A 71,775-nucleotide genomic window follows, 5' to 3' on the forward strand; every position below is an offset into this window, starting at 1 on the left:
TGTTTCTGGCCAGGTGTGTGTCACACACCACCTGGAGTACTGGTAGCTCCTGTTGGAATGTCTCACGCCCTCCAATGCCCGGCTCCTTGTGACCACTGCCGCCTGCCATCGAGTGCTGATTGCCCAAAATCACACCACTCCCCCTCTCTTTAGCCTCATTGAGAGTGCAAAAGAGAGAACTCCCCTCCACAGCCTCCTCATTACAACCCACAGTGTGGTGCCCTTAAATAACACCATAACACCTTTTTTGTGTAGGTCTAATTGGCCCATACATAGTGGCTGCCACTGGCTCCTCTGAGCGCTTGCACAGTGCGCTGGGCGTGCATGTGTGTAATTTATCATGTCAAACTCATTTTCTTCTACATGGTATTGTTCCTGCCTTTCTTCTTCCGCAGAGTTATTATTCTGCATGAATTTCCTTGGTAATTAAGTGGCTTGGTTGCCATTCCCAGCCCTGGAAAAATGACAAAGGGAAATCACGAAAAGCCGCAGCCTCAAATTGGTTTGCATTCAGCAGGGTTGCCTGCCATTTGCGGAGACCAGCAGATGTCAGCCTAAATTGAAAAATGGAAAAGAAATACTGTATCATAACGTTAGCATCTCCCATGCCAGATGGGAGCCTCACAGAACATGGCAGGAGCAGTTAGCCAGGAGTGGTTAAAATTCAGCGTTGGAACAAGCATGGTTACGCTGCATGCACCAATAGTGTATTTTGATTATAGAACTTAATTGTATCATAGATCAATGATAGTTTAATTTATGAGGATTGATTTTGTTAATTCAAGCAGTTCAAGAGGCACTGTTAAAGCTTCAGTTCATTTAACTGTATCTGACTTCAGCTTTGCTCATGCTATCAGAAGATAAATGACTGTATATAAACTAATACCCTCACCTCCCTATTTGTATATTTATTTCAGCATCTGTCACTAACTGTGAGTTACATTTAAATGTAAAGCGTTAGCTGGGTGGGGTACAGCACTGGGCTTTGAGCACTTAAATTCCAGTAACAAAAGTGGCATATGATTATTTGCACATGCACACTTACTTCTGATGGCTTGTTGTTGCTGCATCCCTGAATTTCATAATAGATAATTGTTGCACTCATACTAAATGGCAATGGGACAATTGTGAATGCTGTGTCAGAAAAAAGAAGCAGGGGAAATCTTATTTGAGCCGTGGGTTACATAGATCACGACTCACCAGATGTGAAACACGAACCTGACGTCTAGTAAAAGTAAACACACTGGTAAGCTTCCTGCAGTCCCACAGGACCCTCTGTGAAGATCCAGATCATAAAACAAGGGTTTACATGAAAACCTTAACATTTACTCAAAACTGACATTTCCCACCAATCCACTCCACACGCTTTTCTATCCCTGATTTTTTGGCCAAAAGAACTGGGAGTTAGAAAACCAGGCAAATAAAATCCCAATGAAAAAAGAAAAAAACAAAAAGCCCTAGTTAATTATTTTCTGCAAGAGCAATGCATTTTCTAACCCCTTAGAATTCTCACCTGAATGTGAAAGCAATTTCCTGAAATGAGTCAAATCACAAGCAGGAACTGGTTTTTCAGGTTTAAATCAACTATTGACAAAGAAGAACATTAATATGTGCACCTTAATTTCACACTGGCTTTTGCATCTTCCTCTGATCAAATGATCAAATCAGATCCACCCTTGTGCTGCCCATGACTAGTCAAACCCACAGAGGATGCACCTTGCTGCAACCCCTGCACTTTTCAATGAGTCTGAGAAGATTTTTGTCACCAAAACCAGGCAATCAATAAACATATGTTTTCACTTCTTTGTTTTAATCCTTAATCCCACGCTTATCCTGTATCACTTGCACTGGAGTGGAGGGAAGGAATAGAATCATAGAATCATAAAATATCTCAAATTGGAAGGAACCCACGTATTGACGTTATAAAAAGCAAGAAAAGAAGATGCATATTTCTACAGAGACCCAATGAATCAGGAAGGCTTGTCACCATCTGACAAATATAAGCTGTGCAGAGATACTCGAAAAGCAAATAAATTATCTTTCTGTCAACAAAGTGCCATATCACAGGAGACTGCAAAATGGAAAGCTTTTATGATACCTATTCTTAGTCCACAGCACTGGTTAAAAAACAAAACAAAACAAAAACAAACAAACAAACAAACAAAAAAAACCCCACCAGAATCAAATCTATCACTATTAATTTTGTGTGGTAATGTTAGGGGGAAATTCCTCTTCCCTTTACTGCACTGTAATATCATCCCTTCAAGGCAGCTTTGCTTCACCTGTTTAGAATTCCGTGGTACAGTGCCGACTCACACCATCTGATGCTTTCTTGAGGTTTTGGGAAAAACAGCAGAAAAGGATTCATTATATAGCTGACAATCATAGCATCAATAAAAATACTAATTACAAAATTAAATCAGAGCACAAAAGAGAATTGCACACAGGAAAAGATTAGGCCACAAATTACAGGTGGTAACAATAGTGACAACCAACAAAAGGGATGAAAACCAAAATGAAAAAAGTGGTCCAAAACGCATTTTGTGTTCTTCTCTGTGCTCTGTCTATTCTTTCCACATTTTTAACAATTGTGGAAGACGCCCATAGCCAAGTAATTGTGGCTCCAGGAATCACTCAACATTAACAGCAGGTGCTTCCCCAGGGCATGTCAGTCTCTGGCTCTTTCCCAGGTCAAAAACTCCCAAACCTCCTGTGCAGGGACTTTCCTGTCCCTTTGGAGCAGGGAACAGGACATGCTCGACTCGGTCTTCCTATTTTCTTTGCTGATTTCAGGGTTTCTCGGACAGATTTGCATTTTACAGCAATGGAGAGAGATCTCACAACTCTGAGCTCCGACAGGGGTATCATCTCTTCCTTTCAAAACACCAAGAGAAAGTGTTCCTGCTTCCTGGTGAGGAATGGGTCTCCCCCACATCTCCCAAACAGAGGGATGTTCTTTCCTTGGGAGTGGCAAATTGGAGGGGACAAAGCAGAGCAGGTGGCCTTATCCTCTTACCGAGTTTTGACATTTGAGTCAAGAGCAACTTTCATTGGCCCCAAGGTGTTTCGTCTCTTTTCAAGCTTTACCTCCAAAGAAAGCCCATCCTTTTCCCACTCTGAATCCTGCAAGACTTACTTTGTCTCTCCACTCCTATTTCATGTAACACAAGCTATAACAACATTTATTGGTGGAGAAGAAACCAAGCAGTAGCAGTTTGTAATGGATTTCTGCAGAATAGCACAAATGAAAATTGATCCAGCTTAAAAGAATCAGCAGCACGTGAAAACATGCTCTGCTCATCATAAAAATCTTTCTGTTCTTCCCCATATGGCATTTGCATTTAAACCATTTTGGTCAAGGGAGTGTGCTGGCTGGGTACAATGGTGCTGCCTACCTGAAGTGCAGTTTGTGAAAGAAAATCAGCAGTAGGACAAAAATACTTTCCCATTGTCTCTCCTACTCTTTGTTTAATCTTGCTCACCAGATGGATTCATTCTGCCTTCCTTGAGAAGACCTGAATCTATTCTGAAGCATACATTGTGTGGAACTTTAGCCCTCTGGAAATCACAGACCCCTGAATGTTAACTAATGAACCACTGCCTACAATCATTTTACCCTTGTATTATCTTTAGTTCTTAATCCTACTGTTTTTCTGTGCATTTCTCCTTTGTTTCAGTATGTCTCTTGTCAAATACTGCTGTTCCTTTGTTTCTGGCTGCTTTGCAGTTTTGGATGCTGTTCAGCAGCATGACAGTCTTCAGGTCACAGAACATGTCTCCTTTTCCTGTGAGGTATTTCCCCAACGCTGATTTCTCTTATTCCAGGAATATAATCCCTGTCATTGTTATCAGGACTTATCTCACACCTAGGCTTTTCAGGGTTATTTTGTGCACATTCTCAATACAGTTCCTCCTTTTCTCCCTCTCCCACTTTCATTTCCTGGTGACATTCCCAGGATTGGGTCCTGTTATACAGCCACTTGTTGGGAAGCAGAAACCAGGAGCCTCTGGGGACTGGACTACAACATTTCTCTGCTTGGTGCTGTTATGGTTGTGGGCAGGTGGTGTGAGAATCACCACAGCACGCACACAAGTGCATTGGACTGGTACACCATTCAAACCATTCAAAGGATGTAGATCCTGCAGGAGAGAGAAAGTAGAACTCTGAAATAGAGCCACGTGGCTACCAGTGGCACATAAGTGAACTCCTGACAGTGTAATTACACTCACCAGAGCACTCAAAACTAATTGCTATCCTTAAGAATCAAGCTGCTTGTTTTAATCTTAATGGGGAAAACCGTTTTAAAGGGTATTGGTACAAAGGAAGCAGAGGCCAGACAAAGTGAGATGCTTTCCTTTTGTTTTCATTTGGTTTGTCTTTACGACTTGAATTTTGAGCCCTCTGTGCACCTGCACAATACAATAATTATCAAATTAGCTGCTGTCAGTACTCATTCCATATGGTCGGATGAAAGGATCGTGAGGACACACGAGCAGTAAAGATACTCCATTTGGAGGATTCTAGATTAGGAGAAATATCTGGCAATTCATGTAATACTGACAACATACAAGTAAAAAAGAGCAAGCTTCCAAAGCAAAATGTCATTATTTTCTGAAAGATTATAGCAGTTCAACAGTCTGGATAGTTTTGGGGAGAAATTGGGTTCTCAGCTCCTAGGAGAATATGCGGAAGATTTGTGGCTTCAAACTGTGCAATTTTGATCTGCCAGCTAAAAGGAGAGTTAGTCTCATGATGAAACAGGGCATGAAACAGAGGCAATTTTTAGAAAGGGTTGCAACAGTTTATGTGAAAGTGTCTACATACTTCAGCAAATTCTCTTTGCATTCTGAAGTGTTTAGCTTCAAGTGTTTTGGGGACTCCCGAAGAATGCATAATTTCAAGCTGACTGTTTGAAATGCTGTGACAAATAGTCCCTCTTCAAGAAGAAAGTATTGGACATCAAAGTCATCCCAGGAGGAGGGTAGGACAGAATCAGTCAATATATTTTACATTATTTTTTACCATCAAAATGCATAAAGTCATGTATGATGCCAAATAAGGAGCTAGAGCCTCTGCAGTTATCAGAAGGCGTAGTTTTAATTGATGTTAATTTTTTATGCTGAGTGACACAGAACTCATTCATTTATCCTCAGCTGTGGGTATTTGTGGCATTTTTTTGTTCCATGTGAAACCCTGCTCTCAAGTCAGGTGTCCCCAAGCCAGGCAGGAAAGCCTGAGAGTTTCAATTGCAACCCCTGTGTCACAGAAAGAGACACAACTGCCTGAGAAACAGGGAAGGGAAATTTATTGAGATGCAGCCTTGAAGGGAAGCTACTTCTAAAGGAGAGTTTAATTTTTTAAGGCCCACCTGAATCAGCTTTCTGGGAGCAACTGAAGTGGTATGTGCCCAGACCAGACCCTAAAGTTGGAACCAGCTGTGTTTTTAAAGTTCGTAAGACAAAGCAGATCAGAGATCACACAACACACCTCCTTGAAACCAAACACAGAGGTGGGAGAGAAAGATGCTGTTCCCAAGGCAATTTCTTTAACACTCCTGGATTATGGAAGTAATCGGATTTGAATGCAAATTCCCAAAGCAAGTACTGATAGATAAAACAGTGAATCATCAGCGTAACAGTGATGTTGGAAAATATATTACATGCTGCCTTCTCCAAAGAAATGTAAAAACTCAAACCAGCATGAATGTAAAAATTAAGCCCTTGTGAGTCTCCAGCGTGTCTGGAGTCAAAAATAAAAGCAAGTTAAAACCATGAAACTGTATGGGATTCACTACGGAAAGATTGAAATGTTGCAGGAGTATTGGCTGCTTGAGAGGTGAATTGCTGTGATCAGTCCTGTCAGGTTCAAGAGACAGGTCCAACATCATCAGCACTTGCAGCACGCTGTTCTCAGCACACACAAGCACATGGCTGCTGCTGTTACCCTGCAGAGGGGAGCCACCATGCTGAGGGAAGATCAAAAGTCAAACAAAATTTCTCATTAAAAATTTTAGCTGGAAAGGGGTTGTCGTTGCCAGCACTTTGGAAAATAATTGTGTAAAGAAAAGTAGTAAACCAGAGGGTGATGAAAGACTACTCCAAGAAAGTATTTTTCCCACCAGACATCATTATTTTAGTCAGTAGCTGTGAAGCAAGATCTATCCGATTTACAAAGACGCCTTCATAACGGGTTGTAGACTTCAATTCATCCTGAGATCAGCAACCCACCCTAACACTCACAGCGGCTTTGACACGGTACCAGCGCTCACTGGTTTGGTGATGCTCTCCAGAGATGGCAAACAAACTTTGCTCTTCTTAAAATGTGCCCTGGTTGCAGGCTGTGAGGCTCACAAGCACACCTTAGAATGGCCTATGGGCCAAAAGGTACAGACATAACAGGAGACAGGCAAAAAGAGCCTGGCTTGAACAGAAGCCTGGCCCTTAACCTGTTAATGCTGTCAGAGACTTCTTCTATTACTTCAACTTTTTAAATGCCTGTTTTAAGTGTTGATTTACTTCTGGCAAACATTGCTCTTTTCTACATCCTTGCAGTAGAGTACCTGCTGTGCACGTTTCTCCAGGTAGCTCTGTTCCTTCAGGTAGGAGGAGTGACACACAGGCTCTTTGATATTTATTCATTCATTCATTCATTCCTGTAACCACTTCAGCCTGAGATTTTTTAAAAATTGCCACACTAATACTGCCACTAGCACTGCTCTCTGTATGCAGGAGGAATTGCCTCCCTTCTGCAAGTTCAATAGTGTTAGCAGAACTAAAGGGCTAAAAAACCAATGCCACATTTTTAGCTTCCCTCAAATTATACTGAAAAACGTATTGGACATATTTTGCTGTACTATTTAAGCCTATCTTGGGATTTTAAAAAGCAAAATGTAATCTCATTATTTTCTTAAACAAATACTTTATAATTACTTGGCTTAAATTTGACTGAGTGGCCCTCCTTCAGATAAGGATTGGATCTTTTTCCACAGTCAGTTATTGCAAGAGTATTCAGAATCACAGGCAGCTGACATCCAGGTAATTTGACATGAGACAGACACTTCACTCAAGGAGTTAATTTTTATCAGTGCTCATAAGCCAAGGGGAGCTCTGTACATACATGTCAAAGCACGAGCTGGGGTTAGACTGGTTACGTACCCATACCCAGTTTTGATCTAATACTTGGAGGTGGCCCAATAGGAGCTGAGATGGCCCAAGGTGCCCCAGATGCCCCCAGCTGAACCATGTTCTTCCCAATAAGAACGCCAGCACACTGTTCAGACCCACTCAGCCTCAGCTTTGCTGCTTATGTTGATGGCTGTCCTGCCAGGTTTCAGAAGTTGCACGATTCTTCATTCTGTATCTCCCTTCTCCTTTCAGGTGGGCATCAAGACACTCCTTGTGTTTAAATGCTTCATTGAAATCTCCTTTTACGGATCTATGTCTTGCCACACGTTATCTGTCTTCAGTAAACAGGAATTTTTTTCTGATCAGCACAGAAGAGAATTTTTCATCTCCCTCTGAGCAATGTTAAAAAAATCTTACTAGTCTATTGTATGCACTGAGCAACAAATTCACATACCAATCCTTGACTACCTGTTTCTGCAATGTTTTTAACTATTCCCTGGTTTTAACTGTCGTCTTCTACCCTTGTATCTTTGAACCTGCTTCTAATCCTGTTTAAGATAGATCAAGGTCTGCCTGCTGGCTACAATCTTCTGCTGGGCAGCATTGCTGGGGGACCAGCAGAGTACCTCAGCCTGAGAGGATCTCCAAGTATTTTATAGCAGATGGACTGTTTTTCACTGCTGATACAGGGCCTTTGACATACACGTTTTCACAGTCACTGGAAAAATGACCTGAGGTAGTACAACATGCAGGAAGAGCTGTGAAACTGGCTACCAAATGAGTGGAGAGATTGTAAATACACCTATAAAATTGAAAACATGGCATGGAGTTTAAAATGGGACACTACACAGCTTCTCATCCATGTGCAGTTTTTTTCTCTAACTAAAGTGTATATCTAAATAAAGTGTATATATATAAGGTTGAAAAGTAATTTTTCCTCACAAGCTTTTCCTGTTCTTGCCCGAAAAAAACCCAAAAAACAGGATAGATACAGGAACAGCAACAATGAAATACTGTGTTTGCGTAGAAAACAGACTGAAAGGATGATCTGTCCCTTCTTCCAAAGAAGTTTTTTTGAGTTTTGTTCTGTACTATAACAAAAGTAAAATGGCAGCAATTGGGGTGCCCATAGGAGTTCGCAAACTGAAAATAACAGAGGGAAAGAAAAATCTGTTCTTAGAAGAAATATGGTGCAAGGATATTGCATCGTAACCAGCTTCCAAACTCATTGCAGTGTGGTCATTCACACAAACAGCAGGGAATTAGAAAGAAATGCAGGGTAGGAGACAGGGAAGGCAGAGAAAAGGCAGGGATGTGGTTCAGTCCCAGCGAATGCACATGGGTGCTGTGACAGCTGGCAGAACAATCCCTTTCAGTTGGGCATTTTAACTGTTGATTCTCCCGTCTCTTACTTTTAATTTATTTTCCTCTTCACTCTTATTTAGTGAGGCAAATATACTTTTATTTATGCATTTTGTTTAGCACTTAAAAATATATCCTGTGTTATTTTCCTGATTTGTACCTTTCTCCCACAATTATTTAAGCATCTGACCTTCCTTTGGGGCCATAATGACCATATGTACTAAAGTCAAAGTCCAAACCTGCACAAACAAGGTAAGCCCACAGACAAATTGAAGGGTGGTCCTAGATCTGTATCTTCTGCTCTAGACGCAAGGAGCTCCTCATACCTGTCATCATATTTCTGTTTAGCTCACACAAATAATTTCACATATAAAGGAATGATCTTGAGCAATTTTTTGCCCAGAATGGGCTGTATTTAATACGCATTTGGCCCCTTCTCCCAGGGAACTGGTGACAGGATGAGAGGACCTGGTCTCAAGCTGTGCCATGGACGGTTCAGATTGAACATCAGGAGAAATTTCTTCATGGAACATTAGAATAGACTGCCCAGGTAGATGGTGGAGTCACCATCCATGGACATGTCCAGGAAATGACTGGACATGGCACTCAGTGCGATGGTCTGGTTGACAAGGTGGTGATCAAAGATTGGACACAATGACCTCAGAGATCTTTTCCAACCTAAATTATTCTGACATTCACTGCTGATGGCATTCCTTTGCTAAAGTTTAACTCTTAGTGAATCTCCCTCCTTTTTTTTTTTGTAAGCATAGGTCCTGTTTTTCCAGAATTAAATGTTTTATGACAGTGTCTACCTATGAAGAAGCTGTAATAATGCCAGGTGTTGGGACCAAGGTAACAGTGATCAATTTAGACCCTAAATTTATTGATGAAAACTACACTTGAACTCTACTGTGTTCTTCTGAATGTGTCTAAATGCTGAGCCTGAAAACTGTATCTTGCTTGAGTAAGCTGGTAATGGCCCTTTCTTTGAAAGGAAATAATAGTACACAATTTTCTCATGTGTATTTTTTCCCTTCAGTAAGTAGCAATAAGTAGCCTATTAATGGATGGCTGAACCCTTTTTTCCCCTTCCAAGAAAATTTGCAGAGGACTCAGAGACATCAGATAGAGCTGAGGATAATTCTTTATCTAAACAAGTCTGTCATTTTAGGATTTTGTTTTAGTTGCCACCATTTGTGACTTTGCCATTCATCAGGCTAAATCTGTGTGGATGTGAGATATACTGGTTTCCAGTGGCTCAAAAAGCATTTAGAAATCTTATCGTATTTATAAAGGACTTCTGGGCACTTCAGATCATTTTTATGGCATCTCCCAGCTCATGCAGATTTGAACAACAAGCTTTCTGGAAGTACTTGCTCACTGTAAACAGCCATGGTCTGTTTTGTTTGCAACTTGCTTTTTCTAAGATAAGAATTTTCAACAGCAGCCACTGCAATCAGTGTTTTCAGAAACACTTTGATTTGTTTACATGTTAAAATCTGAGTGCAGAAGACTGTTTTTAGCTCGCAGCCACCACAGATCTGAGGGTGGGGAAGCAGGGCAGGAAGTTCATTACAAGCCAGTGTGTTGGTTGTAACAAATCTATAGCGACTTCAGCTTGCTGATGAAGCTTTCTGACCATGCACTCTTGACTGGAGTCCCATCTGAACTGAGTGTTTTATTTTATCTCACCCTGGAGAACTCTCCTGCCATCGAGGCCATCATACATAGGGGGAGAATGGCAGTCTTGCAAAGGGAAAATTACTGCAATGGAACTACCAAATATCTTAAAAACAAAGTAGTGATAAATATTTGTACTTCTTAAAAAACTGCTGAAAATATGATTACAACAGGATGCTTTAGTAAGTACAAAAACTTCTTCCTCAACAATTAAAGAAGGTTTTCACCTTCTGCTGTTGATAACCCTCTAGCATGGGAACAGGAGCATGTGGCTCAGGCTTTTCCGCAGTCAGCTAAGGATAGGAAGAAGTATGGATTAATAAAAATAAAACTGAATGAAAAAAAATTACATGTTGTTAATTCTGTGTGATACACCTGATGGCCTGAAGGGGTTAATTAAAGACATGGAGCTAGCCAATTTTTTTCTGTGGCCAGCTAGCAGCCACCAGTGACAGATGTGAAAGGCCATGGTGCACACTTTTGTTCTTTGGAAATGACCCAACTGTGTGTTGTCTTATTTTGTTTTGCACGTTCCTGCCCACCTGCCCAATTGAGCTGCTAGGGAGATTCAGTTTTTAAATTGCCTCACTGCACTTATTATTCCACTGCCAAAGGTACTTAAGCACCAGGTACCTACTGATTTTGGTGGGATTTAGCTGCAGTGTTGCTCCTAATAGCTGCCTTCAGTCACTGCCTGAATTCAGGAATAATGGTTTCCCTCCAGCTCGCTGCCAAAGTTGAGGTTATTATAGCAGAGGAGAAAAAAAAAAAAAAAAAAAAAAAAAAAAAAAAAAAAAAAAAAAAAAAAAATTGAACCAAAACATCCCAGATGTAGGGACAGACAGCAATACCCACAAGACAGATCCAGGGAGGCCTGGGTTAGCAGGGGAGCTTGGCACGAGCTGTGCTGGCTATGCAGCTGGAAATGGTATCGTACGAGGGGCTGGGTCCAGCTGTAACGTGCTTGGTATAGGTGAGGAAATGATAATGCAAACTTGGGAGTAAATTGGATGGGCTTGTCAAAGCCAGACCAGAGAAAATGTTGCCATGGTTATTGAGTCACCCAAATAAAGAGAACACTGCTCACTTTGAAGTACAAAGGTTCAGGATGGCTTTGTGGTCCCATACAAGGGCTGTGGGCAGAGATGAGCCTTCAGATTTGCTGCCTGCTGTCATTAGGGAATGCAAATCAGGGCACGAAGATGAAAGCAGAGGGGTGATAAAGTGCCTCAGGAACCACCTATGCTGGCTGATGCCTAAAAAGTTCTCCTGGGATTTCAGGCTGATTGTTTCCTATTCTGCATAATGGGTAGGCTGACTGATTTTATTGATCTTCACTTAGTTTTCAGTGGCTTGCATTGTGAGTCCAGCCAGCTCATGCACAGTCACAAGCCCATAAATAGGCTTCCATGCCTTATACAAAACTATCTTCACAGTGAACAATCTGAACTTTAGTTTATTAAAAATAGACAGTCAACTATGAGTAGTTTGAAGACATCTGAAGAAAGATTTGAATGGATTTTTAAACAGCATAAAAAAGGGAACATACATTTATTATCATTTTAAAATAAGATTTTTTCCATATTTTAAATAGTAAAATGAGAATTAGTTTCAGCTCTATTTCTATTAGGGAAATAAATTTTCCAAGTGTTACTCATACATATGTGGTGTTAACCACTATTCTTAATTTACCCCAATGGATCTGTTGTTTTGTGAGGAAAAAAAAAAAAAAAAAAAAAAGGGATAAAAGAGGAAAGAAAACCAGTACAATTACACAGAAATTATCTGATTGCTGGGGGGGAAATAGTGCCTGTGAAGATGAGGCTCCATCTTGAAGGATTTAGAGGGAAGGGCAGCAAGGGCAAAGAAAGTCACATTAAAACAGAGATGCAGTCTCTAGTGGGTCATTTGAATTTCATCTTCAGAGTAATTTTCATGCCATTTAGCCATAACCACAGCAGGAATAAAGAGGACTAAACACATTACAGTGACAAAATTATACAAGGAGGGACTGTGGCTTGTGTTCATTGTATTTGATAATATTCAGTGATACAAGTAGGCTGAGTTAGTGCCATATCAAAGATTTTGAGTGTTCACAGAAAAAATGTGGTATGCAACAGGAGAAAGGGCTGTAGCACACTCATTCAGGGCCATTCTAAGGTACATTAAGTAATACTAAGAAGGGAGCAAAGATTCCCATGTGTTTTCAAGAAAAGTTCCTGATAGTGGAAAACAGAAGAATACAGGGAGCTCCAAAACATTCTGTGTTTCAACAGACTGGCAAAGATCATAGCTAGATCTTTCCAGCTCTTAAGAAAAGGGGGTGAGACAAACACAGACACTGAAAAACCTGGTGAAATATCATTAAAAAAGGCAATAACCAGAAACAAACTTGGGCAGTCACAGCAGCGGATAGGATATCAAGAAACAGCAGCATCCTGGGTGTTTGCAAAGAATAAGAATAAAAACCTTAGGGTTTGTTTTTTCAGGCAGTCAGGCATCAATTGAAAATATTTCTTCATTGGATTGATACTTCAAAAATCACATGCACACAGGAGTTAATTTCATCTTGCCTCAGTAGTTAATGAATGTAATGTAGAAACAAATGAAACCATAGATTTACAGAACACAAGCTTAGCAAATACTTTGGTAACATCTTTTAATCTTGTGTACTTTATAGGCCAAATGCTAAAATGAGTGTGAAGCCAATATAACAAGGTTTTCTTAAAACATGTCACCCAAGGAAAAACCAGCTGTGATTTAAATATTTCAAACAGCAGAGAGAATCTACCAAATCCATTATGGTGTTTATCCTATATGAACATGTAATCCAAATTAGACTGCTAAAAATACCTTATTTCTAACCTGAATGTATTCCTCTTGGGTTCTTTGCTACCAGATTCAAAAAACCTACTTTATCATCATAGTGGTTACATAAAAAATGATGAATCAATTAAATTCTGGCATACCAAAGTATGTGACCAATAATGGTAGGCAAAATGAAAAAGAAATATATATTTTTTCCAAACAGAATATACACACATGATTATCAAATGATACAATGAGATAAGTAGTAATCCAGCATCTGAGTTATTAAAATCTTTCCATGACTTCATTTGCAGTCAGGGTATAAAGGAATGATCAAAATGAGCTTTCTCTTCAGAAGTGATTCTCAGCAATCTTGTGTAAGTATGTCTATGCAGTCTAACAGCAGAAGAGGATTAGTTCTGCGCTTCCCAGTAATATTAATATGAGGAAGATGCTTTGCTTTCCCCCATCTCCAACCTGTGGACTCCTTGGGGTTGTGCACATGGCTACAACCAAAGAACATCTTGGAGGATGAGCACTAGGAAAGCCATTACACTGGGAAGTTCAATGCTGTTAAAGAAGCAAAGTATTTAAACTCAAAGCTAAATTCACCTGCAGGTTGCTTCATTTGACTAACGGCTCACATTAAGGACTGGCTTAGGTACGATACAACAGGTACCCACTAAATGTAGTTACTGGGGGATACTTGGCCGGTATAGAGCCAGTTGCCAGTCTGAGCCAGACTTCCTGACCGTAATTTAACTCTAACAAAGCATTTCCAGTAATCACTCTGTCAGCATACTTGTTGTTGTTAATATTTTCAGCCTGAAAAGTGAGTTTGTCTATTCCATCAATGACCAGATAGCCAGAGGCACGTGGACTAAATGATTCAATGGTATATTCAAATACATAGACCCCCAGGTACGGAACATGGAACTTCCCAGTTGCTGGGGCAAACGAGGCGCCATAGTTGACATCTAGATTGTTAAATCTGATGGGTCCTGGAGTTGTCATTCCATATGTATGAGAAGCAAAAAAAGCCACCATTGGTGCATATCTGTATGATCCTTTTGAAAAATCTGAAAAGGAATAAAGAACAATTTCAGGTGACATAAAGTGGTAGAAAGGCAACTTAGACCAGCCAGAAGACCAAAAGCAGACTTTCGGATGTCACAGCATCCTGTGGATGACCAACCTTGAGTCTGTCAAACTGAAACAGTGTATTCCTGCATAAACACATTTTTATGCCGTATTAAAAACGCAATTTTTTTCACAATTAATGCTATGTGTATCGACCAGAGAAAAATTTAGCCACAGCAAGGGAATCTTCATCTATACTATATTATCATTAAGGGAGCTTGCTTTCTTCCCTAAACCCTTCTCCTAGTTTTCCCACCCCAGGATCTCTTTCATTGCTCATGTGAGTGAGCTGAAGCCAAGAATTTTGGCATAAACAGTGAGGAGGTTTAGCACTCACAATGTTAAATGAGGGGATAAAAGTATATGGCTTTCTCTTCAAGCCGAGCCTGTACACTATCATTCCCTGCTTCTGTACAAATGATTTCATTCACTATTCATATGCTGTAATGAGTAAAAAAATCAGCCAAATGATGGCTGAAAGATGCATAAAATTCATATTCCATGTGGCTGGGTGTAAATTATTTATTGTATCTATTATGCTGAATAAGCAAAATTTTATCTTTTTTTCTTCCTTTTGAAATCTTTCTAGGGCTTCATCCTTTGTTGATGAAAGCCAGAAGCAGGCCTAAAATGACTCCTTGAGGGCACAAGTCCCCCACATCCTGGTAGCTACTGGCATTTATAGAACATTTATGGCTGCGTTGAAGCTAGTATTTCCCAGTGATGTGATTTTACCTCCCCCTACAAAATCCATGATATCATGTTCAAATACATTTACTGCACACCCTCCCACTCTGCATATTTCAGCAGAGAGCTTTCCAGCTATCATGGCAGGTCCCAAACCAATTTAATCCCATCATCTGGTCATATTAAAAAAAGAGATCACGAGTCACCCGTGGGGATTGATGCCTTCAGCACCAAAACACAGGACTCTGCTGCTTGAGTTGTCACTCATTAAAGTGAAACGTGAGACCTCTGACCAGCAAATGCTCTGTAATTAGGCCCTGGGGCAGAGGCCTGGACGGATCCTGTATTGCACTGCTAAATTCTGTACTTGCCAACACTCAGGGAATTGTCCTTCACCAGCTTCACGCTACAGTTGGCTCCTCCAAAGGGGTGGCGACAGGCACAGACAAAACCCTGTCTGTCATTGACACAGGTTCCTCCATTCTGGCACGGGGAGCTGGCACACGCTGAAAACTGCCCTGCGAAAGAGAGCCAGGAAAACCAACAGCTTCAGTTGTAATGTCACGACAGCAATACTTCCAGAGTATGCAGTGTTTTGGAAAGGCTCTTTGTCAATTCACAGTTTCTGCTGAAGTTCTCTGTGAAGGCCGACTTCAGATCCTGTCCAGCCTCCCGCTTTTACCTTAGCGCAGCACTCCCTCAGCTGTCCTCCAGGATATTCAAGATTACCTGTAAATTCTGAGTTCTGCTGGTCTCAGAGGGTCAGGCACATGCAGTAAGAAAGAAGATCCTCCAAAGTTAAATCAGGCTGCTCTTTTCAGACTGAGCCATCTTTGGGTGTACCAGAAGAGATTCTGTACTGCTGTGGTACAGGTTGGACCATTTTGTCTGTGACATTTTCCACACAGGCACATAAAAATCACTGCAGGAAAAGTCAGGCTCCTGGTGATGAAAGGTCCTAAATGCTATCCCCAGCTACTTCAAACTCGCCCATAAAGAAGTCCCTAATTCCAGTATATCTACCAAGGTTGTTGCAGAAGTTCTGGATTGCAAGCAAGAAAAACTGTACCAAACAGGTGGCTTTGCAAAGCACCCTCACTGAGGATGTCCTAGTGTCTGCTCCCAATTAGGTATGAGCTGGCCAAATTATACTCAGCCAATACAGAGAAATCTGTCAGGCCAGTGCTGCTGAGCTCTGAGACAGTAATTACCAATTGTAATTGAATAATGCGTTGGCATAGCAGTTTTCTGGGGGGAGAAAATTCAGGTCACATTAAAAATTAAATATTGCTATGAAAAATTCTCAACATAAAGCATTCTCAAACCACACATTTTTGCTTTCTCTTGGTTTTGTCAAATAAAAATCAGATATTTTAGAAAAAAACCCCTTTTTCTTTGCCAGGAATTACCAGCAAAACTCTGGAAAGAGAACTCCACACAGTTCTGTCATGGTAAATCTAGGTTGGTAGGTCAGAATTGAAAATGTCTTGCATAAAAGCATCTAGTTATTGCCAGAAAAATACTGACCTGGACTTCACATAGGTATTTCAGTAATTCCAGCATTATCTTCATTCTCCCAACCAGATATTTCACAGACTGCTGCATTTAGGCAAACTGTTTCTGTGTGATATTTTAGTTCAGCAAGCAGAAGACTGAGGCACATTGTACAGTGACACTTGAATTTGCTCTGATACAGCATATAGATTTATAAACACAACAGTCATTCTTCTCACAGAAAATCATTTCTATTCTGTAATGCCTGAAATAAAGCAATTTAGGACTGTCATGACTGGGGTCACAGCACAGGCATGAGATATGAGAAAATAATAGTTTTCTTCCCAGATAATCGCTTGCTACAGCCTTCATTGAAGTTATTTTTCACTCACACTTACTAAGCACCCACAACATTTTGCTGATATTTACCAAGTGTCAAAAGAAAGCAGGAACAGGAGGAAAACAGCTGATTGTGCTGACTGGATCATACTCCCAAAATACAACAGCTTCCTGTAAGAACACAGCAGTCACTCTGCTAATTGGCCTCTACTTATCATAAACAAGAAGTAAACCCAAGAAACAGGAAAAGATCACTAAAAGGAAATGATAATGAGATTGAGACTAGCATTTTGGAAGTCTGCTGTGGGGTGATTTTGCCCAAACTTCACCTTGGAGTTAATTCAAATTCAGACATAACTTTACCTACATTAAATTAACCCTCCTGGAGAAGCACTGCTTAGCAGCAACTGGGAAGCTCCTCCATTTGCTAGGATAGAACAAGATGTGTGGGGGGGTTTGAATCAAATTAGGATTTTCAGATCAAGAGGAAAATGCTGCAAGATCACCTCTGTGACAATAATCTCTATGTAACTATGCAACAGTAGCATCTTTCTGCTGTCATTTCTGGCTGAGGCTGCTCCTCTGCCCCTTATTTTCTCTTTTCTTGCTGAAAAGTGTCCTGAGACACTATGTCTGAATTATCTCCTAGGGGTAAAGATGCCAGAAGGTTCGGATTAGGAAAGGATCTCCTACTACAGCAAATATTTTATTGTTAATGGATGTTTCACAACTTAGTCGTCTGGATGAGTAAAAGAGAGAGACTATAAATTAAAGGCTTAAATTGTCACTATTACTAGCAGAGAATAAAATGTAGTTGCTAATTACACTTCATATGGCAGTAATGAGAAGAGCCAGTTAATGCTCAGTTTTGCTACTCTTTGGGAGGGCAAAAAGCCAGAAGCTCTTTTGGGAAATAGACCGCCAGTGCTGTGCAAACAACTAATAAAGCTCTGTCAGTATCTCCTGGAGTGTTGTTAGAAGCAAAACAAACATCCAGCAATTTAACTGTCTCCTTACAAAAACTATGGACTCCAGTAGTTCAGTTTGGAAATTCTTCTGACCAGGAGGGTAACCTAAAAACACATTCTCAGTATTCAGTTATCAGTAGCTGCTTCTCAGGAAGCCCTAGGACAGTGGAGGAGCCTGGGAATCTGCTAAACCACCCTGCTCTCACAGGGTCAGTCAAACTGGTTGCCAGCTTGTAGCTATTCATCACCTCTGTCTGAGCACTCTCAGGCTGACAGTGGGCAAAAAGCAAGTAGGAGATGGCTGTGCCCTCCAGTTTTGGGTGGGGTGGAGTGTCAGGGCTGATCTCAGCTACCTGGACTCAAGCAACTCTTGTTTCTCTGTTAAGCAGAGATATCTAATGATTCCAGTGCGATGATTTTAAGCTCACCAAATTAAAAGCAACACAACAGTTTCAGCAACCAATTAGCCTAATGAGTAAGTATGCAAATTTGAAGTGTATGTCACCAAGCTGCACTGGAATAACCATCTCATTTGTGCAATTAAAGCACGAGATGGAAAACATTTGAATAGGTTAATTTCACTTCAAATAAAGGCTTGAATGACAAAGCAACAATCGGAGCTTGCATTTCTGTTGTTAGAAATCTTGTGAACACAATCAGAAATAAGACACAAAGGTGAGAATGAAATGAAATTACCTCACACAGGTGCACTGTTCTAAAGACAAATATAACAGCTTGACTCGTGATTCATGGTGACGGGAGGGTGGCATAATCTAAATAAAGCAAAACCCACAACTAACACAAGACATGCAACAAGAGGGTAAATTCACATTTGGAAAGCACAGCAGCCTCTAGATTCCTTAGAGAGCAGCACTAACAGCTGTTAATTCAGTTTTCCAACAGGAAAATGGGAACTCAAACTGCTCTCACACTGCATGATATTTCTGCAGGAGAACTGTACATTGGAAAGTAGGACCAGTCTAACCCAAACCCAAGACTAATTAATAATTACTTTGTGGGTATATATATATATAATACATATCTTAATGTCACTATCTCCTCTTAGATACTGAAACTGGCTTAAGATAATAGCTTTTTTATCCATCCTGGGTTGCTGTTACAGTCAGTATCAGGTGAAGTGTTGGTGCCTTCACCTCTCATACACATATTGCAGCCTCTACTTGACATAGACCTTTTCTTTAGTTCATTCCAAAATATGGGAAGCCTGCAAAGATTTATGCCCCTTCATATGCAATGCAAACTTACATTGCTTTCTTTGGATTTCATCTAATTACTTTGGAAAGTATTACTTCAGGGTCAAATCATGAACACATTAAAGCAAGTTAAACCCCTTAGAGTAGGTTCAAATATTAAACATATTGTATTCAATGAAAAGTGTCATTCACCTCTTTTTCAAATATTGGGGTTTTTAGTTAAAAAACGAAATCTAAGATGAAATACATTTTATAATTAGCCAACTATGCCTTAGCGTTTCTTCCAGAAATTTTAGTAGAGGCAGCACAAATCTTTGGTGGTGTCCTAGAGCTTGTGAGAATTTTTTTTTATGGAGAAGTAAAATCTACCCAGGCAGAAGATGGATATTTGTTAATTAGGGTAATGGTCTTGCTTCTTTAACTTACAGAAATATAATGTATGGCTTTACTCAGCATGTGTTAAGTACAAAATCTCATTACCAATGGAAAAGTCAGCATAAACATTGCTAAGTAGATATCTCATAAAAATAAGGCTTCGCAACATCTGCAAAGAACTGCACTTTGTGTAAGTGAGCATATATCCAATGCTGTCAAGCAAGTTATTTGTTAAAATTGAGGATAAATAATAAATGGGAAAGACATAAATTCATCAATACGAAGTGAAAACCAGAGCAGGAGGCACCTTCCTGTGTTTCAGGCAAGTAGTGCTAGTGATACTTTCCAAAAAAGTACATGGTGTGGGAAGGATCAAAGACATCTCCCCTTTTCTCTTAATTTCAATTTCGAACAAAGTTTTATCATTTCCATCCTGTGAAGTGCCAGTAAGAGACAAACCAAAATGTCTGAGGAAGAACCACATTTTGAATACCAAAATATTCAAATTACTTGCTGCATTTTAAGTGTGATTGCCTCCTCTAGTAACTGTGTCCCCTCTCTAAGTGAAAACATAACCAAGGACTGAAATCCTTCAATGGGGATGTCTTTCATCAGAAACCAAGCTATCCATGGGATTATGGTTTTACAAAGGATCCTTTCCATTGATTATTGAGAAATGCAGTCCCTAGGACAGGAAGAGCTGAAGAAACAAAGTGGAAAGGAAGGAAAAAAGCATGGAGAGGGAAAAGGAGATTGCCCATGACCTTAGCACATGAACAACAGTAATAGCTCTTATTATCTCTACATCTGCTTGCAATAGGGACCAGGTATAGGTTTAGAAATGTTCCTAAGTTTAAGAGCATTTTGCAGAAAATATTCAGGTCTGGATCTTCAAGAGTATCTGGACATGTCTCTGTCATTAAGAAACCTCTCTAATTTTAAAATGAATTATAGTCATCTCAGCACTTTGAGTCACTCATCCAATCTTCATTTTCTGTATTGTGCCAGAAATTATATTTCCATAAAATATCATCTTGTGCTATTGATTTTCACTCAAGCATGATTGCAGAAGTCACAGCCCAAGAGTCTGTACTTCTGTGAATTCATTCATAATTCATTTCACATGATGGCATTTGAATTTAAGTTCAGAAGCAGATTACACTCATAATTTCCTTTTTAAGAATGGCAGCTCCTGCTTGGCTGAGCTGCTCTCCAGGTGGACTAAAGCCAACTTTACTCTATTGGCTGGATTCCTGCTTTTTCAGGAACACACTACTGTAACTGCACTTATCAATGAAATCCTGAAGGAGCCAGCAAAAGTCTCATTACAGTAATTTTTGTTCACTTGCTTCAGGTTTTTGATACCTTTCATCCCTGCTGACACTGCAAAGTACTGATGCAATTCCATATTTCTCTCCGAGCTTGCATATATTTTTTTTCTACTGAAATTGCTAATTGAGATGCAGGCATGAAACTCTTGTTCTTTAGACTTTGTCTAAACTGTCAGTAACTTTTAAAAGGTCAGGCTCTCAGCTGAGTGTGTGTGCATGTATATACACCTTAAACTGATCAGATGGAAATCTATTAAGGAAAATTAAGCAGAGTACAAAATCTCATAAGTAAAATACATTATTTTGTAAGCAAGAGACTAATCTCAGGCTCCTCTGAAACACTCTTTGCAGCAGTCTTTAAACTTCTCATTTACTCTCAGTCAAGTTCTGCCACTCAGTTCATCACAAAGGTTACTTAAGCCTTTATAAAACATACCTTGATATTTAGTAGAGTAAAATGCATTACCTGGATCTATTGCATTATCCGTGTTTCTCTGGCTTCGGCTGGCCAGGCTCACGGTGGCATTTCCGGACACTTTTTTTGCTGGGAAGGGTTTCTTTATAGTTGGTTTCATCTGCTTCTGAAGTTTGGTGACATTGTTCATTGCATTTACCATCGATATGTCAACATGCTGGGTTAAATTTGTCAAAATAATTCCTGCTTTTACTTCAAGCACAGATTCAATGAGCTCCTTGAGGCCTCTCTGCAGCAGGGGGATATCTGGCTGAGCCAATTTAATTAGCACAGGTATGCTTGTGTTCACTCTCTGGATGCTGCTGTTGGCATCCTGGCACAGCCCCCAGGCCTCATGAGCAGTCTTGTTCACAAGTGGAATGACATTTGAGAAACGGATTGACTTGGCTTCCAGGGCCTTAATCCTGGAACTCAGTGCCTGGAGCTGAAGTGAGACCACCTGCTCTTTCTCTGTGGAGGCAGCTTTGCTTTTCAGTGAGATACAGTTGCTGGCCAAAATCTTAGATATTTTTGACTCTGCATTCAGAAGGCGAACCTCATGGTCCTTTGAACCCTCCACAGAGTCAAATAGTTTTTCTTCCAGACGGCTGATACCTTGTTGCTGCTTTTCCACTTTCAATGACATATCATTTAAAATATAGAAAACTCTACTGAAATTGTGGAATATACTTTTGTCAGACTCCTTGTGCAGAAGATCAGAAAGAGATGGCACTACTTGTGAAGTAATTTCATATCTCTTTTTATAAAGCAGTGACTGGAGGGATTCATTCAACTGCTGGAACTGGGGAATAAAAGCCAGGATGCTGTCCAGTTCCTCAGCTCTGCCACAGCAACCTTCAGTCTCATTTCTTAGAGCATGTAGCATGTCTTTCAGTACATAATTATCTCGAATAGAATCAATAGCACTGTTTACTATTATCATGGTCTTGTTTAATCCATCTTCTATTTCCATGGAGCATCCATTAACACGACTCTCAAACAATTCCTGATAAGCCTGAGATTCATTTTTAAGTCCTTCCTGAATTTTGGAAAGTTCCTTCATTGCAGAACTCATTCCGTTAATGACAACAGTGAGGTTTTCAAGTTTCTCTTTGAATTCTTCAGCTTGGATTTGTTGCTCATACTCTGAAGTCAGACTAAAAGGTACCCCTTGCTCAATCAAGGGTTGCAGGATCTCCATATCATAGCACAAGTCATTAATCTGCTCATTCATTCTGTCCACCTTATTGCCCAATGGAAGGAACACATCAGAGAGACTCTTGTTTAGAGCAACCACACTCTCTTGGACTGCTGCCAGCTGTGCTTGGAAATCTGTCCTGCTCTCTGACAACATGTCATCACAGACCCCCAGAACAGAGTCTCTCTGAATTTCCAGTGTAACGCTGAGATTGCTGATCTTGCTATCTTGGACTCTTAAGTCATCAAAAATCTCTAGCACCATCATGCCCTGTCTCTTTACTTTCTCATGCAGTGTGATCATGTACTCTGTAACATTGTACTCCATGACCTTATCTGCTGAGGGGAGGTTTTGTCTTGAAGATTGTTCAGCTACTAACAGTTGTTCATGAGCATCTCTCATTTCAGTAAGGGTCCTATTTAAAGATTGATAATAAATTACACTTCTTGACTGTTGATGCTCCAAGTTAGCTTCCAAGGACTTCTGCTTTTCTTGTAAAGCTTTGACAGGCTTGTCACAAGTGAGGGCCATTTCCTCTCTCATCTGCACCATATGGCTCTTCAGTTCCAGAATGTCAAGCTCTGTTGGCCCACTGTCTTTCTCCTGAGCAAATTTATTTTGCGTCTCATTCAGATGCTTGACTAATTCTTTAGTATTTTCAAGGTCACCTGACATACTAGACATAGTCTTGAAAATTTGAGCCATGCTCTCTTGCATTTCACCTTGGAATACTTGAAAGTGTTCTCCAACTATGTCTTTGATTAAGTCATTAATACTCCTGGATTTGAGACCTTAGGGGGAAAGGAGAAATATGGAGAAAATCAAATCAACGGTGTTAGTATCTTTTAAGTTTTTCCCACAGTGTGAGCAAACACAGTGCTGCACAAAGGTGAAACACAGATCCCTGCCCCAATTTACCCACATGTAGAGTAAAATGTATAGCTGAAGAATGTAGAGCATGCTTACAGTTGATATACAGCTGTAGTGTCTGAGGATTCATCCCTGTTTATACTGAAAGCAGTGGGACTTTTGCTAGCATTTTGAAAGGGCAAACTCAAATTCTTCATGTGCTATCAACTTTGACCTCCCACCTAAGCTGTTTCTGAGCACTGAAAGGAGGAGATCCGTGTGCTTTTGTGGCTTGCTCATAAAAAAATGATGTGTCCTTTCTCCAGTAGGAAGTTAAGGCAAAACCCCATCTACTTTACAGCATTACAGTCAAGAAATGAAAGCAGAGATTATTACCTTCGTGCTGTATTGTATGCACTAGGCGATAATGCAACACACTATTGTGAGAAAGAAGCAAAATAAAAATAATAGCCTCATGGAATATCTAAAGTTAGTCACACTAAAACTGCTGCAAAATGAGGGCATTTTAAAGGTAAAAACTTTAAGCTTTACATACTACAACTCCTTAAATAGCTCCTAGAGATTCTGATGCTGAAAAGCACTAGGGAGAAGTGAATGTGTAGGAATTCTGCCCCAGTGAACAGCATGAAAATATATTTCTGATAGAGCCTTAGAGTGGTCAAGACACATAAAAGAGTTCTGCATAACATATTTCAATCAATTAGAACAGTTCTGCTCTGGTGTGAGATTCGAAGGAATTTTATAATTTTTTCTCCAAAGGTAGCTCCTCTGTCCAACTAAAACACTTCTTTGCACAGTTTTCATAAACCCTATGAACATTTGCAGCCAGACTGTAATATAATGATTAAACTCTTCAAACTCTACAATGCCTCAATGATCACAGGTTCTCTGATTAAAAATGTATTGATAAAGATAGAAATTATCTGTTCCCTTCTTCCATTTTCTCTTCAACTAATTCTATAGCCTGGAATTTATTTCTTCATCTCTAAAACACTGAGGCATGTTTTGAAAACTTATTTGAAGGTACATTCTCAGCAAGTGCAGTAAAACATCAGGAAATCAAGTTTGCTAGCCCAGGAAAGAGTCACATCAGGAAGCTAGCATGAAGTTTCCTAAGACTTAAACTCCATTATTGACAACTGAGGTCCCAAATGTCCCAGCAATTTCACATCAAGTATAATAAACAGCAGTGATAATGCTGAGATTATTTTCTTCATTTTAACTACCTAAAGAGCAAATCAATGACTAGACAGGTGCATTGCAAATGAATATTCACATGTATGTACACACTGAAATATCTGAGAATAAAGGTGTCCTGGCACCTGACAGAAAAAACCAAGATATGAACCAGCTTAAAAAATTGACATGCAGAAAAAACTTTCCAAGTGATTATTTGGTCAGGTTACTTCATGATGCTGAAAAGTGTTCTGTGCTCTAGGAGACACAATGAGCTGTGAAGAAAAAATTAATGGCTGTGGAAAGAACCAAGATTACTCTAAACCTTCTGCAAAGAATCAATTCAATTTGTTCATCTCAGCAACCAATCCTGATAACAGACTATTCATCTGTGAGAGGAGTTCCAGAGGGTCTATACCCACCTTTTCTTTCTGTGACAGCCTCACCCTCTGCTATTCTGGCTCCATGAATTTGGATAGTGACAGTAGTATGGAGCTCGGCTCTGGCTTTCAGGTGTTCCCATTACCAGGGGAGTATAGAGCCTGATAAACCAGACAGATTTGGGGTTCTCTCTACCCTGCCTTCTGGCTAGGACAGCTGGGTAGCTTGTGAGCAAAGTGCAGCAGGGGCTGTGGGAGCACAAAGATCTGACCCAAACTTGGTGACAATTGGGCATATTGTGAAGCTTGAACTGCAAATACTTGTGTGCACTCATGGATGTAAATCAATTTCTCTGTTGCTCATTTTGAAACAGAAAGGTCCAAACTACCTGTGAACTGTTAAAGATCTCTTGCACTTTTTATGAGGTTATAAATTTTAATTTTAGCTTCCTGGCTGAAAACCAAAGGGTGTAATTACTCTGAGTCAACATATACCCTCTTTGCAGTTTCAATTATTTGAAGAATTATGTGCAAAATAAATGTATGTACACAGGAGACTGAATTGAGGTTATATATGCAGCTGCAAATGACATTACTGACTTGGAAGTGATTAACACTCCATTATTGAGTTCATTTTGAAAGAAGTGTACATTTTAATAATCAAGAGGAAAGGTGAGTATTAAATAGGGAGTTAAAGGAAGAAGAAAATACTAGCAGGAAGTAAGCACAGTTTCTTAAATTAAAAAGAGCACAGAATTATTTTCCCTAAGTAAGAAATGGGAACAGCTTCCTGAGTACTGAAAGCAATTTTTAAAATGCACAACAGGTTTCATTAAGAAAATAGAGGAGTATATCAGTTACTCAAGTGAGTGTTGCCCTCTATCAACATGGTGACATGTTTGTGTCAAGGTCACAGATGAAACCAAGAGTTAAAGACTTTTAAAACTGTATTGAATTGCTTGGTCACAGAATATGACCTTGCTCCTAACAGATCCTCATAGAAAGCTGGGCAGAACTTTAGCATTTCTATGATAAGAAAAAAGGTGTTTTATGGACTGTGAGCAAAGGACCTGGCACGACAGGAAAAAAAAATTAAAAAGTAGGTGAAGAAGGAAAATGTCTGAATAGCATGAAGCAACTACAGACTTGACTGTGTTCAAAAGCAGGTTGCTTCAGGATGGCAGTGGTACTGGAAAAGTTATGGTTTGCTTCAGGTGAGCTTCTAAGATTAATTTTTAGCAAGGTAGAGTGTCCAGGGTTACAGAACAGTAGGGAAGGTCCTTTCAGGTCCCGTCACTTTAGGATGCTGTTTACGCGTTTGAGTACAACTGACTGATATGTCCTGGACAGAAACTGTGGTTGCCATTTGTCATTGCACATACAAACCAACAGACACATTGACCTTTTCTTTCTCATCTCCTTTCCCCACTCCTGCTGTTTACCTACATAGAAGCCAAGAATAACCTGAGTTGGAATGCTCAACAATTAGAGCCAAGGAATGTAGCTGATAGCATCCTTTTCACAGGAGATACTTGATTAGGAGATAGATTGAGATAAATCCCAAAAAAGGGGACATCAGCTGGAGATTTCTTTTCCTGAGCAGGTATAATATAAAACATTGCAGGTCAAAACAATAAAGGCTTGAAGCATGTTTTCAAAGAAGGGGGTGTTTTAAAGAGCACATTTTAATTAAGACTTAGACCCTGAAAACACAGATAGCACAGAAGCAAAAACACAGGATGCTGAAAAGCACCTCTAGCATGAAAATGACAGCCAGAACAAGTGAAATAAAAAAAAAGAATGAGAAAGCAGAAGGGAAATGGAAAATATTCAAAGACAAATTAAATGTGCACCCAAAGGTCAAGAATACTGTCTAGCAATATGTGGAGAGGTGAAAGCAGGTCATCGATCAAGAGATGGAATAAGCTTGCACACAAGAGAGACATCTAGCATGTAGCAGGAACAGCTCAGCTGACTGAGGACCAAAATTACAAGAAATGGGACCCAATTCAGTAAATTTGAGGGAGATACAAAACCACTTATTGTTTCATTCAGTTTTATCTCAATGTAAGGAACTACAGAACATATGTTGTATTTTTAAATAGTAGAAAAGTCCTCTGGATTCTAAAGTCTAAAATATAGTTTGGGGAATATTCCTGAAAAATGAGAAAAACATTGCACATGGAGGAAATGAAAGCTTCAGTCTGAATCTGCTTGTTAATCCCCATCTTTACCTGGGCAACACACAGATCTTGCTGCAGGATTCACAGCAAATGGACAGATAATTCTGCTAGTGAGGATCTGCCCAAGCTCCTGATCTCGCTCTAGCTGTGTCTTTCTCATATACTGAGCATAAGTACAGGTGTTTATCAAAGATTGCCTAATACAATCGGGGCAAATTATTCAGCAGAATGGTTGCTGTATTATAAATATAACCACCACAGAATTCCTTATAGTTTGCCCTGTGTATGTGAATTATGTATTAAAGAATATTAGTTAGACTTGGTAGCAAAACAAATACTACATCTTTTAGTTGCATTCCTCTCTTATGAATTTTTTTAAATGAGTTCTCCCTACAAGTGTTGAGCAATAAAATAGGACAGTCTATGAAGACTTCTAGCTTGTTTTTTCCTGGCACCTCTAACAGGGTGAGTGATTACATTAATTTATTTTTCTTACCTTTTAGAAAAGACTGGAAGTCTCTGCCCTTATCTTCATTGATTTTGCCTTCCAGAGAAGAAAGCATCTTGCTCACATCAGTCATCGTAGCAGCAATGCTGTCAACCTTCTTCTGTAGAAAAGTCAGTTTCATCTCCTGACTGCTAATCTTCTCATTCATTTTTTGAAAAAGTGCTTGGTCAGGGAAAAAAATTAGTTAAAAAAAACAAAAAAAAAAAACAAGTATTGTTAAACATTGTGGAGTGAATAAAAAAAAGGTATAATTTGTCTGAGAGACATTAGCTAAAGGCGAGATGAAAAGTTTCTGAAGTTTCTGAGTGCATCATCTTTATTTTTGTCATGTATCAGTGAGATTCAACAGCACAGCAGTTACTAATTACTGAAGCATATGTATCCATTATAAAGTATTTATGATTCTACAAGAGTATTCTGAATGGTTAGCTTATTTTAATCAACATAATGCCATTCTTCCTCCACCTAGCACCCTACAGGGTATTCAGTTAACGCTCATTTAGTCAATCTTCTTTAACACAGTCACAAAAGCATTTATTTTTCCTTACCATTTATAACACAACTTCATGAATTTGCAAGGCTTGTGTCTGAAGGCACACATCATTTTTCCATTGTTTGGGTCAAAATAAAGAATTGTTCAACACACTAGCAAGGCAGAAAAACATCTAATAGATAAAATACTTTGGAATAATGATTAGTCTATCATTAAAAATAGAAGTTTAACCTACAAAGTCATGTTTATTTTACAACGAGCCCAAATTGTTCTTCACACTTGTAGTCTCCTCAGGAATAAAGAGGCCTAGAGAAAGATGCTTTTGAGACAGGTAATGGTGAAGGATGCCATGATGTTGAAAATTAAGACTCCACATGACTTCAGCCAGCCGTCTGAAGATGAGTGGTAACAGGTATGGAACATAGTCTGGGATTTTCAGATGACAGTGATTAAATTAGATGTTTGAATTCCTGTAAGCAAAGTTAGAAAACCTACAATTTAGCCTAAATGGCCTTTGGTGGACATATGATATATTATCCCAAATGATCCAGGCTATACTATGGCTTAATAAACTGCTATGGAAGAGATATTTTAGCATTGCATACGAGTACTTAGCAGTATTTCTATTGATCATTTGTCACTTCTCACCACAGCAGTGTCTATTCCTATGGCAGCAAACAGTTCTCATCAGAAATCACGTCTAAGTACAGGGGCCTAAAGGATCAAAAAAAACCTCTAAGCAAATTATATGCAAAAGGACATATCCTTCTGATAATTGGTATTCTTTAAAATTTTAGTATGTAAAGACAGATGCAGATGAAGCAGGCCAGCACCCCTGAGAATGCTCTCCTGGAGAGGCATGTTGGTCGTAAAGGCCATAATAATAAGAGCCTGGAAAGTAAGGCACTTCTAGGTTAGGATGTCAGGATCTCCAAATGCATTCTCTGCCCAAGGTATCTGCTTACATGGATACTAAATTGCTTCTAACTCAACTACCTTGTTTATACTCAGCCAGTTCTTCTGACTGGCACCACAAAGACAGGCCATTGATAGACCTTTGTCTCCATAATAGAGCTTTGTGAGAGACAAACAGGTCTGGACACCTCTGCTTCTGGTCGAATTGTTACTATGAGAAAGGAATTTGAATTCATTGTGCTCCTGCACAGTCACCCAGTCACTCATAACAAACCTGCAGGGTGTAATGCCTTTTTTTATCTTCGTTCCTACCAGTTGCCACTGAGGGAGGAAGGTAGATGAACCTGAAATAATTTTCTGTGCCTGAAAGTGTCATGGCTGCATAGTGGGAGCTGGAAGCAGAATCTGGCTTGTAGAGCCATGGCAAGGACACACCAGGGTAGTCAATCCTGGCCTCAGACTGTGTTTGCAGGGTTGACAGCCAGAACAGGTATTTCTCTCTTTCTAGACTGACCCAATTTGGTTTAAAAATAACCGAAAAGCAATTAACATGGAAGTTAGAGATTCCAATTTCAGATTTATTTCTCAGAGCACAATTCCCGCTAACAGAAGTGGCATGTCTCAGTGCTCTATTGATCAAGTTCACTTTTTCATAATAGGCCCTGTCTGCTTTACTAAACATCCTCCTCCCTCCAGCCCTGAGACACTTGGTTGCTCACACAGCATCACCAAGGCACAACAACCTTTTGAAAATACCACTGTCTCCATGCCAGATTCAATCTTTCCCTTTCTTTTTCTTTCTATTAAGATCTAAAATAAAGCACATACATGCGTAGAAGCACATTCATGGTCCAATCTTCATAAAACTCTACAGCAATCTTAATTATGACATCCTGTTCTCTCAGCATACATTACAGCCCACAAGAAGGTATCTGAAACTGCAGAACACAAATCTGAGAATATTTATTTGCTTCAGTAAAATATCCAGTTTCTGGATATAGGCCAATAGGTGAGTGACAACACCACAGCATGGAACAGATGATGGTTATACAAAAAGCAAGTGGAGACAAAAAGAACAGAAGCATTAATAGATTCAAAAGAGAAGGAATGTAGAAAGAAAGTTCAAGAAATATGCTTCCATTAAACAGTCCTTCACATCATGGTCATATTTTGGCTCCTTGCCATAAAAAGTACATTTTTCAAGTAGAAAAGGGCCACCAATCCAGACCAGGCACCAAAACCAAAAGTCACATGCTGCTTCCAGAAATCTTGAATGTTGCAGGATTTCTCCAATACCAAAGCTGCCAGTAGCTAGGACTCTGGCTGCTCTTGGAGCCCCAAACTCCACCTCTGACCTGACCCTGAGACACAGGGGAATGAGGGTTTATCCCGATGGAAAATGGCTGCTTGCCTTGCAGCACATGCAGCCAACAGCGTGGTACTGCCCCTAAAATCACAAACATCACAGGATTTCTCCCAGAACAAAGCTTCCAGCAACTAGTGACCAAAATGTGGAGAAGCTTTTCATGCAGCAGTCATCTAACATAGGTTCTAGATATAGATCTCTATTTGAATACATCTTTTTTGTTACTGACCATCTCCTACAATTCTAATTTTTCTGTACATACTTCTGCAAGACAACACTGATGTTATATTCCAAAAACATAATACCTGGATTATATGAAGTAAACACAATAACAAGCAAATGTATAAGGCAATAAGCATCTCCGCATCTCAAGCATCTCTGGTATAAATGTTCAAACTCTTGCTATGTTTCTTAGTTATTTGATCATCCTAGACATAGTAGCTTAAAACATGCCTGAGCTGCCCTTGTTAAGCTTTGAAACATCTTTGTACTGATTTTGAATAAAGAACCAATTTTCATAAGAAAATATATAGCAATAATTACATATTCTGATAGTCAATAACCTCATTACATTTCCTTCTGTGTGCAATGCTAATCTATACTACTCCTGTATTTGGGCTGGGGGTCTCTGCTTTGTTTTTCTGGTTTAATTTTATTTTTCTCTCCTGTTAATTAATTTATTGCATTCAATAACATGATATTTTAAATATTTCTATACCAAATACTTCCCTGGTTTTATTTTAGGCACAAAACCCTCAGTAATTTCTAACCTGCTGGTACGTTTAAATTCAGTATCTTCTGCCCATCTTTATCAGAAGAGCAAACCACTGCACCATGACTGATAGAAATTGACACTGCATTCAGGTCCCCTCAGTAGGCAGAGATTTTCCTCAAATTGTTTTTGCAGTGAATTCAGTGACTGGGTATTGGTGAGAGCAATTTTAAATACTGACCTGGCCCACTGGGGTCCTGCAGAGCTCCTGGTGTCCTCTCACTGAAAGTTCTGCTGCTTTCAGCCTGGCTGCTATGTATAACTGATTGCTGTCCCTCAGCTAGAGAAGGGAGAAAAAGGATGTGAGTGAGCCACAGAACATGATAATTGGGATGATTGCACAACAATTTTTTTCTCTCTTTATTCTGTACCAGCTGTACAAAAGCCTAATCATCTAAAATGACACTTCGTGCAGTGTGGGACCACTTTGCTGAAGATGTTGACTGGCTTTATAAAAGGCTTCTCAAGAGTGGCAGGGGCTGGTGTTAATATGATAATGTCAAAAATTGCTTTATAATGAACAGAATTTTTAAATGCCCAGGGCTAAAATGTCAGGAATATTTTAGAAAAACATAAAACAGCAGTACAAAGACAATACAGAGCTTGTCAGCCGTAAAATTAATTAGGGTTTTTTAAATGGAGACAAAATCAACCACGTTTGTTGAAACTGATTTTTGAGGATTTTTTTTTTTTTTTTTTTTTTTGCTTGTTTTTGTTTGTTTGGGTGGGCCTTTTGTTTTCTTGGGGTTTTTTACAGATTACACATATCTTCAACCATGGAAACCTTACTACTAAAGGCAATGGTGATATTACATTTTTGCAGTACCTAAAAAATAAAAACTATTTCCAAACAATCAAATTCTAAGTTGCAACAACTATCACCTGAGATTTATGACTGGTATACATATAAAAAATTCCACAAAGGTGGCAATTTTGTAAACATTTTCTCTGGTGATGGCAGAGGGGATTATCTGTGCTTATTTTGCATTTCAGCCCAAAAGATCCCAAAGCAATTTGCAAATAGCTGGACTAACATTATTATTAATTCAATATCACAGCTATGGAAACTGAAGTTCAGAAAGTTAAGTGCCTTCACTCCCAAAAAGTAATTAACTCATCAGACAGCTGGGAATCAAACTAAGATTTCTCTATTCCTGACATACCTTCTATAGCCATCAGGCTTAACAGGGTTGTTTCAATTTCATTATTTTTTTAAACAAACAAAACACATAAATCAGATAATAAGTTCGCTAGTATAAACCAATACCAATTTTTATGTACTCGCTCAGTTCATGGAACATTTTGAATTCAATGATCCAGGAGGAGCATATCTAAGGAATACCACTTATGTGGCACTAATGTGATTTCCAGTCTTTAGTACAGTACAAGCAGGATAACTTGGGTGTGGTGGCATTATTTTACACTTCCATTATTAAAGTCTAGTTTAGCCATAACATGAGTTTCCAGGGAAACAGATTAAAATGCTGATTTAATAAATTCCATGTTTCACACAGTTCATTTGAAGATAAATAGACTGCAATTAGGACAATATAAGGTGCTTAAGTTGTAAAATAAGCGTGTTTTAAAAATTAGGATAAGAACTCAGAGGAAATTATCATATGGACCAATACTTTCATAGAGTCTTTTGAAATTGCCTGCTAAGAAATGCAAAATCCTCAAGTGGTTATAATTTCAACAGCTTCTGTTACCTTTCTGTGGCATGGTTATTGATAGAAGCTAAATTCTTGCAGGCAGCCCAACTCATTACATAGGATTTATCAGTGGTGTTGTGATGATACAGTCTATGACAAGGGAGTTGGTTACTTGCCTGTGATAAAGACCAGCTCATCAATGTCCTTTATTCTTTCAGTTACTGGTCTTTCTGTTGCTCTAAAACCATTCATGGATGCTGTTGTTGCTAGAGACTCTTTTAAAAATATACTATCCACCTTATCCTTCAGTCTCCCTAGTAAAACAATTGCCCCACATTCTAGAATACCCAAACCCTTGCAGTTTTATCCACTCAAAGTTCCAAGGATAGATATTTCTCCCCGTGTGCTTGCTTTACTAATGCTTTAAAATTGTTCACATAACAGAACGTTCAGGTAACACAATGGCTGTAAGACAGAGGATACAGCATCTCTGTCAGAGCAAACCCAAAGTGCACTGCCTCTGACAGCATCCAGGACTGGAGCCAGCAACGAACACACACACCCCCCTCACCCACAGTACGTCACATATTGTACACTTAGTAAATTCTACCACAGTACAGGAAAGGTACTTTGCAAGTAGAATCAGAAATTCAGGCTTTGCATTTGTGAAACAAATTCAGAGGAGTCACTGGTGATATAGCTTCTCCTACATCATTCCTCCAGCATGGCTCAGGCCTTTTCCAAAGAAATCACTCCAAGACATCATATGGTGACTACATCTATGTGCCCCTTAATCCCACAGCTGAGATTTCCCATTGTAGATGCTGGTTAACAGCAGGTGTGATAGGAGCACCAGACCAAAAACTTAATACACATACTCTTTAGGGTAGAAAGAGACAAAAAATTACTTACATTTGATACCTTTAAAAAATTACATATGCCATGCTCACTTTAAAACAAAACAAATAATATGAAATTCAAATTAGACTGCTAGACCCACCTTAGAGTGTTTTTAACAAAACCGAAAAAAACCAGCAAAACAAAATCCTGACCAATGTGTTCTTCCAGTCATATCAAAAAAAACACCAGGTAATGCATACAGAAGTCTAACATTAGCTGTCTATTATCCAATACATCAGCCTAGATGTATAATTTATTGTCCCATGTATTTTTAAACACAGAACTCAAAATCATTTCAGGGAATATTTTTAAAAAGTGGAGATTGGGTCTTTTTTACTCAATGTATCTTTGATGAAGCAGAAGTGGCCGAAGGGGTTTCCCAGGGCGGGGGTTAGGTAGTTTCCTCCCGTTCCCTGTGTTTCAAGGCGAATTGTTACCTTTCCTGCAGAGGCTAGGACATCGCACAGCCATCTGCTGGAGAAATGGCATCACTGCCACGCCAGGGAATTCCGTATTGATAGGGGGTGCGGGAGAGCCGGCTGCTGGCTCTAAACCACGTAATTCTGTGTTCCGAATACACATGAGGGAACCGGGATTTCATTACTACACGCATTTTAGAGTTAAAATAAAGTTGTGTTTTGTAAAAGTAACGTGTAATGGAGCCTGCAGCTCAGAATTTAAGTGTCCTTTTGCTTCATTGGTTTTGCTCCCAGTTAAACATTTGATATTCCCAGGTCAAAAAGATGATGCTTTAATTATCGAATTGCCCATATTGAGTTGTCTCATTACACTTATAAGAAATTACATCTACATTTTTTCATTCTTATAAATTTTCTAATAAAATTGCATTGTCCATGCTGGAATAGGAACCGTGTCTTAGCCAATTTGTTCATGTGTTCCTACAAGGGAGCTAAGGTTAAGAACCGTGATCTGAACACATCATTTCCATCTCTCTCACTCCTGTGCTACCTTGAGAAGCATCTGGAACCAAGCAGTTACAACGGGGCTACCAAATAAGGATTTCAGATATCTGGTAATAACTATCAGGTGGCAGTAAGTGGTTCCTTCTGCCTAGACTATCAGACTGAAATAGTTACATATGCCTTCACTCTATCTGAGAAAGAAGCAAAATCAGAAGGCATTTTAAATTAACATTCGCTAGAAGCAACCCACATCCCACTAACAGCACCTTTCCAGGATCTAAAGGATTGTGGAAACACTCCATTTCCCCTGGCACAGAAATCCTTCAGTGATGTTTCTGTTGTTGAACAACAGAGAGGCCGAGTGGGAGCCTCAGTGACTCAGGAGAGCCCCAGTCAGCACTTTCAGCATCTCTCCTGCTGTTGTAGAGCACAGGAGGACAAGGCTGTTGGGCTCCCAGCTGCTTAAGTTCATTAGCTGCCGTCCCTTCGTGGGAATTGAATAATACAGGCAGGCTTGCGCTGGTGGTCTGCTCCTCATGGGAGGCAGGATTCCAGAAGCAAGGAAGAAAAGCTGCTCTGACATAACACCTTTCATCCCAATCTCTTTAAGCACTTCTACAAGCATTAATTAATTAAATATCCCAGTGCCCCTGTGAGATAAGTGTCATCTCAATTTTCTAGATGGGTAAACTTGGTTATGCAGATTATAAGTGTCTTCCCCAAGATATTCAGCAAGCCAGAAGAGGTATGAAAATAGAACCCAGGAGACGTAACACCCGCTCCTATAACACTTCACAGCACTTTCCTTTCTTCTTTTTACACAAATGCCACTACAAATTGAATTATATAGCTTTTCTTCCTGGTCAATGTTTGCCTGTTATTTTGATGCCACTTCAATTTTGTCAACAGTGACTTCCGCCTTCAATGCTACCCTTTACAATTTTTTGGCCAATGTTTGCTTTTTTTCTGAAAGGAAACATTTAAAGCACTTTATCTGTGCTTACTGGACAGCCTTGCTGACTGACCGTGCTCTCTTACATCTGTTGAAATCTGGCTCCACACTCAGCTGTGCAGAGGAAAATTTTGTGTCTGCCAAGGTTCTGGCTCTTTGGCACTGAAATTTCCCTCCTGGATGTGAACAATAGTGATTTTTCTTCATTCCTCTACATTAATTTTTAATCACAGCCCTTTACTTCACCACTGCTGATTGAATTCCCTATCACATCTAATAGCCTTCCTTGCAATATTCATTCATTTAAAACCTGTATGCTGATGCCGTATCTAATTTTTCAAGGACTGCTTGCTCAAGGCCAGTGGCAAAGAAATAGCCATTATACAGACGTAAAACCACAATATGATGCCACATGTTTGATAACCAGGGCAGGGGTAAAAGGCTATTCTGTCAAAAAGGGCACAATTATACAGGGATCATGTGCAATACCTAGAAAAATTCAGTCACTGTTAAAACGAACAGCAGAAGAACTCCAAAATCCAGAGAAGTAAAGCTGATACATTATTTTATCAGAAATAAAATATATTCTTAGGGCCTGAAACCAAAAGACATAAGAGTAACAATGCTGTAGAGGAATATTACAAGAAGTACTCAATAGAGGATGTGGATTTAATATCCCTAGCACTGTAATACTCAACTTAAAGGTCAAAAGTAGAGACGCACTGACTGCAAGCTCCATATTTCAGCAAAATGAAATATGGCTGGTAATTTTATGAGCTTTAGTAAAAGTGGAAGAGGGGAAAGCACATTCTGCTTAGCTGCTCTGGAAATTGACATGCAGAGGAGAGTCAACATCCCAAAGCATTTTAGTTTGCTGTGCATTTTATCTGGTTGTGATTTAACAAAAAGCACTCCATTGGTTTTCAACAGAACCATTTGCTCACAGATCAAACTTGCACTGTTTTCTTTTGCTGAGGTGAATAGCTCAAATCCTTGCAACTCCACTCACCTTTGGGTTGGCAGTTTTGTCCACTGTACCCAGGACAGCATTTCCACTCCAGCGATGTCACTATTTTATGTTTGATTCTGTAAGCCTGGTGTGTTGTTGTCTGGGACCTGTGAAATGATAACAATTTAAATCTATTTTAGGTAACCGAAAAGGAGCTGTAAGATACCTGCATAACTACGTTACATTATGTCACTTGTCATACCCATCTTTTTATTACTGCTTGAAATTCAAAGTGAATTCTAACCAGGGTTTGATGTTTCATTAGCAATCACAGCTTTAATATTGCAACCCCCAGATTATCTGCATGAATTTTAAAGAAACCTGATGTCTATTTAGATTTTTTTCTCAGCATGTCTTACTCGGGATTTAAATACTGCAATCTTTTAAGGAAGACATTACAATTGATAACTACTAAACTGGAAAAAGTGAGCCAAAACCACAATTGTCATATACTGCTTTTCTTTGAGATTGGTGGAAAAATGCATTCACAATAAATTTATGCCACATTTAGTGCATGCTGAAACCTCCCCTTCTGATTATTTTAAACAAGATAATACAACATTAATCCAATTAAGTGTGAAAAATTCCACTCTGGACTTCAGGGAAAGGAGGGCCTGGCTATGTAATTGTGAGGCCTCAATTATTACCTTTACAGTATGCAACTGCAGAGGGAGCAGCAATTTTATTTGTGTTCCAAGAGATACTACATGTCCTGGCTACCTCACCACTTCCCTTAGCTTTCTTAACTTCACAGAGAAGTCAGTTTAGAATGAACATGCTGCAGTAGGGCATACAGAATCAACTACAGCAACTCTCCTTGCCCTTTTAAGACATTAAATAGAAAGTGCAAATAAAAATAATCATATGCTATTACTAGTTACTAAACCCTAACACAAATAAGACCTAAAATCTCAGAAAATACAATAAGACAGTTACTGAATTGTTTCTTTACACAGAATCCCTGTATAAATCATTCCAGAAAAAGAGAGAAATTTAAAGGCTGTCAGACCAAAAAATATCCTCCCAATGCCATCATACTTTACATGCCAGTTAATGTTGTCACCTCTTCACAAGGGATGTAATATAATATATATTAAAATTCTCACAGCAGCTGGCAGGAGCTTTGCATATGTCCCCAGCCAGCTTTGGCTGTAAGAAATGGCTTTTTCAGCAGCAAGAACTCAATAAAGATTAAGGTGATCTAAATTTAAAAGAGTTCTTGGTTATTTTGCTGTATGGATGGACTTACGATAAAAATACCTTATTCTGTATTAGCATAATCCATTCCAAAAACCACTCAAAAATGAAGTGTCCATGAAAGGAGTTTATCAGGAATAGCGAATTCAAAAATAACCCACATTAAAAAAGTCATGTAAATGAGTCTCAGAAATTTATGTAGTGGAGAGCCACATTCATAGGAGCAACACAAGGATCTAAAGTGATTGAATTAGGAAAAAAATTAAAATACCAAAAATGACAACGTTTCAGTCTCAGGGTCCACTCCACTCCAGTTTTGCCATGCAGTTGACTTCATTTCAGAGTCCAAATGCTAAGGAAGCTCTATGCCCAGTGTCAACTAAAAGCTTTAAGTGTGTTCTGCTATACCATCTAGAGGACAATTCTCAGAACAGTCAAACTGACTTTTAACAGGCTTTTAAAATTTGTCAAGGGGAAAAACACATAACAATCTCCATTTCCTTGGTTCTGTTTCAGTTTGCCTTTTTCCAAGTTCATGCATTAACATCCAATTTCACTTACAGCTAAAATCTAACATTTAGAGAATACAATGAGGCACCCAAACCACAAAGGACAACCTGGATGTTTAACAGAGGTATTATTTACAAGTTCCATCCAGGCCAATTACTTGTCTAGGTTCACTGCCTGACCAAAGCTGTGCCAGAAATAAGCACTCAGCAGAGAGATAACAACAGAAATATTTATGTCTCTAAGGAGAAGCCTTTTGCTTCAATGGAGCACAAGCTTGGATGACTGTACAGAAAGGATTTTCCTCCCTGCATGTGCTTTAAAGCTTTCTACTTGTGCATCTCTCTTTAACTCAAAAACTTTGAACTGAATGGAAGGTGCCAGAGTGAGGGCATGGCTCCCTCTTGTTTCCCTTTTAACTTTTAAGGTTAAAGTCATATTTATGGTGGGTTTGGTGGTAATTAAAGCTCTTGCAAGTACTCTTTCTCCCCAGTTCTCCATACCTCTGAGCACAGGATCCAGTTTCCCAAGTGCAAGGCTTTGCTCTGCCTGATGAGAAGGTTTCCAGGTTGTCCACCACAACTGTAGGTATGAGTCTGGTATGGACATAAGCACACCAGTTTCTGCAAAAGAGAAAAAGTAAAATGATGAAAAGTACCTATAACATTTTCTACCATATTATGATATATGATACTTCATTGTGAAAATTATAATAATAATTTACAAATAGGAGTAAGTAACAAAAATAAAGTTTGTTTCACTCAAACTGCCAAAGTTGTCTTGGGCAATTACTCAGTATTTATGCTTCAGCAAAGAAAACAAATAATATTTCCATCTTTACATACATTCATATGGCAAATCTTAATTTTAGTTTGTAAACACCTGGAGTAAACATATGGAGTTCCAAGAACAAAGAAGCTCTTCTAGACTGCAGTAATGACAGGTCTTAAAATACACCTGCATTTCAGACTACAGAAACTGTTTATTCAGAATTCAAAGGATTGTTCAGTGAGGTTTTTAATCATCCACATCTTTCACTATATGGGCAGCCATTCTAGTATTTCTCCCTTTCCCCAGTGATACTGTGAGTACAGGTAGACTTTGTTTCCCAGTGCTCTGTGAGGTCAAAGCCACACACAGCAAACACATGCCATCGCTTCACACTTCCCTGTGCCTCTGGATGCCCATCCAGAAAAGACAGTCACAGACAAAATGATCAAACTCTAGATCACTGCAGCACAGAGGGCCAGAGCTGGGGAGTGCAAGAGCAGATTTATTGCATCATTTTGAAAAGGTTTCTAAGGAGGTTGCAAGGAAATGCAAACTCTTGAATCAGATTTTGAAACCTGGCTACTGTAGAAGCTATAGTAGAGAATAGAATTAAGTCAAAATTATGATGTGAACAATAGCTCAGGACAGATTTGTACAGGGAAATTATGCCACAGATATATTGGTATTCCCCAAATCAGAAGCAGGTAGATAAATGTGAGATTTTTCTGGGGCTTTTGGCAAGGTCACTCACCGAAAGATATAGGAGGGGAAGCAATCTATTACATAGAACCTGTTATAAATAAATAAGGGGTTAAATCAGAGTTGAAAGATTAGTTTGCTTTTTCAAAAAGCAATTTATCAACACAATCCCACGTGAATCTGTAACAGGCACTATATTCATTACTAGGGGAGAAATAAATAAATGGAGGGATGGCAGGGTGACACAGAATTTTAAAAAACATTTTCGTGCAGTAAAAAAAGCTGAACTTGAAGAATCACAAACATTTCATGATACTGAATTTCCAACTAAGGTGCCAGAAAAGGGTCTTGTAATGCAATTCAGTCACAAAGACAGGCTTATAGAGAGACAGCATTGCTACATAGAGTAGCTTTCATCAGGGGAAAAAAAAATTACGGCGTCATTGTTAATGGCTCTCTGAATAGGCCAATTTATTGGTTTGCCTTAGCAAAGCTAGGTAATCAAATACTTGAAATTATTAGGGAAGGACTAAAGAACAAACAGGAATCACCACTGTTTCAATACATCAACACTTTGTTGCTGTTTACAGCCAGTTTGAGCAGAGAATTAAGGTTTCATCCTACACCCTAAAGAGAGACAGAAATAAAGACACATAGAAGAGCAGGAGTCATGACATCCATTATTCAGTTAGTCTTGTTACAACAAGTGGGCATCAAAACAAAACAGGCTTAAAACTAAAGAAAAAATGAAGGGTCAGGCAGCAGTTCCACAGCAATAGACTGTGCTGAATTTGGAAGCCAAAAGGGGTTTTAAAAAGCAGTAAAACTATTTCATGAAAAAAACATGCCATCAGGGTATTATCAGTTCGGTTTTTTAAAATCATCATTAAGTGGTAACTATAACTTCTGTCTCAGGAAGTCTCCCAGCTGCAGACTGGAAGGTATCCTGAGAAAAGCATTGTTGTGTTTCTGCGGTGGAACAAATGTCTTTTTGGCCTAGGGCTGAATTTTTCTTTCATCTTTAGCTTAGTACAGCCTTTCTCTTGGTAGGTTAGTGACTAGACATTGTCTCAGTCGTAGGATTGGTGGAGCTGCAAGAACTTCCAAACAATATTTGCATATGAGAACTTAAAGCTCATCTTTCTGTGTTGTGTTTTGCTGCTAACATTTTCTTCCAGTTGTAATAGTTCTGTTCATGTTTCATAATCCAGTAAGGGAATATATATATTAGCTCCACAAATCGTATCTTGTTATGGGCTCCTTACAGGGGAAATCAAAATACAATTAAGACCAGATTAGTTCCATTTACTTAAGTGGCATTAGGACAGATTTACACTGCTTCAAACATGAACAACACCACAAAACACAAAACAGTGTCAGCATCTGTCCTGAAGTGATTGCTTTTGTCTACTGAGATCCTACCAATGTATGTACATTAAGCTCAGTAGTGCTGTACTTGGAAAATAATTCCTGAGAAAAAAGCAGGAAAAAAGCAGGATAAACCAGAACAATGCTAAAACTAACAGATTTAACCTCACAACAGCTCTACTGCCAATATTGCAGCACTCCCCTACACAACACACGTTGTTTATTTGAGGAATAATGCGCCTTACGTAAAGTGGGCTTTGAGTGCTTTGATCTGATTTTGTTCACTCACTCTCCACTTGGTTGAGAGTTTTCATTAAGATAGTATTTCTTCTTAATTAGGTATGAAAAGGCTGTGCTTTTTTTGATGTTTCCTTTATGGTCTCACTCCTTTAGTTCCTGCCTTTTATCTGTGTGCATTAGTTAAAGACTCCATGAATATTTGCTAAAAGTTAAATGCAGCTATCAAGCACAAGCATAAAGATTAGGTACTCCCCTCACTTTCTCTGGGGAAGTCAGGAGCAACTAGATGAAAGTTTGAGACACATAAAATTGGCAAAAACAAGAGGAAATTTAAGTCTTTCAAGTTCTGCAGAGGAATAATGAGGTTACCTACCCATCCCTCCAGGTGGGGCATGTAGGTCCTTCAGAGTCTCCTGTATCACAGAGACTGGCAGTAGTAAATAAGCAATAATGGTATTTGAATTAAACACCAGCAGAAGCAAGCTAGAGAGACAGAGCTTGCAGCTGCGTCTCTTCCAGCACACCTCTGCAGCAGCAGGGGAAGCCAGGTGTCCTCTTTGCCAAGAGATCAACGGGAGCCAGACACAGAGGGGACTCGTGCCCTTGGAAGCACTGCCAGGAAAAGAGCTCTTCGAGAGGGCTTCCTCACTGAGCACCAGGGAGCACAAGAGTGGGCTCCTTCCTAAGAGAAGGGTCAACTGCATGAGCCAGGCACTGACCTCACCTGCAGCAGAGCCACCGCAGCACCAGGAACCCGCAGGGGAGTGGCAGGAACAAGTCAAGGATCAGCCCAGCAGGGACCAGGTAAGGAGCCAGGTCCGGGGGGGGGGCAGCTCTTGGAGAAAAGCATCCTTATAAGGAAAATAACGCCAGCTGGGCTTAAGTGGAGTCCGCGCCCAGGGGCGTGGGTGGAGGCTACAGGTGAGGTTGCTTAGGACCATCAAGGCTTGTTATCCTGCTCAGTACAGGCATGAAATCTCTTCCCTTTCACAGCTGTGGTGAGGGTTCTGCAAATTCATACCCAAGATTAAAAACTGTAATTTTTTTTTCCTCTGAAGCGCAGCACAGATATTTAAACAAACAAACAAACAAACAAACAAAAAATCTCTCAGCATATGAATAGGATATTAAATATTTCTTAACAGATTCAGGAAGTTATTCTGGGCCAGACTGACACTGATCTATTCAGGAGGAGCTCTGACTAAGCATGGGAATTTGCTTATGATTTAAACTAAGTATAGTGAATGTAAACATCTAAATTTTTAAACAATTCTCAGCAATTAACTGATGGCATAAAAAGTCTGCTCAGAAAATCTCTGAAGCAATAATGCCTGTTATGCAGCACCACATCTCCTTTCCTGTTGCACATTACCTCTCTGGGAAGTGAGGAGCCAATGCCTCGGGCAGCTGGGTGCTAAGCATCCCACCTTTGCAAAAAAAAAGAGGCAAATATAGGGGTCAGATTTAAAAGTCTGCTCTACAATGAGGCAGGGGTGAGATTAGGGACTTGGGCCTGTGGCTCCCTAGCCTGGACTTTACCCTTGCATGCAGATCTGACAGCTCACCAGAGAAAGGGATGAAGTAGATGATGTACAGCAATATTGTCATTGACAACCTGTTCTGCAGTGCATGTGTTTGGGGTATACATTCTAGTCACTGAGAGCCATTTTACACTGAGCAAATGTGGTCAATGAAAATATAAAAGAATGAAAAGAGGCATTAAAAAATTGCAAAATCATGAAAGCACTGGAATACAGATTTCAGTTTAAAAAACATACCCTACCTCCCCCCCAAACCTTCAAAAAATCACACTGTTGTTGTTATTATTATTACTGTTATTACTATTATTAAGAGTGTTTAGCTTGGAGGAACAGCTATTGGAACTTGCCCATTTGGAGATGCCTTCCAAAGGAAAAAATGTTACAATACACCCCAAATGTTAAGGGCTATTCTTGTTTTTTAAAGACAGTCTGAACTTAGCATCTGGTCTCTACCAAAAATGTAACTAACTTGAGAAGATTGTTTCCATTTAAAATATTTAACTCATTCTTAATGTATGTGAGTGCAATGTCTGAAGCTGTGGTGCTCACACGGCCCAGCAATCTTTGATCAGGCTAAATTGGAGGAAATATTCACAGCAAAAGAGCCCCTGGTGTGACTCATAATTAGGTTTACGCTACCAATGAAATAAGCTCATTAAGAGACGTTAAGAATGTAAATATAATTTTGAAATCAAATTGTCTGAAAAAATGTAGATTTGGAAATAGAAGATGAAGCGTGGCAGAAGAACTATGACAGGCTGTGTTAATGCAAAGGCAGAACAGAAGACAACTGATTTGCATAACAGGACTTCAAACCTGAAAATCCTCTTTACCCTCTCTGGAAATAATTTATTCCAGATCATCAACACAGGCTTCTAACATGCAGATTATTTTGAGAGCTGGAGGAAGCCTAACATCTCTTTTGCACTGAGCTTGATTTCAATCAGGAAAGCTGTATTTAAAAACAAAACAAAATCCTCACAACATACAACAGAGATGGAATGAGCACTACAAGACCCCAGCTGGCATAAAGCCCAAGTGACAGATTCCATCCTCCTCTTGCGTGTCTTGGCCAGGAACATGCGCTGGTGGCAGTGTGTGGGAGAGCCCTCAGGCCTTTGAAGCAGCCTCCTTGATGTGGTATTTGCTGCGGTATTCCCATTTTAAATCAGATTATTTCTTGCCCGGCTCTGCACTCAGTGCGGTTTGGCTGTACCCAAATGTGACACCCCGCCGTCAGGGGTGAGAAGCACCTCCTACACCGAGAAGCAGGGCAGGGCAGGGCAGGAAGACCAGCATCTGCTTCTGCTGGAACCTGCGAGCATCCCTGCTGGGCAGCCTCGGCAGCCAGAGCCCTCGGGGCCTTAGGGCCATTCCTAATTCCCTCGGGGCCTTAGGGCCATTCCTAATTCCCTCGGGGCCTTAGGGACGTTCCTAATTCCCTCGGGGCCTCCGGGCCTTTCCCAGTTCCCTCTGGGCCTCAGGGCCCTTCCCAGTTCCCTCTGGGCCTCGGGGCCAGTCCCAGTTCCAAGTCCTGAGCAGGTAATTGGCCCCGGAGCCTGCCCGGGCGGCCGGAACAAATCGCTTACAGCGGGCAGGGCCCCATCAGTGGCACCCAGACGCTGCCTTTGAGCCTGTCTTTAGCTTTTGGGGACCCCTGCCTGCTGGTTCGGGGAACACTCGAGATCCCTTAAGCCCGTTTTGGCACAGTTAAACCCTCTCCTAACAGGCGATCGCGGGGCTTTGCGCAGTGCCGGGCGCGGCTGCCAGGTGGCGGCCGCAGCCCGCGGAGGTGCCGGCGCTGGGCACCCGATGCTGCTGAAAAGCGAAGTACAATAGACACCAGCTTTTTTTTTTTTTTTTTTTTAGGGTCCCTTGCAGCCCCTCTTCCAGAGCACATTTCTCTTGTAAATGTTCCCTGGGTCTGTTGCCGAGAAAAAAAAGCAAACCTCACAAAAACGCCTGTACGTGATTGCTTCCGCTCGCTTGTAAGCACAGACCCTTGTTAAATGGCCCTAAAACCACCCCACAGGAACACCGGTGCTAGTCGGGCCACAAAGGATATAAAATCAGTTATGGCCCCTTCATATCGTATCTGAAAATGACTGATTTTTGTCTGTGAGTGAATTAGATTACCTGGCTTTTAATAGAAATGCTATTGAATCAGCCCAGATGAACATCACTGAATCATGAAAATGAGATTACTGTGTTGCTGACAGAATACAGAAGGACCCAGAGTTGGAGCTGTTGTCAAAGTCCATGTCCAGCTTGATGGTTGTGCCTCATTCATGTTGTATGCAGCTTACTTGTGTTTCATACAATAGTTAATGGAATACTAATCTTGATTCTACATCAGTTTTAATTTTATATTATACTTTATATCTGAGCAAAGGGGATGTAGAAAGATGCTACAAGCACGTAGAGCCAGGAGACGCTGGCTTTTCAATCTGCTTTAAACAAACTGCCAAGTTTGGATGAGGAGAGATGATGTTGACTGACACGGTGTAAACAGTCAGATTATAAGGATAGCAAGCACCCTCTCAAGGTTCATTTTTGCTATTGCATGGGAGACCGGTTTTAGCAACTTCCTTTGAATTCCACTAGGTGACCGCAGAGAACTTCTCACTGTGAAATAGTAAATTCTTTAAGTGAAAGATATAGAATCTTCAAAATTATAAGCTCTGTTTCAAAGAAAAATTATAAGCTTGAACTAAAACCAGTTAATGCTTTAGGTTCAGTGCCCAGCTTCCTTTTCTCTGAATGTATGAATCTAAACTGCAATAAAAATTCAGTACTCACTAGGGACTGACCATAAACAAATCAAACTGGAAAATGTGTTTTACAAGCTGGCTGGAATGGAAGAAACTGAAAGGTGCATGTAACATGTAATATAAAATAAATAAATAATATGTGATAGTAAAATATGTTATAGGATATGTTTTTATCCCTGAGAAACAGCTGACTTGTTGACACTGACTAGAACATTAGGTGTCAAAGATTTGTTTAATGGTTTTTTTTCCAGGACTCGGTGTCCTGACATTTTGTCCTGTCTATTACAAAACACAAATTCTGCTCTCATCATTCATTTCCTTTTTTTGTATTACGGTGCTGAAGACTTGGACTGTGAACAGCCTCTTTGTTTCATCTGAATTTTTATTTACTGTTTGTCCTCCCTCGTGCTGCAAAAATTAATTTACTGTTTCCACTTATCTATTTTTTTTAGCATTTTAAATGTTCACTTGTTGGAAATCAGATCACCTCTTTGATACATGATTTTCCACTCCATGTTCAGAGCCCTTTAACACAATCAAACTTTTCCAAATGGAATTTAGTCTTTGGGGAAGATATCCATTCATCTCAAATCTTTGAGAATTATCCAGTAAAGCACATCTGGAAATGCAGACAAACTGCTCTTTTAAAAGGTCTGAATTCTGCCTTTTTATTTCTGGGTTATAAATTTATTTTCCATCTTCTAATTGACACAGAGTACAAAATTCATTAAGGTAGTTCTGGTCTAGTTTACTGTCAGTGCTTTTCAGGCAACCTTCAGTGGTATTGGTTTTCACTGCTTTTTTAGTGCCTTTGTGATCTACAGAAAAGGAGATTGCAGTATGTCAGTGCTGGCTTCTCCACTTTGAGAAATACCAACAACAACAACAAAAGCCTTTGAAAGTGACAAAATGAAAATATAAAAAATAAGATCCATTACAGTTTCAGGGGTGAATTTGTCCTTGTTTATAGTGTTGTCTTGGGCAGCTTCTCTTTCCTTGTTTCCCTTCATTGAATGATTAAAAGCCTTGCCAGTTTCTTTGTATCTGATTTGCCACTTAATCATACGGATACATATCTTTATGGTGTCACTGTCTGGTCTTATGGGGCTCTTGAACAGAAAGGTTCTGAGACAGAGTCCATGAAATTCAAAGTGATTTTTCACGGGCTTTTCTTCATGACCAATGGTGTTGCTTACCAGGAATGTGACACAGAATAGATGCTCTGTATCAGATTTGGCAGAAAAATTGACATTTGAAACACTTGCATTCTCGATCTGGCTACACAGGTAATGCCTTTGGAAAACATATGGGGAACCTTGCTGCTGTCCTCTCCTTGCTGAGTCTGTTCTAGAATTAGGGTTGGTTCTCTAAAACATTAATTATATTCAGATTGTAGGAATGCCTATTTTCTGTGCATACCTGAGCAGATGTTTCTGTGCTACCCTAACTGAAGTGCCACAAAGAGCTTCACTATGTGTAGTTGTCTAGGAGGTAGATCCTAACACTGTATCCAGTTTGGTACAGTAATCCTAATCTATCCAGAGGGATGAAGGGACATTGCAGGGATGGAAAACAGTCTCTTCCTAATCCTTGCTGTTCCCATGGCAGATGAAACAAAGAACAAGAGCAAGATAAGCAAGAGCATTAATGCAATAGTTAGTGTAATGAGACAAACAGAAAAAATCCTGAAAATCCTTTCTTACCATCGTGAAAAAAAATCAGAAATCACCTGCAGGGTGGTGTCTTATCTGGTCACAGAAAAACTAAACAGTGAGACTCTGGGAAGGCTAACTACTTTGTGAGTGTCTCAAGAACAATTCGGTGAAGAAGTGATTTTTTTTTTTTTCCTATGCTATATTTCTTGTCCTGATGAAAAAAACCTGTCATGACTCTACCAGCCATCATTGCTTTGGGACTGCTATGGGAGTAACGCTGAGCTTAGCATGTGTAGGAAAGTTGGATTGTGGGCTTACAGCCAAGCATCAGAAATACATTTGTGGTGCTGCTGGATGAGAGTGACACTGCAACAAGCAGAAGAGTGACTTCTGCTTAGCTGTAGTACAACATTCTGGGGACAGAGATTGCCAAATACACAGCCACCAAGGCAACCTCAGGCCTGTGTAAGAGCTTCTTGCTTCCAGATCATAGAGAATGTACCTAGTGAGGCAGAAACCTAAGCCATGCGTGACTGTATTTTTTGCAAATGCACAGTGATGCAAAACCTTAGGAAATCGATTCAAGAATTGTTCTGTCTGCTCCATTAAAAAGTGACATGATGAAAAGAGACTCTGAACTTTGCATTAACCAGGCAGTTAAATCAGATTTCTATGTGTCTCATGTATCTGAGCTGTCTGCTGATCTTGACCATTCATTTTAATTTATCATTACACTAGATTTCTACCAAGCTGATACAGGCAAAAGCAATTTTCAGGGAGAAATGCAGACGTCTGGTTGTGAGAATGAAATATTTCAGCACTCCTATCACATGTGACAGCTAAGCAAATCTGTTCCTGGTGCTGACTCTATTAAACCCTTCTGTGTTTAGTAATAAAATACTATCACCTCACCATTATCCAAGGTAATGGTAGAGGAAATCTATTAAGACCCACCGTGGCTTCAAGATAACTGGAAAAGGTGTAATATACACATAATAAGAGAAAATAGTAATGTAGAGCCACTCAGTAATGTGGGGATACTGTGCTTAATTTACAGCCTGAATGAAAGTCTCATGTATTCAGGAGCTGCCTTGGATAGTAATTAATAAAGTCAGATACAGAATGAAAAGACGAGTGTGCTGGTCTCAGGACTCCACCTGAGACTTACTCTATTACACCACTGTTTTTTAAGCTGCTTTACACAGTGAAATACTGCAATGGTCTCTCTCCACAGGCTGAAAAACACATAGCTCAAATGAGCTCAATTGAAAAGAATGTACCATAAATTTTCTTTTTTCACACCAAATTGATACTTAGATTTACGTCACTGAACTTTGGACAAATTCTCTCACACTAGGTTTCCGTTGTTTCTTTATTCATTGATGTGGATTGCATAAAACTTTGAAGATAGGTAGAAATTGAAAAAAAAAAATAAAAAACATATTTGTAGAGATATTAAGTTTCACATTTCAGAACATACGTCAAATTAATTACTAAGAGTGAAGAAATTATTTTTCCTTCAGCTCAGGCCATTCCAGATGTGCTTCCTATGAAATTTTCTTGTCCTCCTGAAAGCTTGGGCGCAGACTCTGCCTGAGGGGGGGACACCTCACTACAGAAAACACTCTTCTGAAATTATTTGAGAGCAGACAGCAGCAAATTGTGTTCTCCTGTACCTATTCTAAGGTTAATTATAAAATTGTTCCAATGTGAAGAAACAGGATTTAATTGCATTTGTGTGTCAGTGTGGAATAAGGAAGAGATTCGTGTTGCTGGAGAAAAGGATGTGCCCGACATTTAGCCCTTGTAATACCACATCAGGATGTGACAGAGAGAGGTTCTAAGCCCAGCCTAGTTCTAGAGTACGTGTGATAAGGTATGGGTGCATAATATTGTCCTCACATAACCTAGAGTAGCGATAGCAAGGGAATGATCTTTGTAATTAAGCCATTAAGGCACATGACCTCCTTCAGAAAGGGGTATTTGGGTAATTACGTTTGTACAATGAACACATATTGCATCTTGTGGATAATCTGACAGCCTTGCAGACTCTCTGACAAAGTGTATTTGTTGCTATTTTTTAAATTATAAATATGTTTAAAAATAAATGCTCGTTCTAGTTTGTTTTCCTTCCTCTTGTCTCTCACAGACCTCTCTCTATTGTTCCTTCTGTATGGAGCCTCCAAACATCAGTATCTCTGCACATATGTGAGCACAATGGGTTGCCATAAAGGATTACAGAATCATGCAGTTCCTGCCAGGTCACTCAAGAATTCAGGTTGGAGTATAGACTACAACCAAAGAGGTGCTTGAATTTAAAGTAAATTCAAAAAGAAATTTGTTCTTCCAAATTTCTTCAGAGACAGTAGACTTTACAGCTGTGGAATCTGCTACTGAGTCATGCTGTGCTCAGGCTTCAAATGAGTAAAACCTTCAAAAAAGCAGTGTCTTTATTGGAATTCATACAATAGCTTTTTCACTTTATTAGTGATTTTTTTTTTTTTTTAAGAAAATATATGGTGCAAATTATATAGGGTGTAGTTGGTGGCACCTACACTTAATAAAAATTTTTGCTTTATTATGCCGATTTTCTCAGCAGTAGTTTTTCAGGTGTTTCACAGCAGTGATTGGTAACAGTGAGCACCCTAGACATTTTCTCATGTCTTTGCTGAAAAAGAAAAATTAGTCACAAGCAAGTTTATTATTCATCCAGGTCTAATCCATAAGGAAAGGAAGATGGAACAGTGAAGTGATTTAAGTCACAGTTCAGGTCATGGTAAAAGTGGAAGGAAAGTTCAAAACACCACATCTGATTGTAAAAACACTCCTATACAGCGAGAAGACAAGCCTTGCAGCACAAGGATCTTTCTGTGAAAAGGACTGAGCCACACCTAAAACTGTAGATATTTGCCAAGGAGAGAGTGTCTATGTAGCTTAGCAGTTTGAGCAAGGGTGGGGATTCAGCATTCAATTTTATACTGAGGTTTCATGCTGCTACAAATTCCTGGAAATTTGATATGCAATCCTGGCTTTATTGCTAACTGGCTCAGTGGACTCCAATATGCATGTTGCACAGCAGGTTGCTCCTTGACCATTCATGAAATTAGGTGCTGGCAAATACAAGAATTGCTTCTTTTGCCTCTCTGTAGTTGCAACCATGTGTCATCATGATAAATAAAATATGTGACCATCTTCCCTAGAGACTAATTTTTTGCTACTTGTATTTATATCTCATGTAAAAGGTAGAAAGAATACCTGCTGAATCACAGAGTTTTGCTGAAGATTAATTTAATTGGAATACTGTTCTTGAAGAAACTGCGAAAGCTAAAGACCAAGGTTAGCATGTATTAGGATTTATTTCAATGGAGATGTAACTATCAGCATTCATGTGGTATAACAGATGACTTTCAGAACTTAAGGAGAATGCTAGGAAAGCTCTCTGGGAAACACAGCTCCTTTACTGGGCTCTCTCTTCCAAGCAGAGGCAAAGGAATCCTTTGCTTTGGGTCCTTATGCGTTATTTCCCTTATGCATAATCCTAAACATGCTCAGGTCAATGGAGATATTTTCTTTCACATGAAGAAACATTAACTCCCAACCATGCAAAACAACATAATTGTAGGAGTGATGATTTAGTCTCCTTTCCATGAATTTGGATTCTGCCATATTGGAAAGCACTATCAAAAGAAGAAATCTATATTCTGAAAGTTCACGCTCCATAAATATGGAAAACAACTTATACTTTGTGTCTTCCATTTTCTACTAGTATCTGATTATATATCAGCAGTTAAGGGAAACTTGCAATATCTGCAAAGTCAATGTTAATATCCTCATTGAGAACTGAAGACATTGGGGAACAAAGAAAAGAATGTTCCAGAACTATAAAACTAGACAGTACAGTTTGATATACTCTATTATGCACAGCTATTGTGTGTTAAGTTACAGAGCTCTGGATGCACATTCACCTACAACATCACTTTTCATTAGTTTTTATCACAGAACAGGATGTTTCAAATTGTCAGACATTGATGCATTTTGTACATTTAGTTGTTTGTATTTTCATTTTAGTGGAGGAGTTTACAAACTCAATATTTTTTAATAGATTCAAAATGAAATAGTGCATTTGCAATTTCTTTTATCCACAAGAAAAGAAAGAAGAAAAAAATCAACAGTAGTTTAGTGTGCATAAAACAGAGGGCCATCTATTGTAGCCCTTTCCTACCCATATATGATAATGACTTCCCTGACTTTGAGATAATCACCCTAAGGAATAAAACATTGCAGCATTTACTCTGTTAGAAATGTTACTAGGGTTTTGCCTGAGTAAATGCTGCCAGTTTGGTTCCTTGCTTGTTTTAGATGGTCTTTTTTAAGGTCAAAAATAATGTTACTGAAATTGCTAGGACTTTTGCCAATAATGTCACTGGAAACAGGAAAATAAGCAGTACATAGGAGACAAGAAAAAACATGTAGCTTACTTTCCCCTGGTAGTTTCAAAGCCGGATGCTTTGGAGTTGGCATCCTGCTGGCTCCTGGTGATACCAGTGCTGCGAGAGGACTGCTTGACAGATCTGTTCCCTGTAGCTGTATCCAGGCTTGCAGTGACCCCATTCTGGAGAGGGATCTCTCTAGCAGTGCTTTGTAAAGTTGTCCCTTTGCTGCGAGATGAGCTTCCAGTCTTGTCTCTGCCAGAGTCACCATCACTGTGTCCGTTTGACTGACTTGCAGGGGGAGATGTTGTAGGACTGGAAGTTTTCTTCACTGCTGTTATTTCCATTGTCTCAGCTGCAGATGCAAAAGGAGGTCCCTGTGAGACACTTGCTTTGGTAGCCTGGATTTCAGAATGGGGTGACCCCTTAATTGTCGTCAAAGATGGAGCTGAGTCTGAGTGACTTGTCTGGGTTTCATTGCCTTGTCCTGTGGTCCAGAGTTTTCCTAGAGCATCAAATCCAGTGCTGCCCCTGTGGAAGTGCAATAGGAGCAGCAAGAAAATTATCTCTTTCATTCTGATGGTTTTTAAATGCTGTATGTTATCTCACATTTATTTCCTAAACAAGAAATCCTGTAGTTTCTCCCTCCTCCTGGGCTGCTGCTCTGATAGTGAGCCTACCCAGAGGATGCCCTGACAGGCTTTATTTCTGTAGAAAGGAAACAGGTTTTGGTGTTTCAAAATTGACTGAGGAAGCCTGGTTTCCTGTTACTGTGGATCCCTCTGCAACCTGTGACCCCTTGGAGAGCAGGACCCTGGCAGCCTATGTGGGAGGAAAAAAAGAAGTCTGCAGAAGGCACAGGATAAAGATAAATGGCGCAATAGAAATGTGGAAAAATATGTACTGTGAAGTAATCCTGAGGGATAAAACCTGAAATTATTAGCTAATTTTCCTTTCACATGTACATGTACGGACAAGTGACTTGTCACATGTGCCCTTTGGATGGTTCAAACTTACGACCTTGTTATTGGTAAAACTGGTGTGCTACACAAAGCTGAACATTTGCTGTGTCTTCTCTTTTTTATCTGAACATTTAAGCACACTGCAAACAGTGCAGAGATAAGGAAGAGGTTCACACTATATCCACTACTGATCTCAATGCCCGGAGATATTCAAAACTTGACTCAAAACTCTAAGACAAGACCCTGAGCAATATGATCTCAGCCCTTCTTAGAGTTTGGTTATGGACCCAGCTGCTGACCTTTGGATGTCCTTTCCAGTCCATGTCACTTTATGAAATAATGCTCAGTAGCTGCAAGGTGGAACACTGCAGCCAGGAAAGAGGAGATGAAAGATTTCCTCCTCTACTGCCATTCTCCAGCTCTCTGAGAGCAAGGCTGCTTGAAGGAAAAGAAAGGGAAAAGATAATTGCTGAAGAAATTGCATAGAGAAATACAACATGACATTTTAAAGTGGGTACAAAGCAGCAACAGAATAGATCTGCCAGGAACCATATAGATCTGAGAGACAATTGCACACCAGCTCAAAAAGCCTCTGGCCACTGACACAAGAGCTGTACTAAGGACAATGGACAAGACATCCCTGAAAGCAAGCTCACACACCTGCAAACAGAACAGCATCTCCTGGGTGTACTTTATATTATTCGAGGATCACATTTTCTCAAAAACAGAGGCAAAATCTCCATTCCATGGAAATCTGATGACAAACAGGGAGACAGTGGAAAAGTTAGTAAATTAATCACATCTTTTTTCAGAAAATACTTTAAAAAAACCCCCAAAACCAAACCAATAAACCCAAGACCAAAACACCAAACATAGGGGGTTAACTACCAGCTCTTGTTGCAGTCAAATAAGTCTCTGTGATGATTGTTCCTGTTTAGAAGATTCAGATAACAGTGCCTTGCTTTCAGTTTCCAGATGAAAAAGTTTAGGTGTGCTAAAGGGTCGGGTTTTCCCTCTCTTATGATTTATTTTTCTGTTTTATTGTCTTGGAAAGCACGGGCTTTTACTATGTAAGTAACCAGATGCAGTTTTATGTATGATACAGCACACTAGAAAAGATATGCAGTTGTGCTTTCTTTTGGAGACTATTTCCCCCCTCTTTTTTCTTATTCATAGTGAAATCTGTACATGACCTTTGAATGCAGGACACAAGAGACAATCTAATGAGCAATTTAATTTAAAGACTAACACAAGCAATTTCATGTGAGCACTTACATTTTTGAGCTTTAGATTTGATATTTTGAATTAGTACCATTACCTGCATTAGCATTTGGCATCCCATGTTTTTTAGAAATCCCAAGAAAATGAAGGGTAAATTAGCGTTGACTGTATTTGCAGCTCAAATGCAAGCTGACTTAAAAAGAAAAATACAGCAGCTATATACTTTGTTTATCTGTGCAATAAGAGTGCCTAGTAGCAAAAAAAATAATGGATTCTGCTTTGTGTCACTCCATTGCAAGTGTTAATTCTGCCTCTAAATTCAGAGAAGCGACTGCAGTTTTCCACTGGTGCAGAGAAAAATAATGCAGAAGAGACTGGCTTTTGGTGGTTGGTAGATTTCACTACAGCACTGTTTATTTCCCTGTCTGAATATTCTAAAATGAAAATCTATTGTTAATACTACTTCATTAGCACATGCCTGGGCTTTAGATTAAAAGATAAAATTGTTTGAAGGCTGTTTTTTATTTAGCAAAAGAGTCTTGGCACTGTATGAAACTCATGATAACCATTTTCAGATTGTCGTATGCTGGATCTGAATCCCAAGCTCATTATGAGCCTTATTTCAGCATCCAAGTGCTGCTTGTCTTGGTGCAAACTGAACCCAGGAAAAGATCAGCACTTGGATGGATTTGGTGAAACTCAGAACTAGATTCAAAATTATCCTGAAAACTCCCACTCAACATGCTGCCCACTCCCGTAAGCATAAACCCATAGGTGCCACATTTTTTGTATTAGTTGTGTATTCATATTACTGAAATCCCTTCATGCTGGGCCAGGCTCATGGGCTTTTCTCAGAAATTTTTAAAGTTGAGCTTGGAGCAGGAGCACGATCTTAAGTTTCCAATCCATATTAAGTGTCCATATCAAGGTCTACACTCATATTTTCTGCTGAACACATATTCTTTTGCTCAATGAGTTTAAATTCTATAGGTACTGGCACATTCAGCAGGAGGCATGGAGTATCTCTAATCTCCCATGAGAGCACAGGGTGGTAAAAGAGGCAGTTTTCTGGAAAGTGGAAATGGATTGTGAAGATACAAATGCACTCCTGGGGGGCATTTAAGTCACCAGGCTACATTATATAAAAGAGCAGTACCCTTCTGCTCACAGAAGTTATCCCTGTTCTGTACTGCAGAACACCATTTATTTTCAGGGTCGCAGCTGTGGTTCTTCAGACAAGGCGAGTACTTTACCGATGCTTGAGTTAGCTGACCAGAGACCGTGATTTTAGAAACACTTTCATATTTTACACCTCCTAACAGCACACGCTCAACACTGTGACTTCAGAAAAATCCCTGAACATCTCGTGCATAACCTGAGCCATCTTCTGGAGCTTTCAGCTCTCCCCAAGCACTGTAAGGAGGGCATCAGGTTTGCTCTCCCCTAAGTTACCAGAGTGCATAGCCACCTTGGCAGGGCTACTGTTGATCCTCCAGATTATTTAACAGCTTCAGTAAGATCACTGTGGCTATACAGACACAGTCCATCATCCTCACTCTTCACTTTACCAGTAGAAAACCTACTCCCAGTCTCAGGCAGCGTAGTCTGAATCCATAGGGATTAGTCACCCCAGAACTATTCACAGCCAGATCATCTCCTCTAGCTAAGCTGGCAGCTACAACAGCTATAAAACACTGCTCTTTCAGTGGGTTCTCTGCCCGCTTAGTGCCTGGGGTCACAAGTGATGTGGTAAAAAATGAGAGTTTCTATGTGAGTGTTGTGGTTTAACCTCAGCCAGCAAACAAGCCCCAGGCAGCCACTCACCCAGTCCCTCACCAGGAGCATCAGGCAGAAAATCAGAAAGGCAAAAGGTAGAAAACTCATGCATTGAGATACAGACAGCTCACTAGGAAATGCAAAAGCCACACAGGCAAGCAAAGCAGAACGAGGAATTCATTCAGTGCTTCCCATGGGCAGGCAGGTGTTCAGCCATCTCAGTGATGGGGAGAGCAGGACCCCATCACAGGTAATGGTTATTCAGGAAGACAGATGCCATCACTCCAAACGTTCCCTCCCAGCCCCGCCCCCTTCCTTCTTCCTCACCCTTAATACACTGAGCATAATGCCATATGGTGTGGAATAGCCCTTTGGTCATTTTGGGGTCAACTGTCCCAGCTGTGGCTCCTCCCAACCTCCCACAGACCCCAAAATTCCCTGCCAGTGTGACAGCACAAAAAGCAGAAAAGGCCCTAGCTCTGTGCAAGCCCAGCTCTGCAATAATACAAACATCTCTATATTATCAGCCCTGTGTTCAGCACAAATCCAAAACACAGCCACACACCAGCCACTGGGAAGAATTTTAACTCTACCCCAGCCAAAAACAGCACAGCGAGAAAGATATTATTGAATAGCTCTTTATTCTGCTAGTGTGCTTACTGCTGGGAGAATTTTGCTTTCCCTTGCTCCAGACCAAACACACTTGTATTTGACATAAATTCTCACATTTCCTGCAGTGCCTCTTGGTACCAGCTGAATGGTCCAGTGAAAAAGCCACTTTGCTTTCCTCCCTCATATACTGATGCACAGGGTAGCACTTAAGACAGCAAAATAGGTACTTCAGGATAGGGAAGAAGAAGTCACTTCTGCTGTCACTGTGCAATAATTCAGAAAATTCTTGTCAGGTTATGAAGAGCTCTATATATCTCTATGTCAAAAGAGAAAGTACCTTTTTCTTATCAAAATGTTTCCTCTGTAAGGTCCAAAAGCATACTGAAGGCTCCTGAGCAATACCAAGACTTATTGCTTGGTTTGGTTTTAGTTTTGTTTTTTATTTAAGAGCTCATATCCAATGCGTATGGCTGGTTAGCATGAATTAAAAGCATATATTACAAAATATGCTATCATGATAAAGGTGGCCACATTATACAAATCACAGCCACTGCCTACTTAGAAAAAAGTATTTCTCTATGTCTACCCAGGAAGTTCAAATTTTACATCTAAAATATGATTCCATGAATCAGTAAGATTTCTTTAGGTTTGCCTTAATTCTATCATAAAATAATTCCATCAAATCCTAGTTTGCTTAGAACAGTAGTAACAGGAGAAACCACTACTTTATTTAAAAAGGACACAGCAGCAGAAGGATTTTCCAGTTAAAAGTCAGGACATGAAGTTTGCATGGTTACAGCATGAGCTCCTCACATTTCCAAAGGTTCAGCTGCGGTCAGGATCCAGCTGAGGCAGAGTTCTATTCCATCTTCAGCATCACTTGATCAAACTAAGCAAACAAAATACCCTACAGTATCTGAATATACCTTTGCTGGAGTATCATGTAATAGCTGTGTTTTTAAAGTGTGTTCCAATATATTATTTTGCTTTGCCTGTGGGCATGTTTTTAGCCTTCAGAGACATTTATGTATTCTTTTACTTGGGAGCAGAGCAGCTGATGAAGGAGATTGTTGTCTGCTTTGCTCTAACTTCAGCCTATCCTTAGGGCAAAGCTGACATCAGATAAATGGCAACCAGCAATCATCTGGTTACTTTAAAAAAAAAAAAAAAAACCCTCTGTAAGCTGTTCCAAGCATTTCCTTTTTAGATATGACTTTGATAGGCAAATAAACCAAAGAACACTAGGTTTTTCCTAAAACAAAAGAAATAACTTATTGGTGCAGAGATCTCACTTTGGCCTTTTTTTCACAGCATTGCCTCCCGGTTGTGATGAAGCCCCGGTATTTGATGACCATCGCAGCCTCTTTTACCAGCCTCAAGGTGATAGAACTGAAAAACAGTTTAGCTGAGGTAATGTTCACACTATTTTGGAGACCAAAACATTCCCACGAGCCAGGAAATCAGCAAGAGACCAAGGAAAACAGCAGTACCTATAGAAGTTTTAAATCCAACACTAAGGAAAGTTTGGCTTTCTCTTCAATAAAATATGGCAAGCTGGGGACTAAGTAATGACGCCCAAAGGACAGAAACTTCCTGGATGCAACTTCCGTCTGTCTGATAGTGTGGATTTCCCACCCATGTCTGCCACTGACAAAGCTTTGTTAGCAACACCCTGTGAAAAAGCAAACCTGTGCTGCTGACAAGCTCCCATGTCAGCTCATTCCCCAGTGTATCCATCAACAACATTCTGTGGAAACTAGAAGGAAGCCAGGACTGTGACAAAAGATCAGAGAAACAAAAATTTCCTCTGCTGGAAGTGCACATCCATGTCTGTGCAGGGCTGCTCTCCTGCAGCTGAAGGCAACTCGACAAGGTGATCAACCCTCCTGAATAGCAGTGCTGGAACACTCCTGGTAGAGCAGCATTTCCCTGAACTCTGGGAGCAGCCAAACCCCTTGGCATTCTTTAAGGGCAGGTGCTGTGCATCCTTCTGGAGCGTGTACCGTACTTATTTTGTAGAGTCCAGGGCTAAGAGACTACATTGAGCATTTTTATCTCTCTCCTTTGGCAAAAGTAGTTGCTTCATTTTGTTCACATCAAAGTAGGGATGAGAAGGGAAACTGGGATGCTTCCACTACACGTTTGGTAACAAAAAGAACGTAATGAAGAAGGGAAAGAGAGGTGACTGAAGAGGATCAGGGCATCAAAAGGAAAGGAAACTGGTAAGATGAAAAAAACCAGAGAGATGATGACTACAGAAGTAGTGACAGCTCTGTAAAGGGAATTGTGTGCTGAAATCTGCGTTTGTTACTTTAATTAAGCTTTCTTAGACCTTGGAAGTGTTTTTAATTAAGTTTTTCCTGGTATGCGTGGAACAAAAAGTTTCCAAATGTAGAATACCAAAATTAGACCTGCACTGCTTTGTCTTCAGGAGGTATCCAAAGAAGTCCCTTTCCTTCCTTATACTGTGTGCTTCTGCTAAGAAGTAAAGAAACAGGCAAATGTGTGAACAAAATACGCATGAAGGCTGCTGCTGTCCTCACAAAAAATGAGGTGAGTGTCCAGAGTGAGGTGAGAGTCTTTTTCACCTTTTCCACTTCATTCCTCATATTTACTGAATGCGGTAAATGATACCTAAGACATTTCAAAAGTAGCAGCCAGAAATGACCCATAATCACCCAGCTAATAAAACTGGAGGGTCTGTCAAGCTACATTAGGAGCAGCCTACTTTTAGCCAGTTTGCTGTGACTGCATTCTGCAGAAATTAGACTGAAGTGATAGCTGATATTCCTCCCATCACTGTGTTTCTTAAAACTGCTGTTTCCATGGCAAATATACGGAGTTAGCTCTCTACAATCAGCCCTTTTACCACTTTTCTTGTAGGTATGCATTTCATGGGAAAACATATGTCTTCTCCCCTCCCTCTTCCACACCCTGAAAGCAGCTCAGTCTGGAGTGAGAGTCACAGATCCTTTAAAGGACAGTGAGAACCCGTTTACTTCTTACTAAGGAGAATGAAAGTTGTGTAAGTTATGCAAATAACAAGGCTTTATGGAGCCAATCAAGATGATAAAACTGCGTGTGATCTCCTAAGACTGCAGGAGTTCTGCTCATGATGTTTTGTTTTTCTGCATTTTGCTCTTCCGAGACATCTCTGAGCCAATTTAATTTCTGCCATTTTATACACAGAATTCTTTTTCCCATTTTTCCTGCAGTGAGGCCCAGCATTGCAACTGGTAGTACACAGATATTCATGATGTTCTTCCATTACTCATGAGCTATGGGCCGTTGCCAAACTCTGCCTGGGACATTTGGAATGGCTTAGTGGGATAGAAACCTAAATGGGAAGGTGATAATAGAGCTTTTGACATTTCAGAATACATAAATTTAAGTTTATGCATAGTTCTATCTCCTAATTTTTGCTGCTGTGCTTGAAATTTGTCCAGGTTTGGTTGGATACATGACAAGAGCTTGTTGCTGTTCATAGGGTGAGCATATGAAATGCATAAGAATAAATATGTCAGTCTCTCGTTTTTGTAGTGACTGTGGTATTCTAGTTCAGTAGGGTAAGAAAACTGATTTTCTGGGTGTTTCCCAGCTAGCATCCCAGTGGTTTGAAGTGTACTGTGTCAGGATATGGTAGTGTCTTATTTCATTCAGATATGACTATGCGATAAGTCACAGAACGTAACCAGTTCAGGAGGATGAAAAAATATCTCTCCAAAGACTGGAGCAGCCTGGTGGCAGGCAGTTTTGTCTTGCAAGTAGGTATTTATATGAATAGATTTGGTAGAAGAGCTAAGGATGTGGAATATCTATACAAGAGGATAACTTGATTTGCAATTAGTGGCTGAAGTCAGTTTCCAACACTGACCTTGATTGAACCTGCTCAGTTTCTCTTACAGAATTGCTTGATCATGTTGTTTTCCCTTTTACCCTACTTAAACAGATACTTGGGGATTTATGTTCCTTAAGACCTTGTTTGAAGGTAGGGCAGATTATCTCCAGATTGACTGGTGATGATGTGTTTTAATTTTCCGGTAAGAAAATGGTGTATAATCATGGGACAAGCCAAGGATTTCTTCAGAGAGATTCCAAACCAGCTCAAAGTTAGTCTTCAATGTAGCCTTTAACACAAGAATTTCAAAATTATCCTTTTCACCCAGACTTAAAACCTCACATTCAGCTACTGTGTGGATTGCTACTATATGAAGCTATATTTTATTTTCCTGGAAAACTTGATAATATGTAAAACAAATCTACGTCGAAAACTTCTCAAAATACTCTGATCATGCAACAGAAGGATGCCCATCCAAGCTCTAGGAGTGAGCCCTCTGCTATTTACAAAGAGGCTTTTTCCATCATACAGAAAAAAAAAAAAAAATTGAGAGAGTTTTCTTTGGCTCACATGATTTATTCTATTCCTAGAAAATTAGTTAGCAGTCTTGACATGCCCTGGGAGAAAAACAAAGGGAAAGCAACATGAATCTCTGTGTATAATCTTCTATTTGAGCAAATGTAGATTATTTGTAGTGACTAATTTTCCCTTGAAACAAAAAAGTGAAGAAGAGTTGAGTAATATGTGATGCAATGGTTGCCACAGCTGGGAGTTTAGAGTTGGACTGGAGCCTGAAGTGGCTTCATTTAGAAAATAAAGAGCTTTGGGAGCAAGTACTAAACCTAAATATATGCATGTGTGCTCATGTACAGCAGCCATGACACAGTAAGTGTCCAATGAGAGTTTGGATTTGAAAGGTGTTTGAAGGATTTCTTAGCTGTGTCAGTAAGAGGAAAATTGGAGGTTAGGACATTGTCAAGGGGGGTCAAGAGCAGGCAGTAATGGCCACCAGCAAATGATTCCAATTGGAAGAGCTGGAAAACCTTGTATCAAATGTATAAGCATGAGCTCTTACTTCTCAACCTTGCTTTCTTTGCAGGAGCTTTATAGCACAGGGTAAAGACCACATCAGCAAAAACTGTGGCTCAGCACTGGTCAGTTGTTAGAAAGAAGATACAAATATGTTATCAAAGGAAAGCAGCCTCAGCTGGTGGCTATAACTGCTTCTAGTGGGAAGAGAAGGGAACAAAGAATTAGTATATAACATATGCTAAGGAAGAGAAGGGAACAAAGAATTAGTATATAACATATGCTAAGCTGACAAATGAAGGTGTAGCATTTCCTCGGCGTCACAGACCAAGGAAAAAAGAGCAGAGCATAGAGGCTCTTACCAAACGTATTACTGATCTCAACCACCGGTCCTGGTTTGAGAAGGGAGAATCGAGATCGTATTCCTCCCAAGGAGGAGATGCTGGCTGTGCTGTAACTCGCTGTCCATGGCCTGAAGGTATCAGCCTTCATACCCGGAGGGGCAGTGTAAGGTTGAACACAATAACGAAAGGGGATAGGTTGTAGGAAGTTTGTGTACATGTAATTTTTAACTGTATTTCATTTGAACTGTGTAAGTATCTTTGCAACTGCACCAAAAACAATTACTTCGTTCCATGGCTTAGAGTTTAATTAAACTAAAAATAAGTTGTTGGTTTTGTGCATAAGGTACATTCCCCATTTTGCTCATGAATTTGGAGTATAATGGTGGAGAATTCAGGCAATGTAGTCTTTGATATGGATGCATCAAACTGCAGAACAGAATCTGTACTGTGAGTAGCAGACTGGAGGTAGCAAAGCAAAACCCCTCAGCGTGTGTTTCAGTCCAGAACAAGCCTTGCCTGTAACCTGGGCCACTGACCAGGGATGTTTCCAATAACTGGAGGGGGAGTTTCATTGGATTAATTTCTGTAAAAAGGCTCACTGTCAATGACATGCAATTCTGGTGAAAAGACAAAGAAAATGTAATAGAATGGAGCAGGCCAGGCTGTGCCTGGCTTCATGTGGAGCTCCATGGTTCTATAAAATGCATTGTATGGTTTTCTGTGAAATACAGGCCTCACAAATTTTTGAGGCACAGTAAAATGAAATGATTGATGGCTTATTCCCAGCTTTTCAAATTGCTTGAACTGAGCAACACATTTTCCTGTGATGTGGTGGGCTAGAGCCTAAGATGTGTGCTTATGTTTGCGTGCAAGCTGTGCTTACCCTCTGCAGAAATAAAATTTTCTCTATGAGCCCCATTTCAATTTCTACATATTTCCAGTTGTTTTGCCACTGCCAGCTACGTTTACTGAGTTTCAAACAGCCCTAACTGATAAATTTCTGAGTCGGAGCAGTGGAAAAGATAAGCTTTAGTTTGGGATGGTGATGGTTGCTGTCCAAGAAAATATGTATATTTAAAGCAGCAGCCTAAAGCCTTCCTAAAGCCACTAAGCAAGGCATTGTAGGGTATTTAGAAGAATATGGGAGCACCTGACAGAAGGTGCATCATGATGTTGAGTAACCCACAGCGGCAAGCGTGAAATAAATCTATTTAATAGAATCTGTGTATGCTCCCTTTAGTGTGCACCAGCATTCAGCCTCACTCTTGTCCAGATCAAGTGTGGGGTGGCAGGGAACCATGGCTCCCCCCATCCTGAGTGCTTGATCTCCTTCTTAGGGCCACCAGAAAACCGGTGGAGAGGCTGGGAGATGACTAGGGACGCTATTTTCTGTGTCGACCAGGTTATATTTCCATGGGTGTTTTCCCCGCCATTTTGCATCATGGCTTTATGTTGGTAAAAGAGCAATGAACAGTCTGTTTACCCAAAGAGAAGAAGTAGGGGGAATCTCAGAAGTACAAGTTGCTCCATATTAGTAGCACGTTTCCAAGGGAATTTTGAACTCACCCTCTGCAGAATAGCCATGAAGGTACATGGGAGGCCAGCCAAAGGATGAAGAGGATGAAGAGGATGAAGGCCCAGTTACACCAATCAGAAAGGTTGCAATCAGAAAGATCAACCCCCTCTATTACAGCCACTTCCAAGAGGAAGAGTGCTTAAAGTTGTAGGCGATTTCCTTTCTAAGGAGGGCAGACAGCCCATAAGCCAACCAGCCCCAGCCCACGGGGGTGTCTGCTGCCTTCCTGGGATCTGGGTTAAGGATATCCCCAAGAAACTTCCTAGCCTGGTGCAGCCTGCAGAGTACTCCAATAGTCATCTCAGGGGACAATGAAATGGTAACATGTATTATGAGTGCCATCAAAACAGGACTTCAGGGCCTTGGGGCGTTCGTAAGGAAGTCTGGGGCACAAGTTATATTCTCTTCCAGATTTCCAGTTTAAGGCAGCAACACTAGAAGAAACACATGGGCTGAGTCTATTAATACATGGTTCCATGGCTGGTCATGGAATGTTTTGGGGGTTTTGACAGTGGAATGGCCTGCACAGCACCAGGCATGCTGGCAGCAGATGGGAGACACCTTTCTCAGCAAGAGAGGACAGTCTTTACTCAGGAATTGGCGGAGCTTTAAACCATGTGTGATAAGGGAGTGACAGACACTGCACACAACAATGTCAGGGCTGTTCCTGGGGTGATATGCAAAGGTTAGAGGGACAGGGTACCAGCGAGGCCCCTCTGCCAGGGACTCTGGTATGTGTGAGCCACACTGGAGCACAGTCCAGTCTTACAGAGATGAGTCAAGTATTCCTGAGGTAAAGAACCAACAGGGAAACACCAGGGAAATATCTCAAAGGAATTAAGGGGTGTTTCTCAAAGAAGGTGACACAGTCAGCAGCCCAGTGAGGTGTCTTTACACCAAAGCATGAAGCACGGGCAACAAGCAGGAGAGGTTTGTTGTATTCAGTGATAAAGGAGGAGGTTAATGACATTTTTCTGGTAATCTGTTTTTTTCTTGCAAGATGCTCTGAAACATTTAAAGAGCTCCACTTAATGAGCAGAAGGGGGTCAGGTATATACCTGAATTATACACTCTTTAGGCACGCTTCCTGCTAAAAATGTAATCTTTATACAAATTTACGTAGAAGAAATTACATAAAAGACAAAAATTTTCAATCTACTCTCTTACAGGTGTAGAGCTGAAGAAATTGCTAAGAATAGAGGCAGAAAAGAAGTTGGGCAAGACGTGAGCTGGAATCAGAGCTTACAACTGAGCATATACATTGCTCTATTTCTTTATTTGAAGAGTTGAATTTTTAAAAAAAATCTAAAAAATCTACAGTCTGCAGTCCTCCACTGAAAACTACCACCATGTTAATGTAGAATGTGTCAGTAGGAGGAAATTGAGTACCTCTTATTAATTCTGCTTTGGTGTTCAACAGCTTAAACAAGAAGTTATCTTTTTTGGTTAGGGTAAATTTAAAAAGAAAAACCCACACAGTTTTGCAGGAGAGTTGCTTGCTATCTGACAAATTCAATTACTGTGGAAAAACAGGCACATGCAAATTCTGTGTAGTATTTGATTCCCAGCATAATTTTTCAGTGAATATTCAGAGTGGAAATGTATGTGGAAGAGGGAGGCACTTCAGATGAAGATGTAACTTGAGAGGTACATATACTGGTTGTTAAGGTAACAGAAGAAGGAACAATCAGAAATTTTCATCAAAGACTATTTCTCATTGAGCTCAACACATCCTGGCTGCCTAGAGAGTTCAGTATCTAAAAACTGGAAAGAGCATGGCAAAAGGTCAAATACAGAGATGTGTTAATCCTTTGGAGGAAACAGTTGATGAGTCTGCTTGAGTTACTGAAACTCTTCTTCAACCACAATGTAACGACATGCTTTTCATGTCTCCCTATGTGAGCCTTGCACCTCAAAAAAAGAGAGAGACAAAGCTGTAATTCGCAAAGTACAACAGGATAGGAGAGCTAGTGACGTTAGCAGAGCATCTAAGAGAAACAAATGTAGAGTTGAGCTTCTAATGTTAATGGCTGCCCACAAGTTTGGAAGAAGGCCTGGAAGATTGCAAACCACACCAAAAGCCTATTTAACCGAAACTAAGTCTACAGGTTTGTCTGGGATAAAGTTAAATTTCTTCATAGTAGCTTGTATAAGGATATGTTCTGGATTTGTGCTGGAAACAGGGATGTTCTAGTTATTGCTGAGCAGCTCTTACACAGCATCAAGGCTTTTTCTGCCTCTCACACACCCCACCGGCCAAGAGGCTGGGGCTGCACAAGGAGCTGGGAGAGGACACGCTGTGACAGCTGAACACAACTAACCCAAAGGGTATTCCATGCCACAGGGTGTCATGTTGTGAAATAAAATCTCAGGAAAGAAGAAGGAAGGGGGTACATTTCTAATTATGGCATTTAACCTTCCAAGTGCACATTACATGTGATGGAGCCCTGCTTTCCTGGAAAATGGCTGAACACCTGCTTGTAGATGGAAGATAGTGAATAAATTCCCTAGTGTGTTTTGCTTGTTCATTCAGCTTTTCCTTTACCTATTAAAGTGTCTTTATCCCAACCCACACATTTTTGTACTTTTACCCTTGCAATTCTGTACCCCAGCCCACTGTGGGTGAGTGGCTGCACAGTGATAAGCTGATCACCAAGCTTAAACCATGGAACAAGGCAAAGCCTGGCAAGACTAAACATGCTGGAGGCATGCAAGCTGAAGTATTGATCTACTCTATAAATGAGATTCACTAAGATTTTTATAGAAGCTGCAGCAACAGAGACAAGCTAGCTAAGCCTGCGAAGGCAGGATACCCTTGGCTAGAGAGGGCCCTTTTGTTTCCATGCATTGCTTCAGCTGGAAGCTGTACATCACACTGAGCTCCTCAGCAGAGCCGAGTTATGCTATTACAGCCTCCCAGAACGATCTCATTTTCCTCCAGCAGACTGAGGTCTTCCTACATGTGCCTATGCAGACATGTTGTTGAGAGAAACACATTCGATCCTCACCATATTCTCAGCTAGAAAGAATATGCCTGTCTTTGTGGACTTACACAGAAATACCTTTCTCTCTCCTTACAATTGCTAAGGAACACTGCCACAGGATTCTGCTGATTAACTCTATTCTGCTGTTTCTACAATGAATGCTAAATGCATTGCTTTTTTCAAGCAGCTCTGGTGCTTACAGTTTTCTCCCTCTGTCATATGTAGGCTCTTTCTGAAATCTGTAATCAAATAGCAGATTTAAAAAGTCTCAAACTGTGCAACTAGCACTTGAGTCAATGCTCCACACCAAAATGTCATTTGCTTTCTACAGGCCCAGACCATCACTATCTTCAGCATGGAATTTTTGTTCAATATCTGAGCTATGTAGTGTGTCCAGATTTACAAGGGTGCATGACACAGCTGTGTCTCTGCAACAAAGCTCTGTCTGAACAGGGTATGACATTTATATGAACAAATGTTTTGGATCTCAGGGTGGCCTAAGAGTGTGTGAATGCTTTTCTGGTTGATAAGAAATGGTCCAAGAAAACTGGATCGGGAAGGCTTCCTAGAAGGCAGGAAAAGACTATAGCCTCTTCTGTGGTGGTAAGGGATGGAAGGTCCTATGGCAGGGTCATACAGCACCTCCTGCAGCCAGAAGCCTACTGCTCACAGAGCTTATGAAATGGCACTGAAGAGCAAAGAGCAGCTTCCTGGCCTCATGTGGGGCTGAAGGACTTCCCAAGGACTGAAGGGGAACATGCATGGCTTGCTTGCTGCAACTCAGAAAGACAATAAGCTGGTCTGGAAGCAAAAGCTGCTGCCAGAACACGCCAATGTGGGACGAAGTCAGGTACAAATATTTTTATTTTCAGTTGGGCTAATTAGTTGGTCTGATCTAACCTGACTTCACTAGAAAATTTGGGTTATCTTCTTGGATTCTACTCAGAATCTAAGCAAATACTTAGCTGTTTGAATGTTCTGATCTTTTGAGACAGGGACAAGACAGATCCGCCTCATAGCTTTAGCTGACTCAGCATCTCATACCAGGCTATATATAAAGTTAGTTCTGTGGTCCCTGTGAGGAATCAGTCTTCCACAGAGCTGGTCTAAACGGTAGCCCAAATCAGACAGGTAAAGTCAAGTGGAGATCACTGGAGTAAAAAATAGGAGAGAGTGGTTTTTGGTGACTACACACTAGGTATGTTAAAACTGCAAAACTGTAAGATTGTGATGAAAAGTACTGGATGGCAGCAACACAGCTGACTTATGCAAAATGTTAAAGAGATTGAAAAGTCTGTTCTCAGACTGAGATGGCTTAATGAAGTGTCAAGGTCTCATTTTCTCATTCATGCTGTTAGTACTTTGCGGCAGAGATGACCCCTGCAGAGTAAATGCTATATTATTCACAACAGACAGAGGTAGCAGTGACTGAAACACAATGTTTTAAAATCACTAAATGGATATAAAATAATCAACATTTCTTTAAGGTGTTCAGCACAATGATTTTAAGTGAAGAACATTAAGGTTTGTCTAGGAATTTAGGTGTTCAGTTCAAATGCATGTAATCAGACATATTTCAAATTGAAACTCAAGTTTGCTGGTGATAGGGAATGCTTACCTTCACCAGAGCATTTAGTCTAGTCATAGAATGATGAAATTTGCATTTGGGTCATGGATAACAAGAGAAAATTCTGATTTATGCCCATTTCAAGTAGTTCTGAAAGGGTTTAATTTTTGGAGAAAACTTCATAAGTACCTGGTAACATGGTTATGAGGATACCAGCAGAAAATATTATTGATGAGTATGTACCACAGGTACAAAGAATTTACTGCTACAGAAATGTCAAATTCTCATTTCACAGGGCAGTTGGTACCTAAGAAGGCAGTGATGTGTGATTATCGGTTACTGTGAGTAGTTCATCTGTTCCATTCTCTCTACTTCTGAAATTCTTCATCTGTGCTTTATTCCCCTGTTGGTATTTTGTCATGAAAGCAAGATAGTAAGCCCCTTTGAGCTAAGAAAATTGTCTGATCATGGCTGTAAAATATCAAGCACAATGGGGCATTCATCAGAAGTTATGAGTGAAGTGAATGCCAAAATATATTGATGGGGGAGGAGATTGACTTTTTTAATAGTTTGAATATTTTCTGTAGATTGGTACCCTGAGAAGAAGATAAATTCCTGAGACAATGATTCTGCACAAAATCTACATCTATATTTCAAAACACAAAAGGAAATCTTCACACATGAAAAGTCATTCTCCAGAAATCTCAGCTTAGCTCACTGACAACCTGCAATTTCTTTCTGGACAAACCCCTCATTGAGATACCTAAACAAATTTGATTTTGGTTTGATTGTGGCCTTTAATTTTGACCACTGCCACCCTGTTTGCTGCTTTTTCTTCTCTTTATCCCTTACCTGACTGTCTTGTCTTTTACTGAAGTGAAGTTTTCAGTCTTTTGCTCCTGCCTCTTGGGCATCACTGCAAATGTGAATGCTTCAAATTGCTAATTGAAACGAACTGGAGAGCATAACAGAAATTAAATGTTTCTATGGTAGGGTTTTGTTTTTTTTTTTTTTTCCCCCAAGATCTAAGCTTGAGGCTGTAACTGGAATGGTAATTCAAATTAAATTTACAAGCACATTTATTTTGTGGGTGATTATGAGGAAAAATATATTTTTTTCTATTGTCTATGTTGCCCAAGCCCAAGTATAAATCCCCTTGTGAAGAAATCTCAAATGTCTCCCCACAGTTATTCTGCACCCTGCTTAGTGTTCCATATAAATAAATGTTAATAGCCCAGGGTGTTTCCTTAAAATTAAGAATTTTAGATCAAGACAAGTTCCTATTATGTTTTGTGGTAATACAAACATCAACAAGAAAGTACAGGCTTGTGGGCTGGAGATTGCACTAAAATGGGATTCCAATGAGTGATTCTGTGTAATAAATAAAGGAGCCAAATAAACCAGAACAGATAATGATGTGCTTCTAGTGATATTTCCTTTGATATTTTTGGTTCCCCTGAGTCAATCTCTGGTTTAATGTCAGCATGAATAGGAGTTGAATTGGACCAGTAGTTGGTGTCACAGAGAAAGTGCTGGCAACTGACAACGGTGTTACAAGTTTTTGGTGACCGGAGTGGCACCAGCAAAAATATCCAAGGGACAACTTGGCTGGGAAGCCAGAACGCAGGAATCAGAGAAATGAGAAGAGAATCATGTGTTACCAGAGAGGACTTTAGGCTTTCCCTATGGGTTGATATCTGAATGAAAACCACCTTTTATTTATTTATTTATTTATTTGTTTATTTTTTAAAAATGTGATATCTACTTTCCTTTAGGAATTACAGAAAGAAGGCAGTTTGATAGAATGAAACATGCTCCTGTTTGGGTTTTCCACTTGTTCAAACAGTTTTCTGGTAACAAACTGTAGTATCTAATTAAAGCTGCTGCCTTCCTGGTGCACCTCTTGAGAAATGCTGCCATGCAGGTAATTAATGTGCTGTGCCTGCACTGGCTCAGATGCCTATATTTGCATCAGGCTACTTTAGAACATGCTGTCTTATCACTGACCTTGGAGACATCTGGCGCTGGCTTCTCAAACAAGCAGAACTCGGGGCAAGACAGACCTGACTCTGGCTTGGTGAGCTCCACTTTTTCAGGACTAGCATTTTCAGTTGTATAAGGTGCTGACTGATCATTGCATCGCATGTGAGGAAGGTGATTGTTCCTCTCAGGTAAAATCCATTCATTGGTGTTATGCAACTTGGCCTGTTCAGTCTGGAGAAGAGGAGACTGAGAGGAGACCTCACTGCAGTCTACAACTTCCCTGTGAGGGGAAGCACGGGGGTAAACACTGATCTCTTCTCTGTGGTGACCAGTGATAAGACTGAGAGAATGTCCTGAAGCTGTGTCAGGGAGGTTTAGGCTGGATATTAGGAAAGGGGTCTTCACCCAGAGCGTGGTTGGGCACTGGAACAGGCTCCCCAGGGAGGTGGTTGCAGCACAAAGACTGACAGAGCTCAAGAAATCTTTAGGCAATGTTCTTAAGCACATGGTGTGACTCCTGGGGATATCCCTGTGCAGGGCTAAGAGAAGGACTCAATGAGGTCCCTTTCAACTCAGCATATTCTGTAATTATTTGTGAAACATCTTAAAGAACAATCAACCTGATTTTGCCAGGCAGCCTTAGGTTAGCCTCATCTGACCTACTGGTTGCCTCTAGTTAGAAACGTGCTGCCAGATGCGTCTTTGGCACTCAAGATACTGCTTTTCAGAGTAAAGATTTGCTTAAGGTTCCAGGTGCAACAGACAGAGTTTCTGTGCCCCTCAGGACTGAATTTCTATCCCAGATAGGTTAATTAATTAATTTATGAAACATTCCCATTGCTTATGAAAGCTGCCCTGGCTCTGTAACTTCACCAGTGACAGCAAGTGAAGGAGAGGTAAAGGTGTTTGCCTGTAACAGAGGTGATATAAAGCTGTGAGACCCTTCTGTCTGGTGGTTGGAGTCATGTCAAGATTAGTGGAGCTGAGCTGAAATCTGCCAGATGAGAGACATACATCGATCTTCCTGAAATATATGTGTATATGTACATCTGTGTGTGTAGGTGTGTACATACCTCCAAGTACTCCAACACTATATATATATCTATATCTATATCTATATCTATATCTCTATATATATATGTCTATGTCAATTAAAACTCTTTTGATCAGTTCTATTTGTGTCCCTTGGTGATGGTTACATGACAGTGGACGTCCAAGAACCCAGCCCACAACGAGCACCCAGTTACATCTATCAAAACAGTTCACAAACAGAAGTCTTTGCAATGGGACTGAACTGGAAATGGCAACCGCTGCATAATAATGCATATTAATTTAAAATTAATAAACAGAATACTTCCACTGGGAAATTAACTCTGATATGAGTTGCATCTTGATTGTATGAAGGCTTTAATACATGTGCTTAACTTTCATTTGAGTAAACATCATGGGAGAACCATGCAAGCTCTGGAGTGTTAAATTACAACACTTACGAGCATGATAAGTATTAAGATAATGGTTCGCTAAATCTCTGGCTTTCCTATAAGCAAAAGCAGCTATGAACACAGGTAGTTACAGCATGGTCAGTAAAGAGAGCAACAGTCCATAGAGGGAGCTGAATGGGAATAGAAATGCAAACATTGTGATGCAAGAGTCTAGGAAACTGATCTGAACTCCCTGTTGCCTCTAAAGCAATTCACATAGCTGTTCTGTAAGAAATCCAAAGACTGGACTATATGTGCATAAAGAGTTCACAGTTCCTCATAGTTAATGTATTTATCCAGTTAAGACCATTTTCAGATTATCTGCAATCAGTAGGAGGACCTTGCAGTAGAGTAATCAATGTTAACAGTGAACAGAATGCTCTAAGACAGCTTCCCTTCTTACTTCAGATTTCAGGTTTTCAAAGGTATCTTTCCTCTGAGGAGCATCACCTACCAGTTCTGTGGTAACACAGGGAGCCCGTGTGAGTCAATAATCCAAACCCAGAAAATTCTGATCATTTTTACTCTGCAACCTTTTTCAATTGTCCGTAATTGTTCTTTTCATAGTGATAAAGTAGATATACTTGATCACTAGCAACGAAACCAATAAGTTAGCCTGCAAGGCAAGATGGATTAAAGAAGATTTTAGTACTACTTAATTTGATTTTTGCTCTAGATGCTCATGTGAAGTAAGCAGTGTCATTAAATAAAGATTTGTTTTAAATGTGATCAGTGGGCAATCTGTTTGCTACTATCCTTCCTCCAGACAGAAAAAGCTTCAGGGGAGAACTTACTGTGATACTAATAGTACTGAAGAGACAACCTAAAAAAAGCCCCAACCAGCTGTTGAAGACGATGTGGTTTAAATAGGAATTGCCTTGGAGATACAATGCCCATTCTCTACCATATTTAATCTGTTTTCCACTTAAGTCCTATTCATTTTCAGAAT

General features: G+C 40.0%; 1 protein-coding gene across 2 annotated transcripts; it reads right to left on the minus strand.

The window, feature by feature from the left end:
- Window positions 1-12,667: 12,667 nt before the first annotated feature.
- MMRN1 (multimerin 1) lies at window positions 12,668-52,135 on the minus strand. 2 transcript variants are annotated; one of them, XM_040065303.1, is made up of 8 exons: window positions 51,502-52,135; window positions 38,482-38,601; window positions 36,275-36,381; window positions 31,020-31,118; window positions 27,281-27,454; window positions 20,990-22,966; window positions 15,174-15,320; window positions 12,668-14,054 (listed from the first exon to the last, which is right to left on the minus strand). In XM_040065303.1, exons 1-8 carry the CDS (start codon window positions 52,026-52,028, stop codon window positions 13,633-13,635), a joined length of 3,573 nt encoding a protein of 1,190 aa, XP_039921237.1. In that variant the 5' UTR covers window positions 52,029-52,135; the 3' UTR covers window positions 12,668-13,632. The 2 variants fall into 2 exon arrangements, with proteins under 2 accessions (XP_039921237.1, XP_058276749.1); XM_058420766.1 differs by lacking the exons at window positions 38,482-38,601; window positions 51,502-52,135 and adding exons at window positions 28,434-28,499; window positions 29,529-29,638 and having other exon boundaries at window positions 36,275-36,315.
- Window positions 52,136-71,775: the final 19,640 nt, after the last annotated feature.

Source organism: Hirundo rustica, chromosome 5, assembly GCF_015227805.2.
Source record: "Hirundo rustica isolate bHirRus1 chromosome 5, bHirRus1.pri.v3, whole genome shotgun sequence".
NCBI classification, from domain to species: domain Eukaryota; kingdom Metazoa; phylum Chordata; class Aves; order Passeriformes; family Hirundinidae; genus Hirundo; species Hirundo rustica.

Bases quoted from the DNA above. Each gene is read 5' to 3' on its own strand.
- MMRN1 (XM_040065303.1), bottom strand. From the start codon at position 52,028: ATGAAAGAGATAATTTTCTTGCTGCTCCTATTGCACTTCCACAGGGGC. The intron at 38,602-51,501 runs GTAAGCTACATG...TCTCTTTTGCAG, and splicing joins TTTGAAACTACCAGGGGAAA to AAACTGGTGTGCTTATGTCC. The intron at 27,455-31,019 runs GTCAGTATTTAA...TCCCTGACCAAG, and splicing joins GCAGGACCCCAGTGGGCCAG to CACTTTTTCAAAAAATGAAT.